Source organism: Elephas maximus, chromosome 1, assembly GCF_024166365.1.
Source record: "Elephas maximus indicus isolate mEleMax1 chromosome 1, mEleMax1 primary haplotype, whole genome shotgun sequence".
Taxonomy (NCBI): Eukaryota; Metazoa; Chordata; class Mammalia; order Proboscidea; family Elephantidae; genus Elephas; species Elephas maximus.
The window spans coordinates 94597612-94669700 of NC_064819.1; positions in this window are offsets into that span (position 1 = coordinate 94597612).

Here is a 72089-nt window from a genome sequence, read left to right on the forward strand (position 1 = left end):
ATGAAGGTCCCAGAAGCTTTATTTCATCCACGTCATTAAGGTCGACTCTACTTTGAGGAGGCAGCTCTTCCCCAGTCATCTTTTGAGTGCCTTCCAACCTATACCAGACAATGTTCCGCTGCTATTTATAAGGATTTCACTGGCCAATGCTTTTCAGAAGTAGACTGCTGGGTCCTTCTTCCTAGTCTGTCTTAGTCTGGAAGCTCAGCTGAAACCTGTCCTCCTTGGGTGACCCTGCTGGTATCTGAATACCGGTGGCATAGCTTCCAGCATCACAGCGACACACAATCCCCCACAGTACGACAAACTGGCAGACAAGTGGGGGTATATATATGTATTTATCATATACTGTGGGGATAGAGGATTTCAACTATCTATAATCTTGCAGAAAATGTTATTCAGCTCTTGACTTCCCTTGATAAAGTAGCTACCCATTTCTTGAGCACCAATCTGTGTGTTAAACATGATGTTAGGCATTGTACATTTGCTGTATTGTTTAATCTTCACAACAAACTGCAAAGCAGGTGGGATTCTCCTCATTTTATGTATGAAAAAACTTAGGTTCAGAGAGGTTAAGTAACTCATACAAGCCCACACAGCCAGTAGATGCTCGAGTTGGGATGTCATTTCACGTTTTCTTGTTTCACAGCCTGTGGTTTTCCGCTCAAATACAGACTAAATGCCAAGGTACTACTCTGAGGCTAGTGACAGCTCATAAGATGCAGTCTCTGTGCTGAACCCAGAACTCATGTCCGTTGGGCAGGAGGCTGCTTGGATGTAACCTTCAGCCTAGGAACATAGGCTTTAGAGCAAGGGCCTGTAACTTGGGTCCATGGACAGAACTCACGGGATCCATGGACTTGGATGAGAAAGGCATACATCTCATTTTCACTAACCTCTAGCAGAATTTGGCTTTTCTTCATTTGTCACATAGGCTATAAGCCACAGTAATATTAGCAGTACTAGCAACACTGTTACTAAAAAGTTACAGCAGATATTTTCATAGCACATAGAGTTTACAGATATCTCAAAAAGGTGTTTGTGCAGCTCATTACTGCTTTGCATTTGCAATTATTAGATCTGCTGCTAGACCTTGTTGTTTAATGCGTTAATAAAAAAATATACATTTAAATGTAAAAAAAAAAACCTCGTATCTCGTTTAGTGTCTTGATAAAGCACAAGGGTTCAAAGGACAGGATAAGTAGTTGATGGTGTTTAGACATTAGTTGTTGTTCTTAGGTGCCATCAAGTCAGTGCCAATTCACAGAGACCCTGAGTACAACAGAACAAAGCACTGCCCAGTCCTGCGCCATCCTCATGATTGTCTTTATGCTTAAGCCCATGTTGCAGCCACTGTGTCAATTCATCTCATTGAGGGACTTCCCCTTTTTCACTGACCCTCTGCTTTACCAAGCATGATGTCCTTCTCCAGGGACTGATCCCTCCTGACAGGTCCAAAGTATGTGAGACTAAGTCTCGCCATCATTGCTTCTAAAGAGCATTCTTTTTGTACTTCTTCCAAGACAGATTTTTTCTTTCTTTTGACAGTCCATGGTATATTCGATATTCCTCTCCAACACCACAATTAAAAGGCATCAGTTCTTCACTCTTCCTTACTCATCATCCAGCTTTCACTTGCATAGGAAGCGACTGAAAACACCATGGGTTGGATTAGGCACGCCTTAGTCTTCAAGGTGACGTCTTTGTTTTTCAACACTTAAAGAGGTCTTTCACAGCAGATTTGCCCAAAGCAATGCATCTTTTGATTTCCTTACTGCTGATTCCATGGGTGTCGATTGTGTATCCAAGTAAAATGAAATCCTTGACAACTTCAATCTTTTGTCCATTTATTATGATGTTGCTTACTGGTCCAGTTGTGAGAATTTTTGTTTTCTTTACGTTGAGGTGTAATACATACTGAAGGCTGTGGTCTTTGAACTTTGTCAGCAAGTACTTTGAGTCCTCTTCACTTTCAGCAAGTGAGGTTTTGTCATCTGCATAATGCAGGTTGCTAATGAATCTTCATCCTGTCCCGATGCCCCGTTCTTCAAATAGTCCAACTACTCAAATTATTTTCTCAGCTTACAGATTGAATAAGTATGATGAAAGAGTACAACCCTGATACGTACCTTTCCTGACTTTAAACCACGCAATATCCCCTTGTTCTGTTTGAACGACTGCCTCTTGATCTATGTGCAGGTTCCTCATGAGCACAGTTAAGTGTTCTGGAATTCCCATTCTTCACAATGTTATCCGTGATTTGTTATGATGTGCACAGTCAAATACTTTCACGTAGTCAATAAAAAACAGGTAAACCTCTTTCTGGTGTTCTCTGCTTTCAGCCAGGATCCATCTAACATCAGCAATGATATTCCTTCTTCCATGTCCTCTTCTGAACCTGGCTTGAATTTCTGGCAGTTTCCTGTCAATGTACAGCTGCAGCCACTTTTGAATTATCTTTAGCAACATTTTACTTGTGTTCGATATTAGTGATATTGTTCAATAATTTCCACATTCATTCGGATCACCTTTCTTATAAATAGGCGTAAGTATGGATCTCTTCCAGTCTGTTGGCCAGGTAGCTGTCTTCCAAATTTCTTGGCATAGATGAGTGAGCCCTTCCAGGGCTGCATCTGTTTGTTGAAACATCTCAACCCATTCTCCATCAATTCCTGGAGCCTTGTTTTTCTTTAATGCCTTCAGTGCAACTTGGACCTCTTCCTTCAGTACCATATAGTTTCTGATCATATGGTACCTCCTGAAATGGCTGAACGTGGACCAGTTCTTTTCAATGTAATGACTCTGTGTATTCCTTCCATCTTCTTTTGATGCTTTCTACATCGTCTTATATTTTCCTGGTAGAATCTGGCAATATTGCAACCCGAGGCTCTAATTTTTGAAAAAATATAAATTGAGGTATTGTAATGCACAAAGCTGATGGTAATTCCTATGAAGTAGGAGTCAGACACCTTCACTCTCCAACCTTTTTACCAATTCTGACACCAGCTGCCTCCCCCACGGCACTCTCTACTTCTCTGCTTGGCTCAAAAATTCATTGCAATGGCCACACAGAACTCTCAGACCATAATTACAGCTAAGTGGTTTTTTAAGGAAGTAACGTGGCATACTCGGGATCAGGATCAGCAGGCTACAACTTGGGGTCAGGATCAGAAATCCTGTAGGCAAAACCTCCCTTCTTCATTGCAGGACAATATTCTCAGCTTCTCTGGGCCATGTAAGCCAAGCAGACCCTTCTTTCTACCATGCACACCCCCTCTCCTGAGAACAGACCTCCTCCTGGCCCCTTGAGGACAGGCCTCCTCCTGGCCCTCTGAGGACAGGCCTCTTGACCATGCATGCCCCCTCTCAGCTGCACAGACCCTCTGCCTCTCTGTCCTCAGACTCTCCACTGCTAACTGACCGAGCTCGTAGCCAGCATAGCACCTTTGTTCAGCCTGTTGCCACCAGCTTTGCTGCAGGAACCCTTTTGGGCATGTTGCTATGGGCTCTGCCGAAAGGCCCCTTTACTCTCTTCAGTGTTATAGCCCTTGATCCATTTTTTTTTTTTCCATGTTATAGCTATTTGGGGTGTTTTCTCACCTTCCCCCCCCCCTTCCTTTCCTCCCTTGCCTTTTCTTCTTTCTGCTTCCTTTCTGAAACCTCTATGGGGTTGGCTGCTTATATCTACAACTCCTGGTCAGTTTCAAGGCATGGCCCTCCCACCAGGGCTACAAACTAACCAGTCCCCTCTTGGTAGTCCACAGACACTACATTTGCATAGTAGGCTATAGTCATTTCATTTGCCTAGGCCCTAGTCACTTGATTTGCATAGTATATTGACCAATCCCTGCAAGGAGCATATCAATCACAGGGCAGGCTGTGGCCCAGGGCCAGATCAAAAAGAAAAAAAAAAAGTTGTTTACAGTTTACCCAGGAACTATAACAAACTCTCTGGGGTAGAAAACTATTTCAAAGGTAACTCCCCAGTACTTAGGGAGAAATCTCTCAAGCTGTTTCTCCAAAGAACCAAGGTGAAAGGACACATAAAAGAACTAATTTCACCACAAGTATAAATATAAAATGTGAGTGGGAGCATGGAAAATAGGGAACATCTAAATATTAATGAAAAAAAAATTTTTTTAATAGAGGCTATTTATTTAGAGGTTGCTATAGCATTTTTTTTTTTTTTTTTTTTTTTTTTTTTTTATAGCAAGCCACCTTCACTTTGTTTTGGCAGAGACTTCAAGGAAGGCAGGAGAAGCTTCACAGTGGAAAAAATAAAAGGCTCTAGGCATTCTTTGATTGGAGGCTGGAGACATGCGGGAGCTAGAAGTGGGGTATTACATGTGATTGGTTGTTGTTGCTGTTAGTTGCTGTCAAGTCAATTCTGACTAATGGACACACCATGTATACAGAGTAGAATGGTGCTCCATGAGGTTTTCAAGGCTGTGGTCTTTTGGAAGCAGAATGCCAGGCCTGTTTTCTGAGGTGCTCCAGGGTAAGAAGGTTGAACCATCAGCCTTTTGGTTAGTAGTGAGCATTTAACCTGTTTGCGACAACTGACAGCACAGTAAAGAAGGTATATAGATGGGAAATAAGAAAATGCAAGCAAGCAGACCCTTCTCTCTACTGTGCAGGCCCCCCCTGAGCTGTACCCCCTGAGGACAGACCTCTTCTTGGCCCCTTGAGGACGGGCCTCCTCCTGGCCCCCTGAAAACTAACCTCTTGAACATGCATGCCCCCTCTCAGCTGTGCAGTCCCCTCTGCCTCCTGTTCCTCAGATTCTCCACTGGTAACTGACCTAGCTCATAACCAGTGTAGCAGTTTTGTTCAGCCTGTTGCCACCAGCTTTGCCGCAGGATACCTTCCAGACATGTTGCTATGGATTCTGCCAAAGGGCAAATAAGCACATGAAAAAAATGCTCACTTCCTATGTCACTAGGAAATTGCAAATCAAACAACAATGAGATATGACTATTCATCTATTGTTGTTCTTGTTAGTTGCCATCAAGTAGGCTCAAAAGTATAGCAATGTTACCTATAATAGAATGTAATGTTTCCTGGTCATGTGTCATCTTCATGATCATTGGTGACTTGGAGTCCATTGTGTTGGTTATTGAGACTAATGATGGTGATCACCTTTTCACATGTTTGCTGACCATTTGTATACTTTCTTTGGAGAAATATCTATTCAAGTCCTTTGCCCATTTTTTAATTGGATGGGTTGTCATTTTGCTGCTGAATTTTAAGAGTTCTTTGTATAGTCTGGATACCAGACCCTTATGATATATGGTTTGCAAATGTTTTCTCCCATTCTGTAACTTTTCTTTTTCTTGATACTGTCATTTAAAGCACAACAATTTTTAATTTTGATGATGGTCAATTCCTCTATTTTTTTTTTTTTTTTGGATGCTTTTGCTTTTGGTGTCGTATCTATGAACACATTGACAAATTCAAGATTGTGAAGCTTTGCCCTTGTTTTCTTCTAAGAGTTTTGTGGGTTTTAGTGTTTATATTTAGGTCATTGTTCCATTTGGATTTAATTTTTGTTTATGGTGTGAGGTAGGAGTTCAACTTCAATCTTTTGAATATGGCTATTCAGATGTCAGATGAATTTTTGAAGAGACTATTCTTCTCCCATTGAATGGCCATGGTACTTTTGCCAAAAAATCATCTGGCCATAGATGTATGGGTTTATTTCTGGACAATGGCTTCTTTTCCATTGATCTATGTGCCTGTCGTTATGCCATTACCACCTTTATGGATTGAATTGTATCTCCTCAAAATATGAGTTGGAACCCTCATCCTATACCCTAAACCCTATACCTATTTGATATGTTTGATACTGTTCCAGAAGTCCCTTAGGCTTTGTTCAGTTTTCTTCATTTCTTTTCTTTCAGTTCCACACAGTAGATAAGCACAATTGACCTGTCTTCAAGTTCACCGATGATTTCTTCTGTCCATTCACACCTGCTGTTGAGACCTTCCAGTGAATTTTTCATTTCAGTTTAAGTACTTTTCAGCCTCAGAATTTCTGTTTTGTTCTTTTCATTTATTTGTTCTCTGTTTCATTTGTGTAATTGGTGATACATCATTTTCATACCTTCATTTAACTTGTTAGACATTGTTTCATTTAGTTTTTGGGTATATTTATAACAGCTGGTTTAAAGTGTTTATCTGTTTTTATTTTTGTTAGATACTGTCAAGTCAATTCCGACTCACAGCAACCCTATGTACAACAGAAGAAGACACTGCCCAGTCCTGCACTATCCTCACAATCTTTGTTATGCTCGAGCCCATTGTTGCAGCCACTGTGTCAATCCACCTTGTTGAAGGGCTTCCGCTTTTTTGCTGACCCTCTACTTTACCAAGCATGATGTCCTTCTCCAGATACTGGTCCCCCTCCTGATAAAAAAAAAAAATAGCATGTTGAAAATATGTGAGATTGAGTCTCACCACCCTTGATGCTAAGAAGCAGTCTGCTTATACTTCTTCCAAGACAGATGTTTTCATAGTCCTGGCAGTCTGTGGTATACTCAATATTCTTCACCAATACCAAAATTCAAACCAAAGGCATCAGTTTTTCTTCAGTCTTCTTTATGTATTATCCAGCTTTCACATGCATATAACGTGGTTGAAAACACCATCGCTTGGGTCAGGTGCATCTTAGTCATTAAAATGATATCTTTCCTTTTGAACACTTTTAAGAGGTCTTTTGTAGAAGATTTTCCCAATGCAATGTATTGCTTAATTTTTGACTGCTGCTTTCATGGGCATTGATTTTGGATCCAAGTGAAATGAAATCCTTTACAACTTCAATATTTTCTCTGTTTATCATGATACTGCTTATTGGTCCAGTTATGATAATTTTTGTTTTCTTTATGTTGAGGTGTAATCTATATTTAAGACTGTGGTCTTTGATCTTCATCAGTAAGCGCTTCAAGCCCTCTTCACTTTCAGCAAGCAAGATTGTTATCCACATAACCCAGGTTGTTGAGTCTTCCTCCAATCCTGATGCCACATCCTTCTTTGTATAGTTCAGCTTCTCAGATTATTTGCTCAACATATGGATTAAGTGTGGTGAAATGATACAACCCTGAAGCATGCCTTTCTTAACTTTGAACCATGCAGTACTCCCTTGTTCTGTGTGAACGACTGCCTCTTGATCTATGTACAGGTTGCTCATGAGCACAATCAAGTGTTCTGGAATTCCCATTATTCACAATGTTATCCATACTTTGTTACGATCTTCATAGTCAAATGCTTTACACAGTCAATAAAACACAGGTATTCTCTGCTTTCTCTGCTTTCAGCCATGATCTATCTGAGATCAGCAATGATATCCCTTGTTCCACATCCTCTTCTGAATCCGGCTTGAATTCCTGGCAGTTCCCTATTGATGTACTGCAGCAACTGCTTTTCAGTTATCTTTAGCAAAATTGTACTTGCTTGTGATATTAATGATATTGTTCAATACTTTCTGCATTCTTTTGGATCACTTTTCTTTGGAATGGGTACAGATATGGATCTCTTCCACTTGACTAGCCAGGTAACTGTCTTCCAAATTTCTTGGCATACATGAGTGAGCACCTTCAGCACTGTATCCATTTGTTGAGACATCTTGGTTGGTATTCCATCAATTCCTGGAGCCTTGTTTTTTGCTAATGCCTTCAGTGCTTTTTTTTTTTTCAGTGCAGATCGGACCTTTCCCTTCGGTACCATTGGTTCTTGATCATATGCCACCTCCTGAAATGGTTGAACGTGAACCAATTCTTTTTGGTACAGTGATTCTGTGTATTCCTTCATCATCTTTTGATGTTTCCTGCATTTGCCTGATAGAATCCTTCAATATCGCAACTCTAGGTTTGAAGTATTTTCTTCTGTTCTTTCAGCTTGAGAAACGCCCAGTGTTTTCTTCTCTTTTGGTTTTCTGTCTCCAGACTTTTGCACATTTCATTATATTTTACTTTGTCTTCTCAAGCCACCCTTTGCAATCTTCCATACAGCTCTTTTACATCATCATTTCTTCCTTTCACTTTAGCTACTCAATGTTTAAGAGCAACTTTCAGAACTCTTCTGACATCATTTTGGTCTTTTCTTTGTTTCCTGTCTTCTTAGTGACCTTTTGCTTTCTTCATGTGTAATGTCCTTGATGTCAGTCCACACCTCATCTGTTCTTTGGTCATTAGTGTTTAATGTGTGAACGCTATTCTTGAGATGGTCTGTAAATTCAGGTGGGATATATTCAAGTTTATATTTTGGCTCTAGTGAAACTTGTTCTAATTTTCTTCTACTTGAGCTTGCATATGAGCAATTGTTCTATTACTAGAGTTTATCGAAACTCATTGCCATCAGGTCAATGCCTTATAGGACAGAGTGGAACTGCCCCACAGGGTTTCTAAGGAGAGGCTAGTGAATTCAAACTGCCAAGCTTTTGGTTAGCAGTCGAATTCTTCGCCACTCTGCCATCTGGGCCCCAGTTTTTATCTAGTAAGTCCAAAATCTGTATTAACAATGCTTTTTTCTTTATGAAACTTACTGTCTTGTTTATTTGTAAGTCTCATATATTTTGTTAAATACTAGAACATTTTGAGTATTATATTGCGGGAGCTCTGAAAATCAAACTATTTCCCTTCTCCCCAGGATTTGTTGTTCTTGCTTATTGTAGTAGTAGTTGTTGGTTTAATGACTTTTCAGAATGCATCTGAAAAGTCTGTATTATTTGACATGTGTGGCCTCTGAAGCCTCTACTCTTTCAGCTTAACATTCAACTAATGTTTGTAAAGAAATTTCCTTAAATGCCTGAAGCCAAAATATCTTCCAGTCTTTGTTGTGGGGTTCTGTGTGTGTGTTGGGCACACCAGCATTATTCTGGCATGAAGTTTACCACTCTGTCTCACCTTCACTTCTTGTTTGTGCAGAGACTCTAGGACAGTTACAGGTGAGATATTAGGGCCTTCATGGGTATTTCCTGGACGTGCATACAGCATTTAATATGCAGTTGATCCTCGAGATTCCCAGGAATATGTCAGGGCTTTGGAAAGCTCACTATAGAATCCTATTCTTCATATTTTTTCTGTTGATTTTTTGTTCAGCTTATTGTTTACCCCATCTATCATTGCCTCCTTGGGCAATTATGATGTTAAGTAATTGCCTCTGATTGTTTTTGACAAATACCATGGAGAAAAGTATGCTCACACTGAGCAAGTCTCAGGTCAAATAGAGACAAACCCCGTGAGTGGGGATTTCCAGGGCAGTGTAGTACAAGTCAAATACAATCTTCTGAGAATCGGCCTTTTGGGATGCTAAACTCATTCTGCCCCATAAAGTGGCTATTAGGTTGCTAGTTTTCATGGCTACATAAATATTAAGGCTGTTGTTGATTTTCAAGGATACCATAGAACTGGGGAGAGGAGGATAGGAATAAGGGATATTGAAATGCCATTAAGATCATTTTTCTTACTAATATTATCTCAGTTATCTAGTGCTGCTATAACAGAAATACCATAAATGGATGGCTTTAACAAACAGAAATTAATGTTCTCACAGTTTAGGAGCCTAGAAGTTTGAATGCAGGGTGCTGGCTCTAAAGGAAGGCTTTTCTTTCTCTGTCAGCTCTGGAGGAAGGTACTTGTCTTTTTGAGCTTCTGTTCCTAGGCAATCTTCATGTTGTTGGTATCTCTCTTCTCCCATCTCTGCCCTGATTGCTTGTTCAATCTCTTTTACATCTGAAAAGATACGGGTATACTAATCCTGCCTCATTAACATAACAAAGACAACCCATTCCCAGATAAGACTATAATCACAAGCACAGAGGTTAGAATTTACAACATATAATTTTAGGGGCCCTGGTGGTGCAGTGGTTAAGAGCTCAGCTGCTAAACAAAAGTTCGGCAGTTCAAATCTATCAGCCGCTCCTTGGAAGCCTTATGGGGCAGTTCTGTTCTATAGGGCTGCTGATTTGGAATCAGCTCAATGGCAATGGGTCAATTCAATCCATTACATTCCACTTTTCAGTCCTCCAAAACTTATATCCTTGCCACATGCCAAAACATGTTCACCCCATTACATCATCATGAAAGTATTAAATCAACTCCAAGTGCAAAATCTCACCTTTTTTAAAAAAATTTTTATTGCACTTTAAGTGAAAGTTTACAAATCAAGTCAGTCTCTCATACAAAAACTTATATACACTTGTATATACCCTGGTGGCATAGTGGTTAAGAGCTACGGCTGCTAACCAAAAGGTCTGCAGTTCAAATCCACCAGGAGCTCCTTAGAAACTCTCTGGGGCAGTTCTACTCTGTCCTATAGAGTTGCTATGAGTCGGAATCGACTTAACGGTAACGGTTTTTTTTTTTTAATACATATACTCCTAATTGCTCTCCCTCTAATGAGATGGCACATGTCTTTCGTCTGCTCTCTATTTTTGTGTCCATTCGGCCAGCTTCTGACTTCCTCTGCTCTCTCATCTCCCCTCTAGACAGGAGGTGACCACATAGTCTCATGTGTCTACCTGATCCAAGAAGCTCACTCTTCACCAGTGTCATTTTCTATCCCATAGCCAGTCCAATCCCTGTCTGAAGAGTTGGCTTTGGTAGTGGTTCCTCCCTTGGGCTAACTGAAGGTCTGGGGACCATGACCCCTGGGATCCTTCTTGTCTCAGTCAGACCATTAAGCCTGGTCTTACGAGAATTTGGGGTCTGCATTCCACTGCTCTCCTGCTCCCTCAGGGGTTCTCTGCTGTGTTTCCTGTCAGGGTGGTCATATGTTGTAGCTGGACACCATTTAGTTCTTCTGGTCTCAGGCTGATGTAGTCTCTGGTTTATGTGGCCCTTTCTGTCTCTTGGGCTCAAAATTACCTTGTGTCTTTGGTGTTCTTCATTCTCCTTTGCCCCAGGTGGGTTGAGACGCATTGATGCATCTTAGATGGCTTTTTTTTTTATATATATGGCAGTTCACTAGCATTTAAGACCTCAGACGCCCTTCTCCAAAGTGGGACGCAGAGTGTTCTCTTAATAGATTTTATTATGCCAATTGATCTAGATGTCTTCTGAAACCATCGTCTCCAAACTCCCACCTCTGCTACGCTGGCATTTGAAGCATTCAGTTTATTCAGGAACCTTATTTGCTTTTGGTTTAGTTTAGTTGTGCTGACCTCTCCTGTGTTGTGTGTTGTCTTTCCCTTCACCTAAAATAGTTCTTGTCTACTATTTAATTAGTGATTAACCCTCTCTCTCTCTCCCTCCCCCTCTCATAACCATCAAAGAATATTTTCTACTCTGTTTAAACTATTTCTTGAGTTCTTATAATAATGGTCTCGTAAAATATTTGTCCTTTTGCAACTGACTATTTTCACTCAGCATAATGCCTTCCAGATTCCTCCATGTTATTAAATGTTTCATGGATTCATCATTGCTCTTTATCAATGAGTAGTATTCCATTGTGTGAATATACCATAATTTATTTATCCATTCATCCGTTGATGGGCATCTTGGCTGTTTCCATCTTTTTGTTATTGTAAACAATGCCGCAGTAAACATGGGTGTGTATATATCTGTTCAAGTAAAGACTCTTATTTCTCTAGGATATATTCCAAGGAATGGAATTCCTGGATCGTATGGTAGTTCTATTTCTAGCTTTTTAAGGAAACGCCAAATAGATTTCCAAATTGGTTGTACCATTTCATATTCCTACCAGCAGTCTATAAGTTCCAGTCTCTCCACAACCTCTCCAACATTTATTATTTTGTGTTTTTATGGATTAATGCCTTGTTGGAGTGAGATGAAATCTCATTGTAATTTTGATTTGCATTTCCCTAATGGCTAATGATCATGAGCATTTCCTTATGTATCTGTTAGTTACCTGAATGTCTTCTTTAGTGAAATGCCTGTTCATATCTTTGCCCATTTTTTAATTGGGATATCTGTCTTTCTGTAGTTCAGTTTTTGCAGTATCATGTACATTTTAGAGATCAGATACTGATCGGAAATGTCATAGCTAAAAACTTTTTCCCAGTGTGTAGGTAATCTTTTTAGTCTTTTGGTGAAGTCTTTGGATGAGCACAGGTTTTTGATTTTTAGGAGCTCCCAGTTATCTATTTTCTCTTCTGCATTGTTAGTCATGGCAAAATCTCATCTTCCAAAGCATCTAAATCAAATATGGGTGAGAATTTAGGCATAGTCTATCCTGGGGCAAAATTACTCTTTAATCTGTGAACTGTGAAATCTAGACTACAAATTATCTACTTCCAAGGTACAATGGTAGATCAGGTACAGGGTAGATATTTCCATTACAAGTGTGAGAAATAGGAGGGAAAAAAGGGATAAAGGCATCAAGTAAGTCTAAAACCCAGCAGAAAAAATTAAATTAACTCTCAAGGCTTGAAAATAACCCTCTCTTCCCTGAGGCCATCTGGGGAACAACCCTGCCCCCCCAGACTCTGAGTGTTGGCCACACCTTCTGGATTCTGAGTGGGAGCCCCTAGGCCCTAGACTTCAGCTCCACTTTCCAGAGCCTCTGGCATGGCAACTTTGCTCCCTCAGCTTTAGGCAGCCCTGTCCTTGTAGCCCATCTGAATTGCAACCCCATGCCCTTGGCCCCAGCATGCCCTGTTATTCTGCCCTTGGGCCGGGCATCCCCACCTGATCAGCTTTGGACAGCAGCCCCAACCCTCTGGCACATTTTAATGGCAGTGCCACACTCAAGAACCAAGTTGGTGAGGATGTGACTCTTTGAAACCTAGGAGGTTGTGGCCCCACCCTTTGAAACTAAGGAAGCCCTGCTTCCTGTGCTCCTTCCAACAGTTCTGGTGATATCCAAGCTGCTCCAGGGATGATACTGTTCTTTTATTAGAGGACAACAGATGTAATTCTCTTGACCTGTTCCCTGCCTGTAAAATTCCAAGAGGCAGACAGTGTTCTTTCATTCTTTCTCTGTCCCCTTCAGTCTAAGCTGATGGGCTTTTTGCTGTGGTAATTGGTTACGTCCCTCAGTCACAGGCTTAATGTCCTTAACAAAAGATTGTGTAGCCAAGTCCTTGTTGAACATTCTAGGACATGTATCCTTAGTTTGTACAAAGGAATCTTCCAAACCTTTAAGCTCTGTTTTCAATTTTTGAAGTCCATTTTTAAGTCCATCTCTTCCCTCTCACATTTTACATTAAGCTTCATGGAGAAACCACACAGCTCCTTGAAGATCTTGCTTAGAATTCTCATCAGCCAGATATCCAAGTTCATCACTTAGAAGTTCTACCTTCCACCAAACATTTAAACAGAATTCAGACAAGTTCTTTGCACTGCATAAAAAGCAAAGCCTTTCCTCCATTGTCCAATCATATGTTCATCATTTTCTTTTATAGCCTCATTTAATGTCCAGATTTCTAACAAAATTCAGTTGCTGGTGCCATATGCATCCTCTAAGATGATAGAGGTATACCACATTTTAGGTATCTGTTAGGGTAAGACCCCACTCTCAACATCAAATTCTGTCTTAGTTATCCAGTGCTGCTGTAACAGAAATACCACAAGTGGGTGGCTTTAAAAAAAACAGAAATTTATTTTCTCACAATTTGGGAGGCTGGAAGTCCCAATTCCAGCTCTACGGGAAGGTATCATCTCTGTGTTGGCTCTGGAGGAAAGTCCTTGCTTCTTTGAGCTTCTGCTCCTGGGCTATCTTCATGTGGCTTGGTATATTTCTTCCCTCATCTCTGTTTCCTAGTTTGTTTAGAATCTCTTTTATATCTCAAAAGAGATTGACTCAAGAAACACCCTACACTAAACCTGCCTCATTAAGGTACCAAAGACATCCCATTCCCAAATGGAATTATAACCACAGGCATAGAGGTTAGGATTTACAACACTTGTATTGGGGGGACACAATTAATCAGTAATAAATACTCATCTTTTTTGCTTAAATTAACACTCGTTGGAGTGGTGTAAGTCTTTGGTTAATTTCTAGATTTCTGAAAAGTTAGTTTTATAGCTTTGCCAGTTTCCTCATTGATTTTACAGAGAATAGACTTTTCACAGGTTTTTAACTCCAGCATTTCAGAAGCGATTTCCCTCTAGTAGTTTCTTATAAAACTAATTCTTCTTTATTACAACCTAGTAGTTTTATTCTTACATATTTGACAAGAGAGTGATAAAAAGGTGTGATATATTTATTCAATGGAGTAATACTCAGCAATAAGTAGCCCAAACTATCAATGCATACATAAACATGAGTTAATTTTGTAAATGTGTTAAGTAAAGGAAGCATTACTAAAATAGTACATATTATATATTTCTATTTATGTGAAATTCTAGAACAGAAAAAATTAATCTGTGGTCAGAACATGGTCACCATTGGAGATGATGGAGCTGGGAATTGATTACAAAAGGGAATGAGCATCATTCAGGGTTGATGGTAATATTTTATGTCTTGATAGACATATAATTTGCATAGGCGTGTGCATTTGTGAAACTCATAAAAGGGAATACTTGAAATACGTACTTTACAATATATGTAGATTTATTTCCAGAAAAAATCGTGCAAGTATGGGATACTAGTTAATGATATGCAACTTGAAGTGTTTAGAGGCAAAAGATACTGATGTTTGCTACTTAATTTTAGATACACCAAAAAATATTATGAATGAATGGGTGTATATAGTAGTGGAGAAATAGTAGAATAGGATAAATAATATTGTGTGAATTCTAACAAATTGTGGATAACACTGCAAAGAATGGGAATCTCCAAACATTTAATTGTGCACATGCAAAACCTGTACATAGGCCAAGAAGCAGTCATTCAAACAGAACTAAGGAATACTGGATGGTTTAAAATCAGGAACAGTGTGTGCCAAGGTTCCATTCTTCCACCATACTTATTCAATTTGTATACTAAGCAAATAATCCTAGAAACTGGACTATAAAAAAGAATGTGGCATCGGGCTTAGAAAAAGACTCACTAACAATCTGAGGTATGCAAATGACACAATCTTACTAGCTGGAAGTGAAGGGGACTTGAAACACTTACTGATTATCAAAGACTACAGCCTTCAGTATGGATTGCACCTCAAAAAAAAGAAAACAAAAATCTACACAAACGGACCAATAAGAAACATTTTAATAAACAAAGAAAATATTGAAGAAGTTGTCAAGGATTTTGCTTTACTTGGATCCACAAGCAAGGCCCATGGAAGCAGTGGTCAAGAAATCAAAAGACTTTGAGTTGGGAAAATCTGCTGTAAAAGATCTCTTTAAAGTCTTAAAAAGCAAATGTCACTTTGAGGACTAAGGTGGGCCTGACTCAAGTTACGATATTGTCAATCATCTCTAATGCATGAGAAATCAGGACAATGAAAAAGGAAGACTGAAGAAGAATTTATGCCTTTGAATCATGGCGTTGGTGAAGAATATTCAATATACCACGGAATGCCTGAAGAACAGACAAGTCTCTCTTGGAAGAGGTACAGCAGAATGCTGTTTAGAAGCAAGGATGGCAAGACTTTATCTCACTTACTTTGGAGAAGTTATTAGGATGGATCAGTCCCTGGAAAAGGACATCATGCTTGATAAAGTAAAGGATCATCAAAAAAGAGGAAGACCCTCAATGATATGGACTGACACAGAGGCTGCAACAACGGGCTCAAACATAACAATGATTTTGAGGATGGTGCAGGGCTTGGCAACATTTCCTTCTGTTGGACATGGGGTTTCTATGACTCGGAACCCACTTGGTGGCATCCAACAACAGCAAAAACATGATAAATGAAGCATAGCATAAATGAAAAATTTTATGGTAAAATGTTTGGTAAAATACATGAACAAAACCCTGAAGAACTGAAAGGAGAAATAAATTCACAATCATAGTTTCATATTTCAAGAACTGGTTGAAAGAAGCCCTGGTGGCACAATGGTTAAGGACTTGGCTGCTAACTGAAGTGGTGGAGGTTCAAACTCACCAGCTATTCCATTGTAGAAAAGACCCGGTGATCTTTGCCTGTAAAGATTACAGCCTAAGAAACCCTAGAAGGCAGTTTTACTTTATCCTTTAGGTTTGCCTGAGTTGGAATCGATGGCACACAACAATAATGTATTTCCCAATCTTTCAAATTCTATTAATCTCTTTCCAGACCCACTGACAGCTCTTAAAATTATTCTATGAGGGAAATAGACATATCAATATTTAATGACATGCTGCAAAAAAAAAAGGGCACCATAATTTTTAGGCGCTCTGAAAAAAAAAACTGATTGAAGTAGGAGACAGAAAACAGTAAGAATAGAGTCAGCATAACCAACATTATCAACCCTCTTGATCTAATTGGGATTTTATAGAACAATGTACCTCGCAATTGCAGGACATATATTATTTCCTTCTTCATAATAGCTTATTATTAATATTATTATGCTTTAGGTTAAAGTTTACAGCTCAAGTTAGCTTCTCATACAAAAATTTATAACACATTGTTACGTGACCCTAGTTGCTATTCTTATAACGTGACTGCACATTCCTCCTTTCCACCCTTGATTTCCCATGACGATTCAACCAGCTTCTATCCCTTTCTGCCTTCTCATCTTGCCTCCACACAGGAGCTGTTCATTTAGTCTCGTGTACCGCAGTCTACTTCTGAAAAGCATTAGCCAGTGAAAACTTTATGAATAGCAGCAGGACTTTGTCTGATATAGTGCTGGAAGATGAGCCCCCCAGGTTGGAAGGCACTCAAAAGTTGAATGGGGAAGAGCTGCCTCCTCAAAGTAGAGTCGACCTTAACGATGTGGATGGAGTAAACTTTCGGGACCTTCATTCACTGATGTGGCATGACTCAAAATGAGAAGAAAGAGCTGCAAACATCCATTAATAAGCAGAACCTGGAATGTATGAAGTATGAATCTAGGAAAATTGGAAAACGTCAAAAATGAAATGGAACACATAAACATTGATATCCTAGGCATTAGTGAGCTGAAATGGACTGACATTGGCCATTTTGAATCAGACAATCATATAGTCTACTATGCTGGGAATGACAACTTGAAGAGGAATGGTGTTGCATTCATCATCAAAAACAGCATTTCGAGATCTATCCTGAAGTACAACGCTGTCAGTGATAGGATAATATCCATATGGCTACAAGGAAGACCAGTTAATATGACTATTATTCAAATTTATGCACCAACCACTGGGCCAAAGATGAAGAAATAGATTTTCATCAGCTGCTACAGTCTGAAATTGATCAAACATGCTATCAAGATGCATTGTTAATTACTGGCAATTGGAATTCGAAAGTAGGAAACAAAGAAGAAGGACCAGTTGTTGGAAAATATGGCCTTGGTGATAGAATCAATGCCAGAGAGCGAATGATAGAATTTTGCAAGACCAACGACTTCTTCATTGCAAATGCCTTCTTTCACCAACATAAATGGTGACTATACACATGGACCTCGCCAGATGGAACACACAGAAATCAAATCGACTACATCTGTGGAAAGAGAAGATGGAAAGCTCAATATCATCAGTCAGAACAAGGCCAGGGGCTGACTGTGGAACAGACCATCAATTGCTCGTATGCAAGTTCAAGCTGAAACTGAAGAAAATCAGAGCAAGTCCATGAGAGCCAAAATATGACCTTGAGTATATCTCAACAGAATTTAAAGACCATCTGAAAAATAGATTTGATGCATTGAACACTAGCAACTGAAGACCAGATGAGTTGTGAAATGACATCAAGGACACCATGCATGAAGAAAGCAAGAGGTCATTGAAAAGACCGGAAAGAAAGAAAAGACCAAGATGGATTTCAGAGGAGACTCGAAACTTGCTCACAAACGTCGAGTAGCTAAAGCAAAAGGAAGAAATGATGATGTGAAAGAACTGAACAGAAGATTTCAAAGAGTGGCTCGAGAAGACAAAGTATTACGATGACATGTGCAAAGAGCTGGAGATGGAAAGACAAAAGGGAAGAACATGCTAGGTGTTTCTCAAGCTGAAAGAACTGAAGAAAAAGTTCAAGCCTCAAGTTGCAATAGTGAAGGATTCTACGGGGAAAATACTAAAGGACTCAGGAAACATCAAAAGAAGATGGAAGGAATACACAGAGTCATTATACCAAAAATAATTAGTCAATGTTCAACTGTTTCAAGAGGTAGCATATAATCAGGAACTGATGGTACTGAAAGAAGAAGTCCAAGCTGCTCTGAAGGCATTGGTGAAAAACAAGGCTCCAGGAATTGATGGAATATCAATTGAGATGTTTCAACAAACAGATGCAGCTCTGGAGGTGCTCACTCGTCTATGCCAAGAAATATGGAAGACAGTTTTCTGGCCAACTGACTGGCAGAGTTCCATATTTATGCCTATCCCCAAGAAAGACGACCCAAACAAATGTGCAAATTATAGAACAGCATCATTAATAACACATGCAAGCAAAATTTTGGTGAAGATCATTCAAAAATGGCTGCAGCAGTATAGCGACAGGGAACTGCCAGAAATTCAGGCTGGTTTCAGAAGAGGACGTGGAACCGGAGACATCATTGCTGATGTCAGATGGATCCTGGCTGAAAGCAGAGAATACCAGAAGGATGTTTACCTGTGTTTTATGGACTATGCAAAGGCATTTGACTGTGTGGATCATAACAAATTATGGACAACATTGAGAAGAATGGGAATTCCAGAACACTTAATTGTGCTCATGAGGAACCTTTACATAGATCGAGGCAGTTGTTTGGACAGAACAAGGGGATACCAACTGGTTTAAAGTCAGGAAAGGCGTGGGTCAGGGTTGTATTCTTTCACCATACCCATTTAATCTGTACACTGAGCAAATAATCTGAGAGGCTGGACTGTATGGAGAAGAACAGGGCATCAGGGTTGGAGGCAGATTCATTAACAACCTGCATTATGCAGATGACACAACCTTGTTTGGTGAAAGCGAAAATGACTTGAAGCACCTACTAATGAAGATCAAAGACCACAGCCTTGGTACTGGTACAACAACAGATACATAGACCAATGGAACAGAATTGAGAATCCAGGCATAAATCCATCCACACACGAGCAGTTAATATTTGACAAAGACCTCAAAACAGTTAAATGGGGAAAAGGCAATCTTTTTAACAAATGGTGCTGCCATAACTGGATACCCATCTGCAAAAAGATTGAAACAAGACCCATACCTCACTCCATGCACAAAAATGACCTCTAAATGGATCAAAGACCTAAATATAAAATCTAAAATGATAAAGATCATGGAAGAAAAAATAGGGACAATGTTAGGAGCCCTAATACATGGCACAAACAGTGTACACAACATTATTAAGAATACAGAAGAAAAACTAGATAACTGGGAGCTCATAAAAATCAAACACCTATGCTCATCCAAAGACTTCACCAAATGAGTAAAAAGACTACCTACAGACAGAGAAAAAGTTTTTAGCTATGACATTTCTGATCAGCCCCTGATCTCTAAAATCTACATGATACTGCAAAAACTCAACTACAAAAAGACAAATAACCCAATTAAAAAAAGGGGAAAAGATATGAATAGACACTTCCTAAAGAAGACATTCAGGTAGCTAACAGATACATAAGGAAATGCTCACCATCATTAGCCATTAGAGAAATGCAAATCAAAACTACAATAAGATTTCATCTCACTCCAACAAGGCTGGCATTAATCCAAAAAACACACAAAATAATAAATGTTGGAGAGGCTGTGGAGAGATTGGAAAACTTACACAGTGCTGGTGGGAATGTAAAATGGTACAACCACTTTGGACATTGATATGACACTTCCTTAAACAGCTAGAAATAGAACTACCCTATGATCCAGCAATCCCACTCCTCGGAATATATCCTAGAGAAATAAGAGTCTTTACAAGAACAGGTACATGCATACCCATGTTTATTGCAAGCACTGTTTACAATGGCAAAAAGATGGAAGCAACCAAAGTGTCCATCAACGGATGAATGGATAAATAATTTATGGTATATTCACACAATGGAATACTACCCATCGATAAAGAACAGTGATAAATCTGTGAAACATTTCATAACATGGAGGGATCTGGAAGGCATTATGCTGAGTGAAATTAGTTGCAAAAGGACTAATATTGTATAAGACCATTATTATAAGAACTTGAGAAATAGTTTAAACTTAGAAGAAAACACTCTTTTATGGTTATGAGAGGGGGAGGGAGGGAGTGTGGGATAAGGGTATTCACTAATTAGTAGATAAGAACTACTTTAGGTGAAGAGAAAGACAACACATAGTACAGGGGAGGTCAGCACAACTGGACTAAAAAGCAAAGAAGTTTCCTGAATAAACTGAATGCTTCTAAGGCCAGTGTAGCAGGGGTAGGAGTGTGGGGACCATGGTTTCAGCAGACATCTAAGTCAATTGGCATAATAAGATCTATTAAGAAAACATTCTGCATCCCACTTTGAAGAGTGGTGTCTGGGGTCTTAAATGCTAGCAAGCAGCCATCTAAGATGCATCAATGAGCTTCAACCCACTTGGATCAAAGGAGAATAAAGAACACGAAGGACACAAGGTAATTATGAGCCCAAGAGGCAGAAAGGACCACATGAACCAGAGACTACATCAGCCTGAGACCAGAGAAACTAGATGGTGCCCAGCTACAACCTATGATTACCCTGACAGGAAACACAGCAGAGAACCCCTGAGGGAGCAGGAGAGCAGTGGGATGCAGACTCCAAATTCTCCTAAAAAGACCAAGCTTAATGGTCTGACTGAGACTAGAAAGACCCCAGTGGTCATGGCCCCCAGACCTTCTGTTGGCCCAGGACAGGAACCATTCCCGAAGCCAACTCTTCAGACACGGATTGGACTGGACAATGGGTTGGAGAGGGATGCTGGTGAAGAATGAGCTTCTTGGATCAGGTGGACACTTGATACAATGTTGGCATGCCTGCCTGGAGGGGAGATGAGAGGGTAGACGGGGTTAGAAACTGGCAACATAGATACAAAAAGAGAGAGGGGAGAGAGGGAATGGGCTGTCTCATTAAGGGGAGAGTAATTGGCAGTATGTAGCAAGGTGTATATAAGTTATTGCGTGAGAGACTGACTTGATTTGTAAACTTTCACTTAAAGCACAACAAAAATTATTAAAAAAAAAGACCACAGCCTTCAGTATGGATTGCACCTCAACATTAAGAGAACAAAAATCCTCACAACTGGACCAGTGAGCAACATCATGATAAATGGAGAAAAGATTGAAGTTGTCAAGGATTTCGTTTTACTTGAATCCACAATCAACAACCATGGAAGCAGCAGCCAAGAAATCAAAAGACACATTGCATTGGGTAAATCTGCTGCAAAGGATCTCTTTAAAGTGTGGAAAAGCAAAGATGTCACCTTGAAGACTAAGGTGAGTCTGACCCAAACCATGGTATTTTCAATTGCATCATACCTATGTGAAAGCTGAGCAATGAATAAGGAAGCCCAAAGAAGAATTGATGCCTTTGAAGTTTGGTGTTGGCGAAGAATATTGAATATACCATGGACTGTCGAAGTACAAACAAATCTGTTTTAGAAGAAGTACAACCAGAATGCTCCTTAGAAGTAAGGATAGTGAGACTGCATCTTACATATTTTGGACATGTTGTCAGGAGTGATCAGTCCCTGGAGAAGGACATCAAGCTTGGAAAAGTACAGGGTCAGTTGAAAAGAGGAAGACCCTCAATGAGGTAGATTTATACAGTAGGTGCAACAATGACCTCAATCATAACAAGGATTTTAAGGATGGCACAGGCCCGGGCAGTGTCTTGTTCTGTTGTGCATAGGGTGGCTATGAGTAGGAACTAAATCCATGGCACCTAATAACAGCAACAATAACAACAATTTCACTCAGCATAACACCTTCCAGATTCATCTATGTTATGAGATGTTTGGAGGATTCATTGTTGTTCTTTATCATTGCATACTATTCTTTGTGTGAATATACTATAATTTGTTTATCCATTCATCCGTTGGTGGACATCTAGGTTGTTTCCATCTTTTTGCTATTGTGAACAGTGCTACAATGAACATGGTTGTGCATATATCTATTGGCGTGATGATTCTTGTTTCTCCAGGATCTATTCTAAGAAGTGAGATTGCTGGATCATAGGGTGCTTCTGTTCCAGTCTCTCCACAACATGTCCAGCACTTATTATTTTTGTGTTTTTTGGGTTAATGCTAGTCTCGTTGGTGTGAGATGGTATCCCATTGTAGTTTTGATTTTCATTTCTCTAATTGGGTCATTTGTGTTTTTGATGTTGAGGTTTTGCAGCATCTTATGGATTTTAAAGATTAGGCACTGATCACATTTGTTGTACCAAAAATTATTTTTACCAAACTGTAGGCTGTCTGTTTACTGTTTTGGTGAAGTCTTTGGATGATCCTAAGTGTTTGATTTGTAGGAGCTCCCAGTTATCCAGTTTTTCTTCGGGTGTTTATGCGTTGTTAGTAATGTTTTGTGTTCTGTTTATACCATGTATTAGGGCCCGTAGCATTGTCCCTATTTTTTCTTCCTTGATCTTTATTGTTTTAGATATTGTATTTAGGTTTCTGATCCATATTGAGTTAGTTTTTGTGCATGGTGTGAGGTATGGGTTCTGTTTCTCTTTTTTTTTGCAGATAGATATCCAGTTATGCCAGCACCATTTGTTGAAGAGGCTGTCTTTTCCCCAGTTAATGCACTTTGGGCCTTTGCCAAATATCAGCTGCTCATAGGTAAATGAATTTACGTCTGGATTCTCAATTCTGTTTCATTGTCTATGTATCTGTTGTTGTACCAGTACCAGGTTGTTTTGCCTACTGTGGTAGTACAAGAGGTTCTAAAATCAGGTAGTGTGAGGCCTCCAACTTTGTTCTTCTTCTTCAGTAGTGCTTTATTCATTCAGGCCCTCTTCCCTTTCCATATGAAGTTGGTGATTTGTTTCTCCATCTCATTAAAAAATGCCATTAGAGTTTGGATGGAGGGTGCCTTGTATCTATAGATCACTTTGGATAGAATAGACATTTTCACGATGTCGAGTTTTCCTATCTATGAGCAAGGTATGTTTTTCCGCTTACATAGGTCTCTTTGGGTTTTTTGCAGTAGTTCCTGGTAGTTTTCTTTGTATAGGTCTTTAACATCTCTGGTCAGATTTATTCCTAAGTATTTTATCTTCTTAAAAAAAAAAAAAAAATTTTTTTTGGGGGGCTGTTAAAAATTGTATTGATTTGGTGATTTCCTCTTTGATGTTCTCTTTGTAGGTGTAGAGGAATCCAACTGATTTTTGTATGTTTATCTTGTGTCCTGGTACTTTGCTCAACTCTTCTATTAGTTCCAGTAGTTTTCTTGCGAATTCTTTAGGGTTTTCTGTGTATAGATCGTATCATCTGCAAATAGAGATACTTTTATTCTTCCTTACCAATTTGGATGTCCTTTATTTCTTTTTCCAGTCTTGCTCTGGCTAGTACCTCCAGCACAAACAATGTTGAAGAAGAGTGGTGATAAAGGGCATTCTTGTCTGGCTCCTGTTCCCAAGGGGAATGCTTTTGGACTCTCTCCATTTAGGATGATGTTGGCTGTTGGCTTTGTATAAATACCGTTTATTATGTTGAAGAATTTCCCTTCCATGCGTATTTTGCTAGGAGTATTTATCATGAATGGGTGTTGGACTTTGTCAAATGCCTTTTCTGCATTAATTGATAAGATTATGTGATACTTGTCTTTTGTTTTAGTTATGTGATTGATTGCACTGACTGTTTTTCTAATGTTCAACCATTCCTGCATACCTGGTATAAATCTCATTTGGTCATGTGAATTGTTTTTTGATATGTTTTTTAATTCTATTGGCTAGAATTTTCTTGAGGACTTTTGCGTGTAGGTTCATGAAGTGTATAGGTTTGTAATTTTCTTTTTTGTGGTGTCTTTACCTGATTTTGTTACCAGGGAAATGCTAGCTTCCTAGAATGAGTTCCATCCTTTTCTATTCTCTGAAATACTTTTGGCGGTAGTGATGTTAACTCTTCTCTGAAAGTTTGGTTCAACTCTCCAGTGAGGCCGTCAGGGTCAGGGCTTTTTTTTTGTTGGGCATTTTGCTATTACTTTTTCAATCTCTTCTTTTGTTATAGGTTTATTTAGTTGTTCCACCTCTATTTGTGTTAGTTTAGGTAGGTAGTGTGTTTCTAGAAATTTGTCCATTTCTTTTAGGTTTTAAAATTTGTTAGAGTACAATTTTTCAGAGTATTCTGTTATGATTCTTTTAATTTCAGTTGGGTATGTTGTGATATTGCCCATCTCATTTCTTATTCAGGTTCTATCCTTCGTCTCCTGTTTCTCTTTTGACAGGTTGGCCAGTGGCTTATCAATTTTGTTGATCTTTTCAAAGAACCAGTTTCTGGTCTTGTTCACTCTTTCAGTTGTTTTTCTATCCTCAATTTCATTTAATTCTGCTCTAATTTTTATTATTTGCTTTCTTCTGGTGCCAAAGTGTTTCTTCTGCTGCTCTCTATTTGTTCGAGTTGTAGGGTTTTAGCCCTTTCTTCTTCTTTGATGTGTGCTTTTATTGCCATAAACTGACCTCTGAGCACTGCTTTTGTTGTGGCCCAAAAGTTCTGGTAGGATGTGTTTTCATTCTTATTTGATTCTGTGAATTCCTTTGTTCCATCCTTAATTTATTCTATGGCCCAGTAGTTTTTGAACAACATGTTGTTCACCTTCCATGTGTTTGATTTCTTGTCCTGGCTTTTTCTGTTGTAATTTTATGGATTTATGGTCAGAAAAGATGCTTTGTAATATTTCAATGGTTTTGACTCTGTTAAGTTTGCTTTATGACTTAATATGTGGTCCATTCTGTGGAATGTTTCATGTGTGTTGGAAAAGAAAATATACTTGCCTGCTGTTGGATGGAGTGTTCCATATATGCCTGTGAGGTCAAGTTAGTTGATTGTGGCATTTAGATCTTGTATGTCTTTATTGAGCTTCTTTCTGGATGTTCTGTCCTTCACAGAAGGTGGTGTGTCTATCTCTCTTCAGTGCTTTTGCAGGTTGTTTTATGTATTTTGGATCCCTGTTGTTGGGTACATAAATATTTAATATGGTTATATCCTCCTGGTATGTAGACCCTTTAATCATTTTATAGTGTCCTCCCTTATACTTTATGGTGGATTTTACTTTAAAGTCTATGTCATCAGAAATTAATATTGCCAATCCTGCTCTTTTTAGGCAGCATATAGGTGGATCTTGTTTTTTTAATCCATTCTGCCATTTATATTCAGTGTAATTATTCATAGGTATGAGTTTAGTGCTGTCATTTTGATGTCTTTTTCTTTGTGTTGTTGAGAGTTTGTTCCACTCAATATTCTGTGCTGAGTCATTTTTGTTTATGTATTTTCTTTTCATCTTTTTCATTGTTTGATTTTGTATTTGCTAAGTCTTTATGTTTTCTTGTTTATTATTTTGATGTATGGGATTGTTAGTTTCCTTTGTGGTTATCTTAATATTTTCCCCATTTTTCTAAGTTGAAACCAATCTTCAACTTCTTTATATCACCTTGACTTCCCCTCCATATGAAAGATCTATGACTAAATTTTTTAGTCCCTCTTTTATAATGTAGTCATCTTTTACATAATGACATCTGTGTTTCCCTGTTATGAGCATTTTAGCTTTGATTTATTTTTGTGATTTCCCTATCCAGGTTGATAACTTGTTGCTCGGTCCTGTGTTCTAGTTTTGCATTGTTATCTGATGTTACTGACTTTCTAACCAGAGGACTCTCATTAGTATTTCCTGTAGTTTTGGTTTTGTTTTTGCAAATTCCCTAAAATTCTGTTTGTCTGGAAATGTCCCAATTTCACCACCATATTTATGAAACACTTTTGCTGGGTATATAATTATTGGCTGGCAATTTTTTTCTTTCGAGGTTTTATATATGTCATCCTATTGTCTCCTTGCCTGCATTGTTTCAGCTGAGTGGTCTGAACTTAGTCTTATTGGCTCTCCTTTGTAGGTGACTTTTCGCGTAGCCCTAGTCACTCTTAAAGTTTTCTCTTTATCTTTGGTTTTGGCAAGTTTGATTATAACATATCTTGGTGACTTTCCTTAGGGATTTACTTTGTGTGGGGTTCAATGAGCATCTTGGATAGATATCGTCTCATCTTTTATTATATCAGGGAAGTTTTCTGCAAACAAATCTTCAACAATTCTCTGTATTTTCTGTTATCTCCCTGTGTTCTGGTACTCCAATTACTCATAGGTTATTCCTCTTGATAGAGTCCCATATAATTCTTAGGGTTTCTTCATTGTTTTTAATTCTTTTATCTGATATTTTCTCAAATATGTTGGTATCAAGTGTTTTATCTCCAATCTCACTAATTCTGACTTCCATTGCCTCAATTCTGCTCCTATGACTTTCTACTGAGTTGTCTAATTCTGAAACTTTATAGTTAATCTTCTGGATTTCTGTTTACTCCCTCTCTATGGATTTTTGTAGCCTGTTAAATTTGTCATTATGCTGTTCTCTAATCTTCTTAAGTGTCTCTATTTCTTTGTCTGGGTGCTCCTTGGCATGTTCTGCATTTTGCCTGACCTCCTTCTTGATCTTTTGAACATTTCTGTATATTAATCCTTTGTATTCTACCTTTGGTAATGCCAGGAAATTCTCTTCATCCTGAATATTTCTTGATTCTGTGTTTTGAGAGCTTGCTGAAGCTGTCATGATCTGCCTCTTTATGTAATTTGATATTGACTGTTGTCTCCGAGCCATCAATAAGTGATTGTATTTATTTATTTTGTTTGGTTATTGTGTTCTAGCTTCTTGTTTTGTTTTGTATTGATGTGCCCAAACAGGCTGCTTGAGTGAGCTAGTTTGATTATTGGCACCTTTGAAGCTCTAACATTCTGTCACCAGGCAGTTAGAGCTGTTACTAGGTATGTGAGCCCAAGAGTCCATTTATTTTCTTGTATGGATTCAGCTCAGGTGTCCAGGTAGTCAGTCAGCAAGTATGTGGTGGAGGCTCCCACCTACTTTCCTAGATGTACATGGGTGATCAGTGTACGCACAGGTATCTGGTTGCAGTAGAGGGTCATGTGCTGAGCAAGACAGGGGGCTGACAGCCACTCCTGAGTGTCTGTGGGGAAAGCGTGTCCTTGTTCCCTAGAGCTCATAGGTAGGTGGATTTTGCAGCCAGACTATGGGCACCCAATGCTGTAAGGGCTAGGAGACTCCACTTATTCTTGGAACCCTCTAGCAGGTAGCTAAGTGGTGTGGGTGGAGCCACTAGTCCTCAGGCCCCTGACGTGGGCAAGTGGTGTCAGCTGTCATGAACATACTGCTCCACCATACAGCTGATATGGTTGAGGTAGATTTTGGATATATGCCCAGTTGTACTGTGCTAATGAGGGCCTATGCTGTTGTAATGGGCCCACACAGGTCTATGCAGGTGTGAAAGGCATTCAAAGTCCATGGACGCCTTATGCCTGTGCCTAGGCAAAGGAGCTGTTTCTGCCCAGAGTTGCTGGCCCTGGGAGAGCCAGCAAATTATTTTTTTTCTGTTTGTTAATTTGTTCCTCCTCCAAGGTTGGGAGAATGCCTCAGGGCACATCATGGGTCCTACTTCTGGCCCAGGAGAAGCGGCACGCTCTGAAGCACACTCAGACCCAGTGCAGAGCAGGAAGGAGGAAGGTAAACGGGAGAGAGGTTTTTCCCAAAGTGGATTTTTTTGATCCATGCAGTAGGTTAGACGCATGTACTTATTTTTTGATGATTGAGCTCCGCTTTTCACTGATTCTGGAGGAAAGAGTGGACTTTCCACCACTTGGTCTCTCCTGATGTGGAAAACACCTCTTATGTCACTGCTTGCCTCACCACTGGTGCCAGCAGATGCCGGCCTACCAGGTGCTGGTTCCTGCTGGGTCAGTTCTGGCAACTCCTGGCTGCTTCTGAACCATCTCTCCCTCCCCCTGCCACTCAGTTTGATTCCTCAACTTTGCCTTTGATGTTCAGGGCTCCTAGGTTGTCATATATAATTGATTCACTTTTTTTTTTTGGGTCTCTGTTGTAAGACAGACCACAGGAAATGTCTGACTACTCTGCCATCTTGGCCCCACCTCTCTGGAACTTCTGTATAGAGTTTTTGTGGCTATAGTAATCCTTACAGAGCAGATCTCCTGTCTCCAGGCCTTTCTTCCATTATGCTGCCGGGTGGGTTCGAATCTCCAATGTTTCAGTTAGTAGTCAAGTGCGAACCATGTGTGCCACCCAGAGACCACTTATACATTGCTAGAGGGACTGAAAATGGTAAAGCCACTTTGGAAAAGCTTGACTGTCTTCTACAAAGTTCAACACCCATACAGTATATGACCCAGTAATCCAGTTTCAGGTATTTACTCAAAAGAATTGAAAACATGTTCACAAAAAAGACATACATGAAAGTTGATAGCAGTTTTATTTTTCAATAACCCCAAACTGGAGCATCTATGTTAGGTAAATGTGTAATCTAACTGTGGTATGCCTGCAAAGCAAAAGACTAATGTGCTAGTTCAATTTATTGCCTTCAAGCTCTAAGTCCAATCTTTTTTGTCCTGTATTATGGTTCTGGAGCTGGACCCCGTAACAGTTATTTGCCAGAAGACACAATGTTAATTTTTTGCCAGTAGAGGAGAGTGGAGAAAAAAGGCAAGGCATAACAGAGAAAGGGTCTCTGTTCTTGTTTTCCAGCTGGCTTTTCTCTGCTCACTCTTGTGGCATGCAGATCTCCCAGTTGATCTCTCTTCCCAGTGAGTTTCAGTGTCATCTTTCTAGGTGAATCCCCAGTGAATTCCAATGGTGCCTCAACTGGCTTTCCAGCAAGTCTTGAAGGCAACCCAGCAGGTGGCTTCCCAGACAGTTTCAGCAGCATGTCAGCAGACAGTTTCCTGCTTGTCAGACCAGGTCTGCAGCACCTCAATGAGTTATACTGGGCAACAGTCACACTGTCTCCACTGAGATCTCAACCTCAAACTTAAGTGGAAATTTCTTCTAATTTTTTTCTTCTTTTTTTTCAGCTACTCAGTCTCAGCCCTGGAGGTAGTGGCTGCTCTCTATATACTCTATTTGTGCTTTCTTTGGTGCTCTCTTTACCCCTTAGTAAAACTCCTGTTAAAAACAAACAACAACAACAAAAAAAACAACCAAACCTGGTGCCTTTTTGTCAATTCTACCTCATAGCTACCCTATAGTTACTAGTCAATAATTTTTTATATTAAACCTTCCCTGTTAAAATTTCTGTGTGGAACTTGCTCTTAGCTGCATCTTGACTGATAGGACTACTCATAATTAAAATAAATAATGATATACATAGCAACATGGATAAATGTTTAAAAAAACAAAAACCTTATGCTGAGCAAAAGAATCCATGTTAAAAAAAATAAAACAGAATGATTCCATCTACTTGAAATTATAAAAAAATGAGACAAAACTAATATATACTGACAGAAAAGAGACCTGTAGTTGAATGGGTCCATGGATGGGAGGATTGACTCAAAGAGACATGAGGAAATTTTAGGAAGTGATGGAAATACATGTCTTGATCAGGGTAGTATTTAGTGGGGATACATTTATCAAAATACTTTCCCCTGTACACTAAAAATAGGTGTATTCTTTTGAGCTATAATTATACTCTCCAGAAAATTAATTTAGAAGGCAAAAAAAGACAAAAATGAGTTAATGTATAGAGATCAAAGTTTATTAGTGGTTACCAGGGGCAGGGGAGAAGTAGAAACAGGGAGTCATTGCTTAGGGGGCAACTGAGCTTCTGTCAAGGGTGATAGAAAAATTTGGAAATGCATAGCAGTTATGGTTGTACAACATGATGAAAGTAATTAATGTCACTGAATTGTAATGTAAAAAATGTTGGGGAAATGACAAATGTTTTCATATATGAATATATATATATCCCATTGTTGTCAAGTCAATTCCAACTCATAGAGATCCTATAGGACAGAGTAGAACCACCTCATAGGGTTTCCAGGGAGCAGCTGGTGGATTCAAACTGCAGACCATTTTGGTTAGGAGCCCAACTCTTAAACACTGTGCCACCAGAACTCCATGTATATACATATATGTGCATACTTACTGCAATTTTTAAAAGGGACTAAAATGACTATAACCCCACTAGGGAAAATAGGCAAAACATTAGTGAACTATTCACTAAGAGGTACAAAAATGACCCATATATGAAAATATATTCCAGTTCACTCATAGCATATATACAAATGAAAACTACAGTGGGACACATTTTCTGATCATTTGAGGTTGATATAAATCAAAACATATGACAATAAATTCTGCTTTTGCTGCTATGAGGAATCAGACATTCGCAAATTGCTGGTGGTAATTTAAATTGGTACAACCCCAATGAGGAGAATTTTACAATATCTAACAAAATTGCATAAAAATTTGGCTTTTGTACCAGCAATTCCACTTCACTTCCACCGAAAAATATGTATACCTCACAAAGAACGTATTTGCACAGTTATTAATTGCACTATTGTTTGCAATGATGAAATATTTGAAACAGTCTGCCCCAGAGGAGCTGAATAAATTATATGATATATCCATACAATGGAGACCTTTGAGGCTGTTAAAAGAATAAGGAAGTTATCTGAATTGATATTGAGAGATTTCCAAGATATATTGTTAAGTGAAAAAAGCAAAGGGCAGAAGAATATATACAGTATGCTATATTTTCTGTAAAACAGAAGGCAAAATAAAACATACATATAGGACTGATTTTTGCAGGAAGAAACACAGATAGAGCAAACCGGAAATTAATTTGTTACCTATGGACATGGATGGGAACAGAGTGAAAAGAAGAGTGAGTGGTTTGGACAGAAACATTGGAGAAGTGTGAAATTACTTTAAATATAGCTTTTATTTAACATATATTTTTATATAGGTCTGACTTTTACAAAATATGTTACTGCTTCATATGTATTTTAAAAATCAACTGTGATGAGACAAAAGGCCTTAAAATATAAATGACACAAATAAACCTAACAGTATTTCAAATGAATAATATAGCCACACTGAAGGAAAATTCCACTAATCAAACCAACATCTAAACAGTCTTTTGTCTATATACCCTCAGGCTAAAGTCAAAAGGAGCTATAAGTAATTATTTAATTCTAGTTAAAAAAAAAAAAAAACCTTTGCCATTGAGTTGATTCCAACTCATAACTACCCTATAGGACAGAGTAGAACTGCCCCATAGGGTTTCCAAGGAGCACCTAGTAGATTCGAACTGATGAACTCTGAACCACTATGCCACCAAGGTTTCCTAATTCTAGTTAGTGGTTTGTAATGGGTAAGCGATTGTGAAACTATTTTCTGTGGGTTACAGAATTGAACAATAAGTAAAAATATACTGGATAATCAAACCAGGTTTCTTATTGTCAGAGAAGGGGGTAAAGACTATGAAAATAAAAGGCTAGAATAAACCCCCTGGTATTGATTTGGTATTGAAAATTTTGGAGTAAACTCATGATTTTTAATATATTTAATTAGAGATATGAAAATAAGCATAGTTACTTGTATTCCTTCTTAATTAGGAAGGTTACATTTTCTTTGAGAAATTTCTTAAGAACACGTCAATTGTTTATTTACGACTATTCAATGTTCTTTTTCTAAATATTAACTTTATAAACATAGTATAAAAATAAAAGGTAAAGAGAGAGTTAAAATGAAAAGTGAATTTCCTTTTATTCCTAACCTTATTCAGTATTCAAGAAATTTCAATATCATGTATGTCCTGGGTGGCACAAACAGTTAATGCACTCAGCTGCTAACCAAAAGTTTGGAGGTTTGAGTACACCCAAAGGTGCCTCAGAAGATAAAATGATAGAAAAAATCATGAAAAAAAATAAGAAAAAGAATTTGCTTTTGACACAGGAGAATCCACCATATGACTAGGTGTGTCAATCCTCACTGACCAGCGGGTTAAATGATGTCCGCAGGACCGGGGTGGGCCCACGGTATAGGTTATCATCAGGTTGTGCTGTTTCAAACACTGGACAGATGGTCAGGTGCCCTGCATCACCGGACCAAAGCCTGAACAGAGGGCTTAGGGATCCATAGAAGGAGCACGGATAAAAGGTGTGAATGTGGGAATTATCAGTTATATTATAGAATGAGATACGTCTATCCTCATATTCTAGGAAAATACCCACTCTGGCAAGGCGCTCTTTTAGAGTAAGCTGTGTTTCTGGAGAGGTGACTGCCCAGTACTTATTCTTATAACACCTGATGGCCCAGAAGCCATCCTCGGGTTTTATTAAAAATCTCCCTTTCCTCATAACATCATGTCTACAAATGCCCAGGTCCCAGGCTTCACTATCTGCAATGTCTACCTCCCAGTAGCACCTCCCTGAGGAGATGGCCTTCTGACCCATCACACAAGGAAGGGAATCAAATCTCTGTGGGACATTAGGTAGACCTTGAGGCTCCTCTCCCCAAGTTACACGTCTTCTCTCTTCAGATAAGATAAGGTTAGGATGAGCTGTGTCTGGATCCAGAATCACATTCACTGTAAAGAAAAATCACTCTTTTATTCTCTTAAAAGGATAGAGTAACCCTAGAACCAAAGATAGATATGTTATCTAGAGGTATAGCTAGGCCTCTGGGAGATGTCTATTTTCTCATCTGAAGTCTATCATCTGCTATGGTAATCTGAACAATGTGCCCTCAAGATGTCTATGTTCTTATCTCCACAACCTGTAATAACATTACAATACATAGCAAAAGGAGTTATGTATATGTGAATAAGTTAAGGATCTTGGGCTGGGGGCGTTATCCCAGATCATTCTGGTGATTCCAATGTAATCATAAGAGTCCCCATAAGAGGGAGGCAGGAGAATCAAAGTCAGAAAAAGGAAATACGATGGGAGTCAGAGGTTGTAGTTATGCTCTTTGAAGATGGAGAAAGGGGCTACGAGGCAATAAATGAATGTGGCCTCTAGTATCTGGGAAATGCAGCGAAATGTATTCTTTCCTGGAGCCTCCAAAAGGAACTTCAGCCCTGGCGATACCTTGATTTTAGACTTCTGACCTCCAGAATTGTAAGAGAATAATATCTGTTGTTTTAAGTCACTAAATTTATGATAATTTGGTATAACAGCGACAGGAAGCTGTTGCATTTGCCCAACTCCAACAACTACCCCTGAGGCTGAGCGTGAGCATAAAAAGCAGAATCTCCCCTACACCATCAGAGAATGACTCACCAGCCTGGGAAAGTGTTTTCCACCACTCTAAAAAAAAAAAAAAACAACATCATAAATAAGCATCATCGGACCTAGAATTTCAACTTCCTGCTTGAAGAGGCAAGTTATTCTTTCAAATGTGTCATTTTGCTAATGTCTCAAATTTATTCTATATCTTTTGCTTGAGCCAAATTTTCCACAGTATTTCTTACTGAACATTCCCATAAGAATTAATTACTCTTAAGTTTTATTTTCTGTACAAACTGTTAGTGTTCACCAAGACACACTTATCTTTTCTTGAACAGATAGAAAAAGAAACTGCATTCAGGTAAGGCGATGTGACTCAGAAGGAGCCCTGGTAGTGCAGTGGTTGGAAGAACTCTTCAGCTAACTGAAAGGTTGGCAGTTCGAACCCACCAGCGGCTCTATGGGAGAAAGGTGTGGCAACCTGTTCCAGCAAAACTCACAGCCTAGAAGGCCATATGGGGCAATTCTACTCTGTCATATAGGGTCTTTATGAATCAGAATCAACTCTACAGCAATGGGATATGGCTGAGTTGTGGTGAATATAATGTGCAGATCAGATTTATACTATATCTGGCTTGGAAATAAAATCTCTCATGTGATTTTTTTTGTTGTTGTTCTTATTCTCTTTACAGCACTCATTTTCCTCCCCAGATCTACAAAGCTAAAACAAAGTCCTTCAAAATGGAGAAGACACATAGAGAGTCACCACATTGAAGGAAGCTGCCCAGAAAAGCCACCAACTAGGTATAGTCTTACCGGACTTTTGACTTAGTTTAAGTAAGAAATACACTATAGTTGTTATAAAACACTGACATTTAAAAGCTGATTGTAATAGAAATCTGAGTGAATTACATTGCTAGATAATAAGCTCTTAAAATGTGCAGTCTTGGCTTAGTGCTTAGGCAGCAAGGAGTGAGAATACAAATCAAGATGAATGCATATATAGACATTCATTATAAGAAGTAATAAAAAAAAGTTGCTAAAACTATTGCCTGTGATAATTTGGAAACATATTATGTGCCCAGAGAAACTGTAGGTCCCCAAGTGGTGCAAATGGTTTGCACTTGACTGCTAACCTAAAGGTTGGCAGTTAGAACCCACCCGGTGGTACCACAGAAGAAAAGGCCTGGGGATCTGCTTTTGTTATTATTATAGCCAAGAAAACCTTGCAGAGCAATTTTACTCTGTAACACATGGGATCACCGTGAGTTGGAATCAACTATACAGCAACTAACAACAACAACAAAAAGACTGTAAATCTAAAGGAGTGCGTTTAAAAGTAGAACATTCATTGAATCTGTTATTGGCATCCTGTTACTAAAAAAATAAAAATGATTAAAACAAAAAGCTTTGTCATTGTTGTTAGGTGCTGTTGAGTCAGTTCCAGTTCATAATAAGCCTACGTACAACAGGGTGAAACATTGCCTGGTCCAGCGTCATCCTCAAAATCATTGCTATGCTCAAGTCTATTGTTGTAGCCACTGTGTCAGTCTGTCTCATCAAGCATCTTTCTGTTTTTTGCTGACCCTTTACTTTACCAACCATGATATCCTTTTAAATCAGTTTAGCAAAGAATTATTCACTTTTTTTTTCCAAGCAGAAATGAAAGGGAAATAAAAGACTTCAGAACTTGAGTACTTTCCGGGAGGATCATGGTCCAAATCCAGCTCACCACCTGTTTCTGAAAATAGTCTTATTGTTACATAACCATACTAATTCATTTACATGTTATCTATAGCTGGTTTCATGCTATAAGGGCAGATTTGAGTAGTTGTGACAGAGAACATATGCCTTGCAAGCCCAAAATGTTTACTATAATACCCTTTACAGGAAATGTATCCCAACCATTGGTTTAAAAAACCCAGAATAAGAAATGAAATAAAAATTGCATTTTAGCAAAAAGGACTATTACAGTTTCTTGACTCAATAAAGTGACCTTGGGAAAAATAAAACAGACAAATATGATGGACTTTTTATAATTTTTTTAGGTAGCTTCAGGGTAACCACCATTAAGAAAAATGTATAACTAAATTATTGTACTGGTGGATGGTTTCAGTGTCTAAATTTCCCCCACAATAAAAAACAAAAAAAAGAAATACGTGTAAGTACCATATTTTTACCCAAATAATACACGCCTTCTACATTTGCCAACCATGCCCTCCCCCCATGAAAGGTATTTTCATAAGCTCCACTGTACCAATTTTTTTTTTTTTTACATGTTGTTGTAAATCAGCATAGTGCACTTACGAAAATATCTCATTGGAGGAGGGCGCAGTTGGCAAACAAATGTAGAAGGCACACGTTATTTGTGTAAAAATATGGTAGACAACTTGGATCAAGAAATAAGTTTACAGTAATCCTTTGGATATAGCTATTGATACATGAAACTCACTGGAAGGAAAAATATGAGAAACCTAGTACATTTTGAGGACAACACCTTGTCAGAAACAGTATGAAACAGATTTCTGGAATGGCTGAATGAGGAGATTGGCAATTCTTCTCCCCAATAAGTAACAATAAAACTGGAAAAATTGTCAAAAATGACCACTTTGGAACTCTGAAATTTTTCCGAAGGCATACATCAAGTTAAGAAGTATTTATTTGGAAGGAACTTTGGAACCTCACAAAGAAAGGTGATATTTTAGCCTAGAACTGTTCCCATTCCCCCAACACTCAATTTGTGGTACAGTAATTCTACCAGGTTGGGCCAGGCAATGGGACCCAGCTGCCTAGCTGCCAAGAGGACCTGATTTGATTTGAAGCTCTTGCAATGGAAAACTCATGCCCAGGGAAGCTGTCAAAAACAATAATGAGTTCATCTAGAAACAGTGGCAAACAATCCAGGAAGGCCAACTTTGCAGCTAGCCTTTGCATTATTGCATGAGGCAAGCAACTGACCACCAAGAAACATTCCAAAGAGTTCCATGGAACAAGACAGCTATAGCGAGTCTTGAACTTTCAATTCCTGATCATCTGGAAGTTTGCATATGTGCATAGAACTGCACAGATACTCAAGACAGTATCAATTATCTTTGATTAAATGTGTACTTAATCATCCCTGGTTCAGCATCAGGCCTTGAACATGAGGAAACTAAAAGGTGGAACAGATTAGTTAATTGCCTGAAATTTAAAAGAGTTCTCTAAAACAAAAAATGATTCATCAATCAACAGCGGAAGTCTTACTAGCTAAAGGTTTTCAATCACAACTTCCTGATCAACAATCGGATGACCAGGAAGGTATGTTGACTCAAGTAAAACTCTTAGTAAGCCAGGCTTAAAAACATAAAAGGTCACAAGAAATACTCAGCAGATATCTCAATAGGCACGTACTGAGGGGGAAAAAAGTCTACAAATTTAGTTTAGGCAGACAACTAAACCAAAAAAACAAACCAAACCAAAATAACAGTAGCAAAAATGACCTTCCCAGGGGGAGGCATATCAAAATTCACTTTTTCTATGTTATCTGTAACATTCTCTTTTCAAAAAAAAAACTATGAGGCATTCACAGAAACAGGAAAGTGTGAAAAATAGGTCAATAAAAAAAATGAGAATTGTCTCTCAGCGGAGGGATTCAGAGGCTGCATTTAGCGGTCAAAGACTTGAGAGTAGACAATATAAAAATGTTAAAAACTACAAAACTCTTGGTGAGGGTTGAAAATAATCATATTAGACACCTTCTGTTCTTGGATTTGGCTTGACAAAGGGTGCACTTCACTATATGATGATAAGGCATATAATTACTGATTGTTTTGGAGAATACCTAAATGAAAGATTGGGATATTTTTTGTCCTTTAGAGAAATCCAATAATTATAAAAGTGAAATAACAGTTTTCATTTTGCTTGAGGTACAAGTTCCTCAAAGATGAGGATCCTGTGTCAGTAAGAGTTGAACTGGGAGAAATACATATAACTTGTTTCCTTTGCCCCTCTGTTCAACCCTACACCTTCCCTGACTTTTTTTTTTTTTTCAGTCTTATATTTTAAGACCTTAGCATAACTAAGGACTCCTGGTGACACAGTGGTTAAGAGGTTAAGAGTTACAGCTGCTAACCAAAAGGTCAGCAGTTTGAATCCACCAACTGCTCCTTGGAAACCCTGTGGACCAGTTCTACTATTCTCTCCTATAGGTCGCTATGCGTCAGAATCAACTTGACGGCAATGGGTTTGGTTTGGGATTTTTAATATAACTAGAAGTTCACTATCTGTGATATGAAGTGAAATTTTATTATTATTTCTTACATCATTTATTTTAAATGGATGATACAAACCCCAGTGCCGTCGAGTCGATTCCAACTCATAGCAACCCTATAGGACAGAGTAGAACTGCCCCGTAGAGTTTCCAAGGAGCACCTGGTGGATTTGAACTGCCGACTCTGGTTCGCAGCTGTAGCACTTAGCCACTACGCCACCAGGATTTCCCTTAAATGGATGATGGTGGGTGTCAAATCACTGTTGTTAGTTGCCTTTGATTAGATCTGATTCATGGCAATCCTATGTATGCAGAGTAGAACAGCTCATTAGGATTTTCAAGGCTGTGACCTTTTGGAAGCAGGTAGCCAGGCCTGTCTCCCAAGGTGACTCCTGGTGGGTTGGAACTGCCAACCTTTCAGCTAGTAATCAAGCCTTGGTAGTCAAGCACTTATCTGTTTGTGCCACCCAGGGACACTCACTCTGATTTTTGATGGCCTCTGGTATTTTTAAGTCAGGGCCAGTCAAGGATTCATGCTGGAGAATTGACTCTGTCTTCGGTTTTATGGCCCTCTTGATTCAGGGTTGACTCCAGGGCAACTGGTAGTCGTAGCAGCAATTCCTCTGCTGTGTTCTGATGTTTCACTCATATTCTGTCTTCTACACTTCAAAAAAAATCTCTCCTCTGCTAACGACCCTGTTCTTATTCCCTTTGTTACTGGTTGATTTGACCTGCACTGTACTGTTATCCTCATATTACCAAGTCTCCACAGAGAGATGTTTAAAGTATACAGTTGTTACACTCTTGAAAACTAAGGTGTGCCAATGATTCATGGATATTATATTTTCTTTTCTTTCAATTAAATTTATGTGACAGGGAAGATAATATAATGCAAAAATTTGCAAGTATATTTTAGTAGTAGTGAAAGACATTTTCAGTAGAAGGAAAAAAAATGTTAAGGTAAAGCAGAAATCTCCAGTTCCTATGAAGACCATTGAAATAATTCTTCTGTTAGAATATGTAACATGTTCTGAATGAAGGCTGCAAAAATCTCCTGTTAAATAACACAGATGGGCTCACATATTGACTTTCTTGACTTTCCTGATGCATTTATTCTCTTTATCTATTCCTTCTTCAAAATATCTTCTTTGGTTTCCTTAGTAACATTTTTCCCCTACTTCTTGCCTCTCTTATCCCCTGTGAGGCTCCAATACATGTCTGCCTCCTCTGGAGGCCTTATAATCTTTGGTTGTATAGAGATTCAGGGGAATCACAGTTTAATAAAAGGTATAACACTTTTTGGAAAATTGACGAAATGATTCTGAAACTTTATTTTTGAAAATGCATGTTTTTTTCTTTAGAAAGTGAACATGGCATTGTTGTCTATATGCATAACTTAGACACCTTTACATTATTTTTATAAGCTTTGGAAAAAGTAGACTGACATGATAAATTTGCGCAGTTGGGATTCATAAGTGGTGGAAGGCAAGAAACTCACCTTTATCACTCTTCAATTTCTCTGGAAAGAAAAATGTGAAATTTATTTTATGGAAGAAAAAAAATGAACTACATTTTAAATGATTCCAACCCAAAACCAAACCCACTGCCATCAGGTCGATTCTGCCTCATAGTGATCCCATAGGACAGGGTAGAACTGCCCCACAGTGCTTCCAAGATCTTTATGGAAGCAGACTACCACATCTTTCTCCCGACGAGCAGCTGGTGGGTTCAAACCACAGGCCTTTCAATTAGCGGCTGAGCATTTTAATCACTGTACTACCAGGGCTCCTTTTTAAATGATTACTGATGTGTTAAATATTTTTGCTATAAATGGTTCTTTTTAGCAGAGTTCAATGACAGAACACATTCTGATGAGTTTATGGTTCTGATATGTTGAAACTGACTGCAAATTGTACATACTTGAATGGAATAAAAATTCTTTCTATTTAGCTTTTACAAATAAGTTCTGTATTTATCTTTTTCAATGGCCCAATAATGTCAACTACTTGATGCTGGTAATGATATTATCATTATAGGGCTATAAGGTGGACAACAGTTTTGTAAAAAGCATCACACTTTTTCAAAATTGATTGAAGGATTCTAAACATTTATTTTTTGTAATGCGTTTTCTTCCCTTACGAGGGAAGCCAGAGGCTCAAGGAGATTAAATTACTAAGAAACAAGGCCTTTATACTACAAAATTCTAAGGTACCGATAGCTTCAGTAACCACTATGGCACAGTGGTTAAAGTGCTCAGCTGCTAACTGGTGGGTTGGCAGTTTGACCCCACTAGCCGCTTTGTGGGAGAAAGGTGTGGCAATCTGCTTCTGTAAAGCTTACAGCCTTGGAAACCTTGCAGGGCAGTTCTACTTTGTCCTACAGAGTTGCTATGAGCAGGCTCAAGGGCACTGGGTTTGTTTTTGTTTTTGGTGGCTGCACTGTCCTATTATTTAGGAATATTGTTCCTGGAATTACATTCTTTCTATATGGATGAAAATAAGACTCTCACCATTCTCTTCTTTCAATTTCTCTGAAAAGTAACAAAAAAGACAAGGAATGTGAAGGAACAAATAGAAGCAATTTACAAAGTAAGTAAGAGAAGTTCAAGTAAATCACATTACTCATGGGCAAAAACTGACATTCTTTTAATTACATGCTTCGTTTCTGTGTGAAGATAAAAAGTCTACCTTCTCTTTCCTTCAGTTTTTCGCAAAAACAAATCTGATAAAATTTTGGAAAATTTGGAAAACAACATGGACAAAATTCATTAAAGAATACCTTGAAGCAAATCGCAAATGTAGTAACTGAATTCCAAATAGGTTATTATTACTAGAGGGAAAATTTTTTTCTGCATAATGTCAAAGTACTGATAGCTCTGTTTTAATATTTTCTAAATATGGACTTTTTTTTCTTTTATCCTAATCAAGATTAGAAGTCCAGCGTTTTCACCCTGTATTTTCTTTGAAAACAAATGAAATGTTCATTAAATTAAATTAAGACAATTTACAAATCAATTAAAAGAACTGCAGATCTGCTAGGTTGTTCATTATATCCTTTATATATCGATGAAGATAAGAAACTTACTGTTCTCTTTCGCAATGTTTTCTGAAAAAATAATATAGAAAAAATAGTGAGTTTTAGAATTGACAAACTCTTCATCCTATTTCTACCCACTGTGTCCTTCCTTCTCTCTTCCGCTCCCACTAGTATCATTTCCATTCAGCTTACAAAACTTTCTCTAGCATTTCTTATAAGGCAAATCTTTTGGCCAATAATTCTCTCGGTTTTCTTTCATGCAAGGATGGCTTTATTTTCCCTTTATTCCTGAAGTTTATTTTCACTGGTGTCTTAGTTATCCAGTGCTGCTGTAATAGAAATACCACAAGTGGATGGCTTTAACGAAGAGAAGTTTATTCTCTCACAGTTTAGGAGGCTAGAAGTCCAAATTCAGGGCACCGGCTCTAGGAGAAGGCCTCCTCTCTCTGTCAGCTCTGGAGGGAGACCCTTCTCATCAACCTCCCCCTGGTCTAGGAGCTTCTCAGGGCAGGGATCCTGAGTCCTGAGGACACGCTCTGCATCAAGCAACTACTTTCTTGGTGGCATGAGGTTCCCCCTCTTTCTGCTCGCTTCTCTCTTTTGTATTTGAAAAGAGTTTGACTCAAGATACAACCTAAACTTGAAGATTCAGTTCTGTCTCATTAACATAACTGCCTCTCATCCTGCCTTGTTATTATCATGGGAGGTAGGATTTACAAGACATAGGAAAGCCACATCAGATGACAAAATGGTGGACAATCACGTGATACTGGGAATCATGGCCTAGTCAACTTGATACTCATTTTTGGGGGACACAATTCAATGCATAACAACTGGATATAGACTACTATGTTGTTAGCTCTTTTCTTTCAGCACTTTAATGATGTTCCCTCACTGTATTTTTGCTTCCATCATCTTTGATGTGAAATGTTATGAATCATTGTTCCCCTGTAGGAAACATATTGTTTTTCTCCTGCTGCTGTCAGGATCCTCCCCCCGCCCCCCGCCATATCTTTCTTTTTCCATAGTTTAATTGTGATGTGCCAAGGCATGGTATTCTTTGAGTTTATTCTATTTGCTGTTGGTTGTTTTTTTATTTTTATTTTTTATTGCACTTTAGGTGAAAGTTTACAGGATTAGTTTTTCATTAAACGATTGATACACATATTGTTTTGTGACATTGGTTGCCAACCCCACGATGTGCCAACACTCTCCCCTTTTCAGCATTGTGTGCCCCATTTCCATTCCCCCAGCTGTCCTGTCCCCTCCTGCCTTCTCATCCTGGGGCTGGTGTGCCCATTCAGTCTCATGTACATGATCGAACTGTGTGTGTTATTCTTTGTTTTACAGGCCTGTCTCATCTTTGGCTGAGGGGTGAACCTCAGGAGTGACTTCAGAACTGAGTTAAAAGGGTGTGCAGGAGGCTGATTTTTTTTTAATCTTTAAGCTCATGTCTTTCTTTCACCAAATTTGAGCAACTATTTTGATACTTCCTTCAAATATGTTTTATGACCACATCTCCTTCTCTTTTTTCTTTCTGAGACTCCAATGTATGTGTGTTAGAACTTTTGGAATTGCTTCATAGTTTCCCAAAACTTCGTTCATTTTTAAATATGTATATTTTCCCTGTGCTTCAGAAAGAAAAAATTCTATTGATTTATCTTTTAGTGTCCTGTTTTGTCCTTTGCAGTCTCTACTATTTTTTTTTAATCCAATGCAGTTGTTTAAAAATTTAAGATATGCGCATTCTGTCTTCTAAAATTGCTATTTGGGACTTTTTCTAAATTCTTTTTCTCTGCTGTGAATTTCTATCCCATGCGTGTCAAGTGTATTTTCCTTCATCTGATGTCGCATCATTATTATATTTTTTCTTTTTTGCCCATCTTACTTTGTTCTGGGGGTTTACTTTTATATAGAGTCCCGTTAACAATTTGCTCAGATTCCCATAATGGTGAGCTTCTGTCTAGGTATAGTATAATACCAATACCAAGAAATTGACATTGGTGCAATACTGTTAACTAGACAACAGATATTATTCAGTGTTCACCATACTTAATTTTATTAATGAATATGTGTGTGTGTGGTTATATATAATCCCCTCCCCCCCACTATAAATTTGTTTCACTGCCATCAAATGTAGATACATCAAATGTAAATACAAAAATGTTCCATCAGCACAAAGGAACATCCATGTTCTACCACATTATAGCTGAACCATGCACCTTACTGTGCTGTCCATTTCTATAGCTTTCTCATTTTGTAAGAATTGTATAAATGGAATTACGCACTTGATACATTTGGAGATTGACTTTTGTTCATTGAGTATCAGCAAGATGGATGCTCTCCATCAAGGTTGTTGCATGAAACAATATTTTCATCCTATTTATTGATGAGAAACATTCCATTCTATAGACGCACCAGTTTGTTTAACTCCTCATCCACTGAAGGACGTATGCATTATTTCCAGTTTTTTGATAACACAAATAAAACTGCTATCAACATTTGTGTACAATATTTTGCATGAACACAAATTTTCATTTCTCTAGAATATATTTATAAATGTATGATAGCTGGTCATATTGCAAGTGCACGTTTACTTTCACAAGAACAGGCTAGTGACTTTCCAAGGTGGGTATAACATTTTACATTCCCACCAGCAATGGTATGAATCCAGTTTCTTTACATTCTCACCTACATTTGGCATTACAGTGAAACTATGATAGCTGGAACTCGATGGGACTGCCTTGTTTTTTCTGGGTCTTGCAAGTTTTCACCCTTTGAAGGGGTTTTACTGTTGCTCTCTATTAAGAATCCTACCTCATTTTAGTTTTGAGCTTTCCTTCTCTGATAGGTTACCACCTTACATAGGTTCTGGCTTTCTCAGGTTTCATGGTATCACATTAAAAAAAAAAATTTAGCTGTTCCAATAGATGCGTAATTTTATCTCAGTGTGGTTTTCATTTATATTTTCCAATGGCTATTGACACGAAAGATCCCTGAGTGGCACAAGTCGTTTGTGCTCAGCTACTAACCGAAAGGTCGGTGGTTTGAATCCATCCAGTGGCGTCCCAAAATAAAGTCCTGGTGATCTACTTCCATAAGATTACAGCCACTGAAAACTCTGTGGAGCCCAGTTCCAACTCTGAAGCACACGCGGTTTCCACGAGTCAGAATCGTCTTGACAGAAATGGGTTTATTAATTTTGAGCATGTTTTCAAGTTCTTATTGTCATCCATGTCTTCTCTTTGGTGAAATGTCTGTTAGATTTTTGCCCATTTTTAATAGTTGCATAGCTTGGCATTTTATTGGTAAATTTTAGTGACCTTTTAAATGATACACCTTTCCATCATTTTCCTTTCAACCTAACTATAACATCATATTTCAAGTGAGTCTTGCCAACAGAATACGATAGGTCGTGCATTTTATGTACTCTACCAACTATGTTATTTTAATCGGTGTGATTATGCCAACTATATTTAAAGTAATTATTTATATGTTAAAGAGCCTCAAAAATTGTTTTTGTCTAGTTATGTAGTCTTGTTCCTGGTTGTCTGTATGTTGTACCACTTCATTTTGCCCCCGTGGATTCTTGTGAGAAATCTACTCTCGTTTGCATCATTATTTTAAGTAATGTGCAAGTACTTTCAAAGTTTTTTTTGTGCTAAATTTCCCAGATTGTATTTATGATGTGTCTTGATTTGGATTTGTTTAGGTTTATTCTCTTTATGGTTAATTGAGGTCTTTGAATCTGTAGGTTTATACCTTTTCTTTTATTTCTTCTATTTTTTTTTTTTTTTGTCATCCCCACTCTTCTTCCTTTCATCCTGGTACTCGGATCATGCGAATGTTAGATCTTTTCTTATCATCCTTAAATTCCTACTGCTCTGTTCATTCTTTTTTTTCTTTGTCTTATTTTTCTCATATTCAAATTTGTTAATTTTGAAGGCTGGGCCAAGATGGCGGAAAAGACATGCACTTCCAGTGAGCCCTCTTACAACAAAGACCCCCAAAAACAAGTGAAACAGTATATTTATGAAATCTGGGAGCCCCGAACATCAAAAGCAAAGTTAGAAAGTGAGCTGAGCAGCAGGGGGAGGAAGAGACAGTTCAGAAATGGAGAGGAGTTACCAGACCTAATCGCTGGGAACCTTCAGGCACCATTCCTGAGAGTGGCTGTGGCAGGCTAATACTAGCGTACAGCCGCAGTTTCCTCAGGGAGAAGCAGCCAGCCGCATAGCCTACTCACACCTCTGGAACCAGAGAAGAATGGCATTCTCGGCAAAACTAAGTAGTTGGGTATGTTTTACCCTGTGCTCTCCCCCAAAATCCTGCTTTAGTGGCTGTTCATTTTCCTGGGCCTGAGATAAGCCCTGCTGAGTGCCTAGAGCCATCCCCCTAGCCTTGGAGAAGGAATAAATTTGCAATTGAGGGAAAAGATAATTTTCCAGCTCCACTAACCCGGGGAGCTCAGGACTGAAGTGTCTCCTGTCCAGGCATAAATGGTCCGTGGACTTAGAGTACGTTTCCTCTCAGCATGGACCTGTGTGGGCCTATTTCAGGAGAATAGCCCTTGTTGGCAGACTACAACTGTTTCAGCTGTGCAGTGGAGAGGTGGGTGTTTGATGTTTGACATTGCTTTGCCTATTAAACAGTGTCCTCACCTACCCACGTCTGGGGCCTAAGGACTGGTGGCTCCACTCAGGTTACCCAGCTACCCACGACAGGGTTCCAAGGATAACAGGTACCTTCCAGTCCTTAAAACCAAAAGCATTGGATGCCCATGGCCCGTCTGCAGAACACACCCACCTGTACACTCTAGGGAAGAGGAACACGCTTTCCCCAGAGACACTTGGGGGACGATGCTCAGCTACCTGCCTTTTTCAGAGCTTGACGCCCTGCTGCAACCAGATACTGCTATCTACACCAATCACCCCTGCCCTTCTAAGACTGTAGGACAGAGCCTATACCAGACGATTGATGATCAGCTACCTGCACACCTGAGCTGAATTCACGCAAGAAAAGTGAATGGGCTCCTAGACTGATGTACCTAATAACAGCTCTAGCCATCTAGGGACAGGATGTCAGAGCTCCACAGGTGAAAATAATCAAGCTAGTTCACTCAAGCAACGCTTTTTGGCATATCAAAACAAAACAAAGCAAGAAGCTAGGATACAGCAAGCAAACATAAAATAATCTAATACAATAACTTATAAATGGCTTGGAGACAACAGTCAATATCAAGTCACATAAAGAAATAGACCATGATTGCCTCAACGAGCTCTCAAAACAAAGAATCAAGGGACCTTCTAGATGAAAGTGCCTTCCTAGAGTTACCAGATGCAGAATACAAAAGATTAATATACAGAACCCTTCGAGACATTTGGAAGGAAATCGGACAATACACAGAACAATCCAAGGAACACACAGATAAAACAGATGAAGAAATTAAAAAGGTTATTCAAGAACATAATGAAAAATTTAATAAGCTGAAAATCCATAGATAGGAATCAAAAATTCAAAAGGTTAACAATAAAATTACAGAGGTAGATAACTCAATAGAAAGTTGGAGGAGCAGAATTGAGCAAGTGGAAGGCAGAACTTGTGAACTTGAAGATAAAGCACTTGGCACCAATATGTTTGAAGGAAAATCAGAGAAAAGAATTAAAAAAAAAAATGGGGAAATCTTAAGAATCATGTGGGACTCTATCAAGAGAAATAACCTATGAGTGATTGGAGTACCAGAACAGGGAGGGGTAACAGAAAATGCAGAGAGAATTGCTGAAGATTTGTTGGCAGAAAACTTCCCTGATATCGTGAAAGATGAGAAGATACCTATCCAAGATGCTCATCCAGCCCCACATAAGGTAGATTTTAAAAGAAAGTCACCGAGACATATTCTAATCAAACTTGCCAAAACCAAAGATAAAGAGAGAATTTTAAGAGTAGCAAGGGACAAACGAAAAGTCACCTACAAAGGAGAGTCAATAAGAATAAGCTCAGACTACTCGGCAGAAACCATGCAGGCAAGAAGGCAATGGGATGATTTATATAAAGCATTGATGGAAAAAAAATTGCCTGCCAAGAATCATATATCCAGCAAAACTGTCTCTCAAATATGAAGGTGAAATTAGGACAATTCCAGATAAACACAAGTTTAGGGAATTTATAAAAACCAAACCACAACTACAAGAAATACTAAAGGGAGTTCTTTCATTAGAAAATCAAAAATATCAGGTATCAACCCAAGACTAGAACACTGGACAGAACAATCAGATGTCAACCCAGAGTGGGAAATCAAAAGATAATTCATGATTAAAAAAATGCTCAAAACAGGGAAACTGCGAAGTTATTATGTAAAAGAAGACAATAAAGAAAGACTAAGAAATGTTACCATAGATCTTTTATATGGAGAAGACAAGGCAATACAAAGAAATAAAACAGGTTTAAATTTAGAAAAATTGGGGTAAATATGAAGGTAACAACAAAGGAGGCAAACTATCCTTATCATCAAAATAAAATACAAGAAAAAAATAGAGACTCAGCAGAAACAAAATCAACAACAACAAATATGATGAAAAGGCAATATATAAAGATAAACTGTCAACAAAGCACACAAAAAAAGACATCAAAATGATAGCACTAAAATCATACCTATCCATAATTACCCTGAATGTAAATGGACTAAATGTACCAATACAATAAAGAGACAGAGAGTGGCAGAGTGGATTAAAAAACGTGATCCGTCTATATGCTGCCTAGAAGAGACAGACCTTAGACTTAGAGATACAAAGAAACTAAAACTCAAAGGATGGGAAAAAATATATTAAGCAAACAACAATCAAAAAAGAGCAGGAATGGCAATATTAATTTCTGACAATGTAGACTTTAAAGTTAAACCCATCATAAAGGATAAGGAACGACACTGTATAATGATTAAAGAGACAATATACCAGGAAGATATAACCATATTAAATATTTATGCACCCAATGACAGGGTTGCAAGATACATGAAACAAACTCTATCAGCATTGAAAAGTGAGATAGATAGCTCCACAATAAATAGTAGGAGGCTTCACACACCACATTCAGTGAAGGACAGAACGTCCAGAAAGCTCAAAAAAGACACGGAAGATCTAAATGCCACAGTCAACCAACTTGACCTCCTAGACATATATAGAACACTCCACCCAACAGCAGCCAAGCATATTTTCTTTTCTATTCTCTAGAATAGACCACATATTAGGTCATAAAGAGAGCCTTAGCAAAATCTAAAACATTGAAATATTGCAAAGCATCTTCTCTGACCATACAGCCAGAGAAATAGAAATCAATAACAGAAAAAGCAGGGAAAAGAAATCAAACACTTGGATTCTGAACAATTATACAAGTCATTAAGGTTGGAATAAAGAAATTCATGAAAACCAATGAGAATGAAAATACTTCCTATCAGAACCTTTGGGACACAACAAAAGCAGTGCTCAGAGGTCAATTTACATCAATAAATGCACACTTACAAAAAAAGAAAGGGCTAAAATCAAAGAAGTATCCCTACAACTTGAACAAATAGAAAGAGAGCAACAAAAGAAACCCTCAGGCATCAGAAAAAAGCAAATAATAAAAATCAGAGCAGAATTAAATGAAATAGAAAACAGAAAAACAACTGAAAGAATTAACAAGACCAAAAGCTGGCTTTTTGAAAAAATTAAAGAAATTGATAAACCATTGGCCAAACCGACAAAAGAAAAACAGGAGAGGAAGCAAATAACCCCAATAAGAAATGAGATGGGCGATATTACAACAGACCCAACTGAAATTAAAAGAATCATATCAGATTACTATAAAAAATTGTACTCTAACAAATTTGAAAGCATAGAAGAAATGGATGAATTCCTGAAAACACATTATCTACCTAAACTAACACAAACAGAAGTAGAACAACTAAATAGACCCATAACAAAAGAAGAGATTGAAAAGGTAATCAAAAACTCCCCCTCACCCCCCGCCAAAAAAAAACCCTGGACAGGATGGCTTCACTGCACAGTTCTTCCAAACTTTCAGAGAGGAGTTAACACCACTACTACTACAGGTATTTCAGAACATAGAAAAGGACGGAATACTCCCAAACTCATTCTATGAAGCCAGCATATCCCTGATACCAAAATCAGGTAAAGACACCACACAAAAAAGAAAATTACAGACCTATACCCCTCATGAGCTCAGAAGCAAAAATCCTCAACAAAATTCTAGCAAATAGACTTCAACAACATATCAAAACAATAATTCACCATGACCAAGTGGGATTCATACCAGGTATGCAGGGATGGTTCAACATTAGAAAAACAATTAATGTAATCTGGAAACCCTGGTGGCATAGTGGTTATGTGCTACAGCTGCTAACCAAAAGTCCTGCAGTTCGAATCCACCAGGTGATCTTTGGAAACTCTATGGGGCAGTTCTACTCTGTCCTATAGGGTTGCTATGAGTCGGAATCGACTTGATGGCAACAGCTTTATCATATAAATAAAACAAAAGACAAGAATCTCATGATTTTATCAATTGATGCAGAAAAGGCATTTGACAAAGTTCAACACCCGTTCATGATAAAAACTCTCAGCAACATAGTAATAGAAGGAAAATTTCTTGACATAATAAAGGGCATTTAAAAGAAGCCAATAGCCAATATTATCCTAAATGGAGGGAGTCTGAAAGCATTCCCCTTGAGATCAGGAAGCAAACAAGGATGCCCTTTATCACCACTCTTATTCAACATTGTGTTGGAGGTCCTACCCAGAGCAATTAGACTAGACAAAGAAATAAAGGGCATCCAGATTGGCAAGGAAGAAGTAAAAGGTATCTCTGTTTTCAGATGACATGATCTTATACAGAGAAAACCCTAAGGAATCCACAAGAAAATTATTGAAACAAATAGAAGAGTTCGCCAGAGTATCAGGGTACGAGATAAACATACAAAAATCAGTTGGATTTCTCTAACCAAAAAAAAAAAAGAACATTGAAGAGGAAATCAAATCAACACCATTTACAGTAGCCCCCAAGTAGATAAAAATACTTAGGAATAAATCTTACCAGAAATATAAAAGACTTATACAAAGAAAAGTACAAAACACTTCTGCAAGAAACCAAAACAGACCTACATAAGTGGAAAAGCATACCTTGCTCATGGACAGGAAGACTTAGCATTGTAAAAATGTCTATTCTACCAAAAGCGATCTACAGATTTAATGCAATTCCAATCCAAGTTCCAGAGACATTCTTTAATGAGATGGAGAAACAAATCACCAACCTCATATGGAAGGGAAAGAGACCTCGGATAAGTAAAGCATTACTGAAAAAGAAGAACAAAGTGGGAGGCCTCACTCTACCTGATTTTAGAACCTATTATACAGTCACAGTAGTCAAAACAGCCTGTTACGGGTACAACAACAGATACATAAACCAATGGAACAGAATTGAGAATCCAGACATAAATCCATCCACATGTAAGCAGTTGATATTTGACGAAGGTCCCAAAACAGTTAAATGGGGAAAAGACAGTCTTTTTAACAAATGGTGCTGGCATAACTGGATATTCATCTGCAAAAAAATGAAACAAGACCCATACCTCACACCATGCACAAAAACGAAATCAAAATGGATCAAAGACCTAATTATAAAATCTGAAACAATAAAGATCGTGGAAGAAAAAATAGGGACAACATTTGAAGCCCTACCTAATGCATGGCATAAACAGTATATAAAGTGTTACTAACAATGCAGAAGGAAAACTAGATAACTGGGAGCTCCTAAAAATCAAACACCTCTGCTCATCCAAAGACTTCACCAAAAGAGTAAAAAGATTAACTACAGACTGGGAAAAAGTTTTTAACTATGATGTTTCCGATCAGTGCCTGATCTATAAAATCTACATGATCCTGCAAAAGCTCAACTACAAAAAGGCAAACAACCCAATTAAAAAATGGGCAAAAAATATGAACAAACACTTCACTAAAGAAGAAATTAAGGAAGCTGACAGATACATGAGGAAATGCTCACAATCATTAGCCTTTAGAGAAGCACAAATCAAAACTACAATGAGATCCCATTTGACTCCAGCAAGGCTGGCATTAATCCAAAAAACACAAAATAATAAATGTTGGAGAGGTTTTGGAAAGACTGGAACATTTCTACACTGCTGTTGGGAATGTCAAATGGTACAACCACTTTGGAAATTGATTTGGAGCTTCCTTAAAAAGCCAGAAATATGATCCAGCAATCCCACTCCTCAGAATATACCCTAGAGAAATAAGAGCCTTTACACGAACAGATATATCCACACCCATGTTCATTGCAGCATTGTTTACAATAGCAAAAGGATGGCAGCAACCAAGGTGCCCATCAACAGATGAATGGATAAATTATGGCATATTCACAGAATGGAATACTATGCATCCATAACAATCAGTGATGAATCTGTGAAACATTTCCTAGCCTGGAGGAATCTGGAAGGCTTTATGCTTAGTGAAATTAGTCAGTTGCAAAAGGACAAATATTGTATAAGACCACCATTATAAGAACTCGAGAAATAGTTTAAACAGAGAAGAAAATATTCTTTGATGGTTATGGGGGGGGAGGGAGGGAAGGAGGGAGGGTGAGAGAGGGGTATTCACTAATTAGATAGTAGATAAGAGCTACTCTAGGTGAAGGGGAAGTCAACACACAATACAGGAGAGGTCAGCACAGCTGGACTAAACCAAAAGCAAACAAGTTTCCTGAATAACCTGGATGCTTTGAAGGCCAGCGTAGCAGGGGCAGGGGTTTGGGGACTTTGGCTTCAGGGGACATCTAAGTCAATTGGCATAATAATATCTATTAAGAAGATATTCTGCATCCCACTTTGAAGAGTGGCGTCTGGGGTCTTAAACATTAGCAAGCAGCCATCTAAGATGCATCAATTGGTCTCAACCCGCCTGGACCAAAGAAGAATGAAGAACACTAATGACACAAGGTAATTTTGAGCCCAAGAGACAGAAAGGCCACATAAACCAGAGACTATATCATCCTGAGACCAGAAGAACTAGATGATGCCTGGCTACAACAGATGACCGCCCTGACAGGGAACACAACAGAGAACCCCTGAGGGAGAAGGAAGCAGTGGGATGCAGATTCTTATAAAAAGACCAAACTTAAATTGTCTGACTGAGACTAGAAGGACCCTGGTGGTCATGGCCCCCAGACCTTCTGTTAGCCCAAGACAGGAACCATTCCCAAAGCCAACTCTTCAAACAGGGATTGAACTGGACAATGGGATATAAATAGATGCTGGTGAAGAAGGAACGTCTTGGATCAAGTAGACGCTTGAGGCTATGTTGGCATCTCCTATCTGGAGGGGATATGAGAGGGCAGAGGGGGTCAGAAGCTGGCGGAACGGACAGGAAAAGAGAGAGTGGAGGGAAGGAGCAGATTGTCTCATTGGGGGAGAGAAATTAGGAGCATACAGCCAGGTATATATAAAGTACTGACTGGATTTGTAAACTTTCACTTAAAGCACAATAAAAAAATTTTTTTTAATTGTTAATTTTATCAATCTTTGAATTCAGTTTTTTGTTTATTCGTTTCTGTTAGGACCAATATACTATCAAATGAATCCAATGACTTTCATTCAGTGTAATTTATTTTTAAATACTATAATTTTCCTTTAGTTCTTTTTTAATCTTCTCTTTCTTTCCTAAAATTTTCTGCCTTTTATTTGTTTTAATTATGTCCTTAATTACTTGTTGAAGTATTTTTATAGTTTCAGCTCTCACATCCTTGTCAGATAATTCTAATATCTCAGTCATCTCAGTGTTGGTATCTTTTGATTTTCTTTCTAATTCAAACGGTGATTATCTTCATTCTTGGTATGAAGAGATATATTCCACTGTATCCCGGACAAATTTTTGTGTTTTTTTTATCCTGGACAATTTTTGTACTAGGTTGTGAACCCCAGAAACTTTATAATATTCCACAAGCAGTCACCCTGTTTACATGTAGCACACATGCCCAGGGTGGGAGTAGATGTTTAATTCCCTGCTGGGCCCTTCTGACACCATGGGATAGTGGCCAAATGATGACGAACGTTGCTTCATTTTTTTTTTCTTTTAGTTTAGCCTTGGCCCCTCTAACACTTCCCTAAAAGAAACAGAGCACTGACTCACATCTTCTCTTGACATTATGTTGGGGTGCTGACTCAGCAGGGCCCCACTGACACAAGGGTGGAGGGAAAACAGAATGCCCACTAGTCGTGCCCGGAAGTTCCTCATTGTTGCCAGTGGGGTGGAAGTTCATGTCCCTTCTGGGTAATGATGAAACTGGAGGAGAATGCTGTTTTTCTGGTGTTGTTTGTCTTAAATAAGAAAGAAGTTGTCAAAAAAAAAATTTTTTTTTTTTGCCCTGTTTATTGTTGTTCCCATTGTTAGTTGCTGAGAAATCAGCTTGGACTCATAACAACTTTGTGTATAACAGAACAAATCATCCCTCGGTCTTGTGACAGCCTCACTATCTTTAGTATGTTTGAGTCAATTATTGCAGCCATTACATTAATCCATCTCATGAAGGGTTTCCCTCATTTTCATTGATCATCTACTTTACCAAACACGATGTCCCTTTCTAGAGAGATTTCCTGATGAAGTGTTCAAAGTAAGCAAGATGAAGTCTTACCGTCCTCACTTGTAAGGAACAGTCTGGATGTACTTCCTCCAAGACTGATTTATTCATTCTTCTGGCAGTTCAATATTCTTCACCAAAACCATAATTCAAATGCTTCAGTTCTCCTTTGCACTTTAGTCATCAAAATGACATCTTTGCTTTTCAACATATTAAAGAGATATTTTTAGCAGATTCGCTCAATGCAATACATTGTTTGATTTCTTGACTGCTGCTTCCATGGGCATTGATTGTTGATCCACGTCAAAAGAAATCCTTGACTACTTCAACTTCTCTATTTATCGTGATGTTTATTGGTCCAGTTGTGAGGATTTTTGTTTTCTTTATGTTCTGGCGTAATCCATATTGAAGGCTGAAGTTTTTGACCTTCATTTGTAGGTGCTTCAAGTCATCTTTACTTTCAACAAGCAAGGTTGTGTCATCTGCATATCACAGATTGTTACTGGTCTTCCTCTAATCCTGCCGCCTTGTTCTTCTTCATGTAGCCCAGATTCTCAGGTTATTTGTTCAGTATACAGGTTGAATAAGTAAGGTGAAAGGATAACCTTGTCACACACCTTTTTCCAATTTTAAGCCACATAGTACCTACTTGTTCTATTTGAATGACTGCTTCGTGACCCATGTACAGGTTCTACATGAGCACAATTAAGTGTTCTGGAATTCCCATTCTTTGTAATGTTATCCAAAACCTGTTATGACCCACACAGTCAAATGCCTTCATGTAGTCAATGAAACATAGGTAAATATCTTTCTGGTACTCTCTGCTTTTGGCCACAATTCATCTGACAGTCAACAATAACGTCCCTCATTCTGTGTCCTCTTCTGAATCTGGCTAGAAAGTATAGCAATTCCCTGTTGATAAATAGCTACAGCTGTTTTTGAACTGTTGTCGTTAGGTGCCATCAGGTTGGTTTAGACTCACAGTGACCCTCTGTACTGGCAGTCCCGTCGAGTTATGACTAATCGCTCTTAAAAACATCCGCTATTTTTGTGTGCGTATATCTTATCATTAGTAACATATACTACATACAATGCTGCGGTGCATAATTTGATGATGTTTTATCATTCTCATATTTTCACTCATACGTGTTTAATTTTGTGATTTGCTGTTAAAAACACTGCCATATAGCAGACTATTACCTGGTCTACAATGAAGTCTGTGTCGGGAGTTGTAATGGATAGAAAGTTGGGCAATGTTCAACTCTAATGACATAGGACAAATTGAACTGTGCATGTGCGGTTAGAACTCGGTCTTCATTTTTATGACATCAGTGCTGACTTCATTGTAGACCAGGCCTATAGCACCATCTTATTGGCATTTCACACCATAAGAAGCTTCATTTATTAATTTGAAGCCAAATTGTTCAAGTTTCTCTAACTATAATACCTGCACTGCTTGTACCCCCAATAATATGTCTAGCAAAAGAAGTCATGCAACCGAAAGTTCTAAACCAAAAAAGGTGAGAAAGACTATAAACGTGTATTAAAATGAAGATCATTAAGGATTATGAAAATGTAAAGAAAGTCTGCTAAATAGCACTTTAGGAAGGGCTGTCTTATTCAGCTGTTTTGATAATCATTAAGTATAAAAATAGAATTTTGGAGGCAGTTAAGGAGTGACTGGCATAAAATCAACAATATTAACAAAGAAGAAGCAAGGGCCAGTCCACGAGATGGAAATGCTATTGATGATTTGGATAAAAGACCAATCCAGAAGAGGATTCCTATGAGTTTGCTGACAGTTCAAATGAAAGCAAGCAGCCTCTTTGAAAATCTGAAGGAACAGCAAGGAGAAGACTACTGTGAGTAATTTAATGCCAGCAAGGGCTGGTTTAATCTCTTCGAAGGCAGATTTGGCTAACATAATGTATACACAAATGGAGAAGCAGGAAGTGCCAATGTTGAAGCTTCCAAAAAATTCAATGATGAGCTGGACAAGACAACACAAGATGAAGAATATCTACAAGAGCAGATTTTCAATGTGGACGAAACAGGCTTGTTTTGGAAAAGAATGCCAAAACAGACCTATATTAACAAAGAGGCAAAGTCAATGCCTGGTTTCAAAGCCTTAAAGACAGAATAATGCTGCTGCTTAGAGGAAATTCTGCTGGATTTAAATTAAAACATTTTCTTTTTTACCATTCTGAAAACTCCCAAGCATTCAAAAACATCGAAATAAAAAAAGCTGCCTGTCTACTATAGGAGTACCTCCAAGGCCTGGGTGAAAATTGTGCTATTTGAAGACTGATTTTTAAATTGTTTCATCCCAGAAGTATGCTCCTACTGCCTTGAAAAGAGCATTCCTTTCAAGATTCTGCTGCTACTTGATAATGCCCAGGAATCCTCTTTTCGTAGATGTTCTAAATCAAGATGTGAAGTAGTGTATCTACCTCCCAGTAAGACAGCTGTGACTCACCTATGAATCAAGGTGCAGTTGCCACCGTCAAGGCTTACTACCTACGGAGTACATTTGCTCATGAAACAGCTGCAACAGATAACATTACATGATTTCTGAAAGAATTAAAATATTCTGCAGTGTATCTGGAACATTGCATCTTCCTGGAATGAAGTTATGAGAAAATGCAAACAGGAAATACGGAAAAAATTGCTGGATTATGTGAACATGCTCCAAGCATTTAATCAGAATAATCATCCATATAGCAAGAATGCTGAATTTAGAACTTGATGTTGCCAATATGGAACAACTCATAGATCATGACAAAGGGGAATTGACAGATCAGAACTTAATGGATTTTGAACAGGAAAGAAATGCTGAAATGAAAGAAATAATGAGGGAGAAGAGAAATTATCAAAAAATTTTAAAGTGAAAAGATTAGCTGAAGTTTTTTCTAAACTAAACCAGGGGCTTCGGCTTGAAAACATGGACCCAAATGCTGATTGCTTTGCTAAAGCTGATAGGCAGATTCAGGAAGCAGTGAGATGTTACCACAAAATATATGAATAAAAAAAGAAAAGGACCATATAGACAACTCTTACTAATTTTCTGACTAGAAATGCTATCCCCAATCCCAGGGATAAGTCAGATGATTCAGAACCTTCCATAAATGGAATTATTACCACAACTAACAAAATGCCAACATCGTCCAATTCTTCTTTATCATCGGAGTAAATTTTTATGATTTGTGCATTTTTTAATGTATGAGTGTATTGTATGTATTGAAATATATCTGTAAGTTTATACGTAATGTTTCCAACCCACAAAGACAAAAAAATATTGGATTTATAAGGAAACTGATGATAAAAGACAATGATAATGAAAACTAAGAAAAACCTATAAAAACCAAAACAAGGTGTACATCAGAACTGACTGATGACAGAGGTGTTGGAAAGGAACCCCATTGTAAGTTGCTGACTACCTGCACAACAGAACAAGATGCTACCTGGTACTGTGCCATCCTCAAAACCTTTGCTATGTTTGAGCCCATTGTTACAGCCACTGTGTCAATCCGTCTCATTGAGACAGTTTCTTTTTTGCTGATCCTCTACCTTACCAAGCACGATGTCCTTCTCCAGGGACTGGTCCCTCCTGATAACACGTCCAAATATGTGAGATGAAGTATTACCATCCTTGCTTCTAAGGAGCTTTCTGGCTGTACTTCTTCCAAGACAGATTTCTTCATTCTTCTGGCAGTCCATAGCATATTTAATATTCTTCTCCAACACCAGAATTCAAATGTGTTAATTCTTCTTCAGTCTCCCTTATTCATTGTCCAGGTTTCGCATGCATATAGGTGACTGAAAATGACATGGTTTCGGTCAGGCACACCTTAGTCCTCAAAGTAACATCTTTGCTTTTTAGCTCTTTAAAGAGGTCTTTCCAGCAGATTTGCCCCATGTAGTATGTCTTTTTTTTTTTTTTAATAATTTTTATTGTTCTTTAAGTGAAAGTTTACAAATCAAGTCAGTCTCTCACACAAAAACCCATATACACCTTGCTACACACTCCCAATTACTCTCCCCCTAATGAGACAGCTTGCTCTCTCCCTCCACTCTCTCTTTTTGTGTCCTTTTCACCAGCTTGTAGTATGTCTTTTGATTTCTCGACTGCTGCTTTCATAGGTGTTGATTGTGGATCCAAGAAAAATGAAATCCTTGAAAACTTCAGCAAAATTTTGCTAGCATGTGATATTAATGACATTGTTTGATAGTTTCTGTATTGCATTTGCCTTTCTTTGGAATGGGCATGAATATGAATCTCTTCCAGTAGGTTGGCCAGATAGCTGTTTTCCAAATTTCTTGACACAGATGAGGAAGTGTGTCCAGTGTTGCATCTGTTTGTTGAAACACCTCAACTGGTTTTCTATCAGTTCCTAAGCCTTATTTTTTTTGTCAGTGTCTTCAGTGTTGATTGAACTTCTTCCTTCAGCACCAGCAGTGCTTTATCAGATGCTACTGCCTGAAATAGTTAAACATTGACCACTTCTTTTTGGTACAGTGATTCTGCATTCTTTCCATCTTCGTTTGGTGTTTTTTGTGCATTCAACTTCTTGCCCATAAAATTCTTCAATATTGCAACTCAAGGCTTGAATTTTCTGTTTGGCTCTTTCTGCTTGAGAAATGCCAGGAGTGTTCTTCTCTTTTGGTTTTCTAACTCCAGGTCTTTGCACATTTCCTTATAATACTTTACCTTGTCCTCCTGAGATTCCCTTTGAAATTTCTGCTTAACTCTTTTACTTCATCATTTCTTCTGTTCACTTTAGCCACTCTGCTTAAGAGCAATATTTGGAATCTCATCTGACATCAATTTTTCTTCTTTTCCTTCTTTCCTGTCTCTTTAATGATCTTTTACTTTCTTCATATATGATGTCATTCTGCAGCTCTTCTGATCTTTGATTGTTAGTGTTCTGTGCATCAAATCTATTCTTGAGATAGTCTCTAAATTCAGGAGGAATGTATTTAAGTTTATACTTTGGCTATCATGGAATTTCTTTGATTTTCTTGAGTTGCAACTTGAACTTGCTTATGAGCTAGTGATGGTCAATTCCACAGTTGGCCCTTGGCTTTTTCTTGACTAATAATATTAAGCTCTTCCATCATCTCTTACCACAGATTCTATTTGATTTCTGTGTAATCTGTCTGGTGATGTCCATGTATATAGTTGTCATTTGTGTTGTTGAAAAAAAGTATTTCAAATTAATAAGTCATTGGTCTTGAAGAATTCTATCATGTGATTGATGGCATCTTTCCTATCACCACAGACATATTTGCCAACTACTCTTCCTTCTTCTTTATTTCCAACATTTGCATTCCAGTCACCAATAGTTACGGATGCAACTTGATTGTACATTTGATAAATTTAAGACTACAGAAGGTAGAGCAAGATGATGAAGTAAGTGGACATTCCCATTTAATCCCCCAGCAACTAACCCACTGAACAATGGATAAAAACAATCACAGACTGAGATATTAGAATTCCTAACAGCAGCTGAGGTATTGGAGAGTTCAGGTGAGTCCAGAAGTGGGAGAGAGGAGGAGCAGGCCACAGAAGCTGGGAAAACCTACTTTCTAACACCTGGAGCACTTGTTCATTGCAGGTATTTTGGGAAATGGCTGGGTAACATCTAAAAGAGGGAGCAGAGTAAAGGGAGCTAATCTGAGGAAGCTGTAGCCTGATTTTTTTTAAGTTGGGGCAGATTGGCCTTGGGAATTCATGGGCCACACAATTGGGAAGAAAGAAGGGAGGCTGTGGTGCTGTGAGAGAGTGCTCTTGAATCTTACTGAGGCCTGAGACCAACAGGTACTAGGGCTGGGAGAAACTGCAAGAGCAGCAGGACAAAGGGGATTCTTTGGACAGACAGGCAACCACAGCAGGATACTATGAGAGAAACTGGGCAGGGACACCCATGAGGGAAACGTACAGAGAACACCCCACCTTCACCACATTGCTTATGTTTGTTATCTAAGAAAAGCTAAACAAATCCGTTTCCTCTGTGCATACATATTGAATTCCAGAGTTTAAGTACCCAGAACTCCTGAAAAAAAAAAAAAAGAAAAGAAACTAAGGATAAGAGTGTTCTCTAGTGGTTCTCAGGAAAAGATACTAAGCTCACTGCTGATGGATCAATTCTGACTCATAGTGACACTGTGGGATGTAGTGGAGCTGCCCCATGGGGTTCCCAGGGCTGTGAGTCTTTGTGGAGGCAGGTTGCCATATCTTTTTCCCATGCAGAGGCTGTTGGAGGCAGGCTCCAGCCTTTTGACTGGCAGCTGGACACTGGTCACTGTGTCACTAGGGTGCCCAATTGGAAAAATTTTCCGCCAAAAACAGAACACAAAATTTAAAGCAAAAAAAAGAACAAAATGACCCAAGTTCAACCAAAAACAGTAAAAGACGCAAAATCACAAGAGAAGAAGGACCAAACAAAAGCAAAACTTGAAGAAGAGAAAATTTCTCTGTGAAGGTCAGACTAATGAAAGAATTGAAATTTTTCAGACCATTGTGCTAAGTATATTTAAAGAAAGTAAGAAGAACACAGAAAGCCAACTAGCAGAGATCAGGAAACAAATGGAGGAACAAAATGAGAGGCTAAACAAAGAAATTGAAAGCATCAAAAGAGAAAAAAACACAAAGAGAACTATTGGAACTGAAGAATAAAGCAACTGAATTACAAAAGCAAGAGAAACACTCAACAATAGAGTCAGACAGACATAAGATAGAATAAATGAACTACAAGGCAAAACAGTAGACTTATCAACTCTCAAGAGAAAAAAAGTGAACAAACACAAATGTAAACATGGGATTCAACTAAGAAATCTAACATTAAAATTATTGGAACCCCAGAGCACCATGATGACAGTAAAGGCATAGAAACAATTTTCTAAGAAATATTTAGACAGAATTTCCCAGACCTGAACAGAGTCTACAAATACAGGAAGCTACATGAACCCCAATCAGAACACACAAAAAGATCAACTCTGTACCAATGCCTGACAAAATTCTTGAAAACCAAAGACAAGGAAAGAATTCTGAAAGCAGCAAGAGAAAAACACAATATAACATATTGAGGTTTTTTCATAAGAATCAGTGTGGATTTTTCCCCAGAAAATCTAGAGGCCAGAAAACAATGGAGCGACATACATAAGTTACTGAATGAAAACAATTGCCAACCAGGAATTTTTTTTTAATGCATTTATTTTAGATGCAAGTTTACAGAGCAAATTAGTTTTTCAATAAAAAATTAACACACATATTGTTTTGTGACATTGTTTGCAACCCTGTGACATGTAAACACTCTCCTTTTCTCCACCTTGGGTTCCCCATTACCAGCTTTCCCATCTCCTCCTAGCTTCTCGTCCTTGCCCCTGAGCCGTTGTGCCCATTTAGTCTCATTTTACTTTATGAGCCTGTCCAATCTTTGGCTGAAGGATGCACCTCAGAAGTAACTTCAGTACTGAGTTAAAAGGGTGTCTCGAGGCCATACACTCAGGGGCCAACCAAGACTTCTTTACACAGCAAAGTTGTCATTCAAAAACAAGGGAAAAACCAAGACATTCCCAAACAAAAAGAAGCTCTGGAAATTTGCCAATATCAGACCAACTTTGTAAGTATTACTTAAGGGAGTACTCTAAATGGAAAGGGAAGAACATAAAATAAATACTAACATCTACACATGAGAAAAAAAAAAAAGAGAGAGACGGAAAGAGATCTCCAAATACCGTGACAAAACAGGCAATCATAAGGATTAAGTATAGGATACTTTCAGGGAATAAACTCAATAATTCCTGAAAACTATACAACTTTTTTTTTTTATACAACATTAAGTTTACAAGAAATAAGTACAAAGTAAATTTATCAAATATAGATTGCATGTTGATGTTAATGGAGACACAGCAAAAGAAATGGGGGAAGGGAGGAGTATATCAGGAATAGATTTATCATGTTAAGGTTGTAGGTTAACTGTTGTTCATATGTTAAACACTATAAATGTAAGTTGTATAATGTCATACATGTGGTAACCACTGAGAAATAACCTAGAAAAAAACATTATGAAAAGAAAAAAGAAAGCAAAAAGGCTCTTCACAAGAAAGCAACCAAAACAGAAAAACCAGAATTAAAAAAACCAAGAAGATACGAAACACTGAAAAAAAACAAATAGCAGAGTGAGTGAGGTAGACACTTTGTCTTTAGTAATATCTTTAAATGTAAATGGTCTAAACACCTCATGCTAAAAGCAGAGAGTGGCAGAGTGTATAAAAACACGTGATCCATCCTTTTGCTGTCTACAAGAAACACACCTTAGACACAAGGACACAAACAGAAGGAAATAAAAGAATGGAGAAAAATATCCCACCCAACCTGTAAATAAAAAAAAGCAAGGATGGCCACACTGGTGTCAGAAAAACTGGACTTCAAATCAAAATCTATTATAAGAGATAAAGAAGGACATTGCACAATAACAAAAGGCTCAATCCACCAAGAAGACATAACACTTATAAATACATATGCTTCTAACAGTAATGCACCAAAATACATGAAACAAATACTGACCAATCTGAAAGGAGAAATAGACAACTCCACAATAATACGAGACTTCAACATACCACTTTCAATTGTAGACAGAACATCTAAAAAGAAGATCACTACGAACATCGAGGACTTAAATAAAACCGTAAGCCAATTGGACCTAACAGACATATATAGAACACCCCACCAAGCATCAGAACAATACACATTCTTTTCCAGCACACATGGATCATTTTACAGAATGGACCATATCCTAGGACACAAAACGAGTCTTATACAAATTTATGAAAATTGAAATTATACAAAGCATCTTTTTTGACCATAATGGAATGAAGTTAGAAATCAACAACTGGAAAAATAATAAATATAAATAAGTAGATAGATGGATAACAAATAGGTGGAAACTACCAAACCAAAAACCAAACTCACTGCTGTCAAGGCAATTCCAACTCATAGACCACTAAAAAACCATTGGGTCACAGAAGAAACCAAAAGTGAAATTAAAAACTCCTAGAATCAAATGAAAATGAAAGCACAATGTATCAAAAACCTTTGGGACACAGAAAAAGCAGTACTCAGAGGAATATTCTAGCAATAAATGCCTACATTAGAAAAGAAGAAAGATCCAACATCATTACCTTAAACCTACAACTCAAACAAACAGAAAAGAAAGAAAAAGAAACCAAAAGGAATAAGAAAGAAACTAATAAAGATCAAGGCAGAAATAAATTAAAAAGAAAAACAATAGAAAGAATCAACAAAACCAGAAGCTGGTTCTTTGAAACGATCAGTAAAATAGACAAACCACTAGCTAGATTGACAAAAAAAAAAGAAGAGGCAAATAACCAATTAAGAAATGAAATTGGTGACATTACAACTGACCCAACAGAGATAAAGATCAACATAACTGATTGCTATGAAAAATTGTACTCTAAGAAATTTCAAAACCTAGATGAAATGAAGAAATTCATAGAAACACACTACCCACCCAAGCTAACAGAGGTAGAAAAATTAAACAGACCCATTACAAAAAGAAGAGATTGAAGATGTCGTCAAAAATTTGCCAACAACAACGGGAAATCCCCTGGCCAGACGGCTACACTGGAAAATTTTACCAAACATTCAGAGAAGAGTTGGCACCAATCCTACTCAGCCTTTTCAAAAATATGAAGAGGAAGAAACACTACCAAACTCTTTCTAGGCAGCTGGAATAACCCTGATACCTAAACCAGGCAAAGACATCACAGAAAAAAAAAAAGAAGAAGAAAATTACAGACCAATATGCCTTATGAACATAGATGCAAAAAGTGTCAGCAAAATTCTAACCAACAGAATTCAGTGCTTTTGACCACTGTGCCACCAGTGCTCCCTACCCAGTACCCAGTGCCTATATACCCTAAAGCCATTGCTGTTGAGTCGATTCTGACTCATAGAGACCCTATAGGACAGAGTAGAACTGTCCCATAGAGTTTCCAAGGAGCGCCTGGTGTATTTGAACCACCGACCATTTCGTTAGCAGCCGTAGCTCTTAATCACTACCCTACCAGGGCTTCCGTATATACCCTAAAACCAAAAAAATCCAAAAGCAGTGCCGTCGAGTCGATTCCGACTCATAGTGACCCTATAGGACAGAGTAGAACTGCCCCATAGAGTTTCCAAGGAGTGCCTGTCGGATTCAAACTGCTGACCCTTTGGTTAGCAGCCATAGCACTTAACCACTACACCACCAGGGTTTCCATATATACCCTAAAAAAATATACCCTAAAAAAAAAACCCTAAAAAAAAAAAAAAATACCCTAGAGACCTAAAAATCATGACATGAACAGACATATGCACACCCTATGTTCGTTGCTGCTCTATTCACAATAGCAAATAAATGGAAACAACCAAAGTCCCCATGAATGGATGAATGAGTAAGCAAATTGTAGTACATACTTAAAATGGGATACAACGCAACCATAAACGACAATGATGAGTCATCAAAACGTATTATAACATGGGTGGACCTAGAAGGCATAATGCTGAGTTAAACAAGTCAAGTATATAAAGACAAATGTTGAATGATTTCTCTTTTATAAGAAGACAAGGAAAGATACATACAGAAACCAATGTTCATTGGTAGTTACCAAGGAGAGGAGTAGGGGAGCAGAAAGTACACTTTATATCATAAAGACTTGTTATTTTTGGTGATGGGAAGAGTGGCATCAAATGTGGATGTAGTGAGCACAGCACAGCCAAAATAAAAAGGAGTGTTTGAGAACCTATGGATGAATATAGGCATATTGGTACCTGGGTAGGTACATGTGTATACATACATGAGAACAGATAGAAGTATCTATAGGTACTTGTAAATACAAATACGTAGGTGCAGGCATACGTATTCATTGAAGACACAAATGTGGATACTCCTCAAACGTAATCAAACACCTTTCCAGACTGATTTTCTGGGTTTTAAAGTTTAGGACCATAGTCTCATGGGACAACTCAGTCAAATGGCCTAACAGAGTTCACAAAAATCCTGATTTGCATCCTAGTGAAATGAGTAGTGTCTGAGGTCTTAAAACGTTGTGAGAGGCAATCTAAGACACAACTACTGGTCTCTACTTGCCAGGAGCCATAAAAGTAAGAAGATAACCAAAAGCTCAGAGAAGAAACAAGTCAACACAAGCCATGACCTCATCGACCCTGAGACCAGAAGAACTAGTTGGTGCTTGGCTATCACCACTGGCCATTGTGACTGGGGTCACAATAGGTGGCCCCAATAAAATGGGAGAAAAATAAGGAGCAAAACTCAAATTCTTAAAAAAAAAAAAAAAAAATCCAAACAAACCAGAGCAGCAGAGAACAGAGGACTCCTTGAGGCTATCGCCCTGAGGCAATCTTTGAACCTAGAACCAAGCCTATCCCCAGAGGTCACCTTTTAGCAGAATAGCAGAGTGGCACACAAAATAAAGGATGTTACTCATAACATTGGTGCTCTACTTAAAAACCATCAATATGAGACCAAAATCTCCACAATTACTCAAAAGCAAAGATGAGAATATAAAGGGGCAGAGAAATTAGCATAGTGGAGACTGAACAAACAGAACACAATTAAAGAGAATGTTGACATATTGTAATAAACGTAACTAACGTTACTGAACAACGGATGTGGAAATTGTCAAATGGGAACCTAACTTGCTGTGTAAACTTTCACCCAAAACTCAATAAAATATTTTGAAAAAAATTTTAAGACTGTATCAGTTCATAAAAAACTTCAATTTCCTCGTTTCTGACATATGTGGTTGTTGAGTAAATGTGAATAATAGTCATATTAACTGGTCTTCCTTATAGGTATATGGGCATCAGCCTGTCACTGACAACGTTGTGCTTCGGGATAGATCTTGAAATGTTCGTTTTGACAATGAATGCAATGCTGTTCCTCTTCAATCTGTCGTTCCTAGCCTAGTAGACCATATGACTACGGTAGTCAGTATAGACGACATCAATCCATTTCAGCAATCCCTAGGATATTGATCTTCAAGCATTCCATTTCATTTTTGACAACTTCCAGTTTTCCTTGATTGGTACTTTCTATGTCCCACACTCCAATTACTAGTGGCTTTTTGCAGTTGTTACTCCTTGTTTTGAGCTGTGGCACATCAACACATGAAGTTCCTGAAGGCTTACTTCATACGAATTAAGAAGGTCAACTCTACCTTGAGAAAGCTGCTCTTCCCCAGTCATATTTTGAGTACCTTTCAACATGAAGGGCTCAACTTCCAACACTACATGGGACAATGTTCTATTGCTACCCATAAAATTTCATCAGCTAACTTTCAGAAGTAGATCACCAGGCCTTTCTTCCCAGTCTGTCTTAGTCTGGAAGCACTGCTGAAGTCCTCCATGGGTGGCCCCACTTGGAATACCAGTGGCATAGCTTCCCCCATCATAGCAACACACAAGCCACCACAGTACTACAAACTGACAAAGGGGTGGTGGGATTCTTTTTTTTCAGTAAGTCACCCTTTTCTTGATCCTTTTTCTAGAAGAATAAGGCTTTTCTAGAGCTTTTAAATACCCCCCCCCCTCGCCTATTGGTGGTTCTGGTTTGCTGACATCCTAGACAGCACCCCATCCAGGATACATGGGAGGCAAATCAAAAACCTGGGGGAATTCATTGCTGTGTCATTCCACACGCCCAAGGTCCCTGAATAGCCTGCTTTCTCTTTATCTTTCAGAGTGTTTGTTTGCTGTATTATGCCCAGGGATTTATAATTGTCAGAGAATGAATGAGGCTGCCGTATTTTTACTCAACTAACTTGTGCTTTCTATGTTTCCTTGCCATCTGTGCCCTTCAGACTTCCTCCATGAGGTATTTTTATAAGGGCCCCATACCAAATTATTTTTACATGTTGTTGTGAAAAAGGGAAAGCATAGAACGCTTACAAAAATACCTCTCAAGGGGGAGGGTGCAGATGGCAAACAAACATAGAAGGCGTGCATTATTTACATAAAATATGGTACTCTATCTTGATCTAGGGTATAACAAGAAGACAAGATTTATATATACATATACATATATATACAAAACAATTTAATTCTTATAAAGGCAAAGTATTAGTTGCCTTTTGTTTTGCTTGATGTGCGAGTTCCAGGATGATGAGAATCTTGTGGCACTGAGAGTTCAATATTCATACAATTGATTCCATTAGACCCTCGTTTCAACTCTCCAACTCTCTCTGGCTTTTGATGGCTTTGTATTTTTAAGTCTGGGTCAGTCAAGAACTCATATAGGAGAATTGACTCTTTGGTTTTATATCATTCTGTAGTTGGTTGGCTATGTATTGGTATCTCATTCATATTCTGTCTTCTATACTTTAAAAAAAAATCTCTTATCTGCTAATGGCCTTCTTATTCTGTTTGTTAGTGATTGCTCTGAGCTTCTTTCTTCTGTTATTCTTACGTTGCTAGATCTCCATAGAGAGAAATGTTTTAAGTGTACAGGAAGCCATCTAGAAAACCAAGTTATTCCAAAAAAACCAAACACACTGCCATCGATGCATTTCCGACTCATAGGGTCCTGTATAAGTTATCCCAGTGATTCATAAATATTACATTTTCTTTTCCTTCAATTTAATTTAATATGTGATCAACGATATAATCTAGGGCACTTTAGAAATAGGACAAGACATTTTCAGTCGAGGTGAGAAAGTAGTAAGGTAAATTAGCACTCTCCAATTATTATGTAGTGTTGTCCAAGTCTCTTATTAGCACACGGCAAATACTCAGCAAAAGCGCCTAGCTGTTAAATTGCAGAGGGAGCTACATATTCATTGTCTTGATGTGTCTGTTGCATTCATGGTGTGCAACTACTCATTCTTCAGAATACCTTGCTTGATTTCCCTAAATCATTTTCTTTTGTTTTCCTGTCTCTCCTTCTTTGCCAGCCTCCTTTGCCAACCATAGAGTCTTTGGTTTCACAAAGCACTCCCTTTGCCAGCAATTCTATAAACAATAGTATGCTTTTTGCAAAATTCATTAATGTATCTGAATACTTTTTAAATTTTTTTTCACCTTTTAGAAAGTGAAGATAGCACTGATCTTTATGTGCAAAACTTTGACATTTTAAAATACTTTATTAAAGATTTCAGAAAAAAATTCAGAATTAAAATTGACCTTTAAATTGTGTTTTTTAAGTAGAATGAGACAAGAAACTTACCATGATTTCTTTTCAATTTCTCTGAAAAACAAATTAGGCATCTCTTATGAAAGAAAATTGTGAACTAATTTTTAACTGACGATTAATTACATATTTTGCAATCAATGATTCTTCATAGCTTGGTTTAAAGTCATAATACAGTGGAATGAGTTTATGTGTCTGCCGTATTTTGAAACTGTGATTTATATCAATGTGAAATGCAATTAAAATAAAATTTAGGTGGCTTCTATTTATGTTTACAAATCCATTCTCTTATTTCACCTTAATAATGATCCTCTGACATGAATTATCTTATTCAGATAATAATATTAGCAATTTACAAATGAAAAGTTTTAGGTTCAAATATTCTAGGGCCATAGAAATTAGGTTACCAGAAAACAAAAGATGGCCTAGTACATAATGATAAGGTTCTTGCCTCACAGCTAGGCCCATGTTCCCTCAATTAAATTTTTTGCATATGGATGAGCATAAGTAATTCAATGTTTTCTTCCTTCTCTTTTTCTGATTAACAAATAGAATTCCTTAAAAAGATTTAAGCAATTTACTCGTAAAGCAATAGAGTTTCAATGAGATTAAATTAATAAGAGCAGAACAAATTAAACATAATGCCCAGTTACTAACAGCTACACCCTCACACCATCCAGGAGTGTAGTTCCTTCAGTTACATTCTTTGTATATGGATGAAAATAAGAATCTTACCATGCTCTTCTTTTATTTTTTCTGTAAAAAAAAGGCCAAAAATCCATTATGAGTAAGTAGAAAGAAACTTACAAATGAAGTAACAGAAGCTGGATTCGTTTACTCATGGGTAAAGCCCCTTTCACAATCATATATCAAGATACCCATAGCCTTGCTCTCATATACTCAAGCACTGACTTTCCTCTAACTACATCCTTTATATCTGTAAATATATCTGTAGGCAGATTAAAAACCTACCGTTCTCTTCTTTCATTTTCTCTGAAAAAAAATTAGGAAAATTTGTGAAAACAAATAGGACAAAAATTGAAGGGAATTACAAATGTGGTAACAAAATTTCAAGTAGATTGTCATACCAGGGGAAACAATACTTGTTCTAAGTGATGTGAAGGTACTTGCATTCATATTTTCTAAAACTAGGTTGTCATCAATGATATCCCCTGTAATTGGATCGAGATGAGAAACTCACCATATTCTTCTCTTCTTTTCTCTGAAAACAAGCAAGATAATCATTAAAAAAAAAAAAAAAACTTGAAGAAATTTACAAATAACATAAAATTTCAGTAACATTAATTCACTGAGGGCAAAGCCCTTTTTCTACATAAAGCCAAGGTAGTGGAAACATGACCTCCATAGTGTCAAGGACTGGTTTTCCTTAATTAATTCTCTTGTATTTGGGTGAAACCTTTAAAAAGTGCCTCCGTATTGCAAATGAGGAAAGCACTGGGCTGCTAAAGGAAGGGTTGGAGGTTTGATTTCACACAGAGGGATCCTGGAGGAAAGGCCTGGTGATCTACTCTGAAAACTCAACCACCGAAAAGCCTGACAAACATGGCGTCGTCATGAGTAAGAGCCAATTCAGGGGCAACTGGAACTGGGACTAGTGATGCTTATAAAAAACAAAAAGTAAACCAAAAAAGCTCACCTTTTTCTTTGTTCCTTTTCTCTGAAAAACAAAGTAAATATTCATTACATATACATTAACACATTCACAAATGAGTAAGAGATTCAGATAGGTTAGGGTACTAATGATATCATTTGTACAAGAATGATATTATGAAAATTACCTTCTTTCTTCATTTTTTCTAAAAAAAAAATTATAGAAAAACGTGGTTAGTGATTTTTAGAAGTGACAGTCTCTTTGTCCTTTTTTTTTTCAATCCACTATGTGCTTTTGCTCTTTCATCTCCTCCCTCTTGTATCCTTTCTCTTCACCTTGCAGAACTTTCTTCGGCATTTTTTGTAAGGAAAATTTTCCAGTGACTAATCCCTTAGTTGTTGCTGTGTGCTGTCGAGTCGATTTTAACTCATAGCAAACCTATAGAACCGAGTAGAAGTGCCCCAAGAAGTTTCCAAGGAGTGGCTGGTGGATTTGAACTGTCAGACTTTCAGTTAGCAGCAACCTAAGCTCTTAACCACTTCACCACTAGGGCTCTAATCCGTTAGTGGGCATGTGTTTTTCAAGTATTTTCTCCAATCTGTTGCTTGTCTTTTACTTGTTGTCTTTTGAAAGGCAAAAGTTTTGAGTTTTGATGAAGTCAATTCTACCAACTTTTTTTATTTTGTGAACTGGGCTTTTGGTTTTCTAATTAAGAACTTGTGCCTAACCCAGAGTCTTGAAGATTTTCTCCTATGTTTTCTTGTAAAAGTTTTAAAGTGACAGTTCTTACATTTAAATCTGTGATCCACTCCGACTTCATTGCTGTGTTAAGATGTGAGGTGAAGGTCTAAGTTCACCTTTTGGCACGTGGATAGCCAATTGTCTCTGCACTCCTTGTTGAACGACTGTCCTTTCCAAACTTGATTGGTTTGGCACTTTTGGCAAAGATGAATTGAATGGAAATATAAGGATTTCCTTCTGGACACTCAATTCTGTTCCAGTGATCTAATTTCCTATCTTTTTTTTTTTTTGTCAGAGCCACACTGTCAGGAACAGTGTAACTTTATGGTGAGATTAAAACCATACAAAACAAAACCCCATGCCGTCAAGTTGATTCTGATTCCTAGCGACCCTATGGGACAGGGTAGAATTACCCATAGGGTTTCCAAGGAGCTGTTGGTGGATTCGAACTGCCAACCTTTTGGTTAGCAGCTGAGGACTTAACCACCAGGACTTCGTAGCCATAGTGAGATTAGAAATTGGGACATGAAAGTACTCTAAATTTGTACTTTTTTTCATAATTGTTTTGGCCGTGCTCGGTATTTTGCATAATACATACATAACATTTGGGGCCCTGGTGACAAAACTGTCTGCTGGATTGTCGATAGGGATTGCATTGAACTTTCAGTCAATTTTTGGAAGAACTGGAATCTTAACACTAATGAGTCTTGCAACCCATGTCTCTCCATTTATTTAGAACTTTTTCTATTTGTCCCAGCAATGTTTTGTAATTTTCAGTATATGAGACCTGCACTTCTTTTGATAAATTTAGTCCTAAATATTTTAACATTTTTAACGTTATTATAACTGGACTGTATCTTTAATTTCACTTTTGGACACTTTATTATTTGTACATAGAAAAACAATTGATTTTTGTATATTGATCTTTATTTTCTTTTCCTTTAACATGATGTATTTGTGTATCCTTTCTAACAATTTAAGTGGATTCCTTTGATTTTATATGTACAGGATCATGTCATTCTCCAGGAAAGAACAAATTTACTTCTTCCTCTCTGGTCTGGATGCCTTTTGTATATATTCCTTGCATGCTTGCATTGGCTAGAATCTCTAGTAAGCTATTGAATGAAAGAGATAAGGGAGGGCATCCTTGTCTTGCTCCTGATTTTAGGGAAGCACTTCAGTCCTTCACCATGAAGTACAATGTTTGCTTTAGTTTTCTCATGCATATTAGGTACCACTTTATGGATTTTGCTTATATTCTATGACTGTTACCATTTTTTATCATCAATGGGTATTAAAACCAAATCTCGTTGCCGTCGAGTTGATTCCAACTTATAGGAACCCCATAGGACAGAGTAGAACTGCCTCATATGGTTTCCAAAGGGGTGCCTGGTGGATATGAACTGCCGTCGTTTTGATTAACAGTCCTAGCACTTAAACACTAGGACACCAAGTTTTCCTCAATGGGTATTAAAAAAATCTCATTAAATGCTTTTTCTTCTGTATTTAACACCTAGATGGTCACGTGTTGTTTGACCTCTGTTCTATTAATATGTATGTGAAGGGTGGAATCCACTTGTCATAAACAATTTGGCATTTGGTGCTGGTTTCTGAGAGTCAGACCACACCTGAAGCCAATGAGTGGGGCTGTCCAGCTCAAGTGGGACCTTCTGTGATCCTCTTGTGCACTAAGCCTCAGGAGGTGTGATGTCATCTATCAGACCCATATGGTAGTATCCAGAAATTCCTGGGAAGAAGGAGGCTCAGTGTAGCTTACTGGGTGGTGACAGTGAACATCTTTCTTGGAAAGTTAATTAGTGGAGTCCCCTGGAGACATGGAGTCTGTGACATGGGACCCATCACATAGTTGCCTTATGTATTCTTATCCCTTCCACTGTTAAAGACAGCCGTATCACTGGAGATTCTGAGTTTTTCCAATGGATCGTCAGACCTAAGAAATAGAGAAGGGGTTGGTACACACCTACCTAACCCTGCGTGGAGAGGGATGAGCGAAATAGCTTTGCTGGCAGCTAGGATCTAGACTGACTATGAAAGGGAACCTGAGATTTCTACTGGATGCAGTTTCTGGGAATGATTTCACTAGAAACGAACAAACAAAAAACTAAACTCACTTTTCTGTTCTGCGGTATGTGCTGAAAAAAAGAGGTGAATAAGAAATATATATCACTCATTTACATAGAGAAATAATTCCACAGTGGATACCCAATAATCTACTTGCCCAATGAATTGCCCTTTGCAGACTACTTTATAATACCAGTATTAATACTATGGAACAAAATTGTCAGGTTATACATCATCTGAGTAAGAGCATCTACAACTTATTCAGTGCTTCTAAAGAGTTAGTTATTTCCTAAGGGCTTCACATAAACACTTGATTGAATGCTAGCAAAATCACTGTGAAGTAATAC